The sequence below is a fragment of the Pseudophryne corroboree genome, chromosome 3 (assembly GCF_028390025.1).
Source record: "Pseudophryne corroboree isolate aPseCor3 chromosome 3, aPseCor3.hap2, whole genome shotgun sequence".
NCBI classification, from domain to species: domain Eukaryota; kingdom Metazoa; phylum Chordata; class Amphibia; order Anura; family Myobatrachidae; genus Pseudophryne; species Pseudophryne corroboree.
The window spans coordinates 618,096,303-618,168,391 of NC_086446.1; the positions used below are offsets into that span (position 1 = coordinate 618,096,303).

A 72,089-nucleotide genomic window follows, 5' to 3' on the forward strand; every position below is an offset into this window, starting at 1 on the left:
AGTACCACTAGACATATACGGCAGTACCACTGGACATATACGGCAGTATCACTGGAATTATATGGCAGTACCACTGGACATATGCGGCAGTACTACTGGACATATATGGCAGTATCACTGGACATATATGGCAGTATCACTGGAATTATATGGAAGTACCTCTGGACTTATACGGCAGCATCACTGGACTGGATTTATACGGCAGTACCATTGGACATACACGGCAGTACCGCTGGACATATACGGCAGTACCGCTGGACATATACGGCAGTACCACTGGATTTATACGGCAGTACCACTGGACATATACGGCAGTATCACTGGAATTATATGGCAGTACCGCTGGACATAGACGGCAGTATCACTGGATTTATACGGCAGTACCGCTGGACATATCCGGCAGTATCACTGGATTTATATGGCAGTATCACTGGACATATACAGCAGCACAGGGACACCACCACTGAACTGATGCAGGACAACACAGCACCACTGCAATAGACTGGACTTATACAGCAGCACTGGACATATGGCAGCAGAGGACACCACCACTGTGACTGGACTGATGCAACACAACACACCACCACTGGACTGATGCAGCACAACACAGCACCACTGGACTGGACTTATACAGCAGCACTGGACATACGGCAGCAGAGGAAACCACCACTGTGACTGGACTGATGCAGCACAAGACACTACCACTGTACTGATGCAGAACAACACAGCAGCGCTGCACTGGACTTATACGTTAGCAGGGAAAGGGAAAGGGAAAGGGATACTACTGCACAAGCATATTATAGAAAAGTTCCAAATTAGAACAAAGGAAACCCCTAGTTATGTTCTATATCAGATATTTGAATTATATAGGAGGTGCTGCCACTGAATATATTGTTGCCAATATATAGTTATGCACAAAAAGAAACAGAGAAGGATTGGACTTGAAGTGGCGCACTTAAACATTAAATTGATACATAAAATATAACTTTTATTAGAGTATATTTGTTAAAAAGACCTGTAGCTGTGAAATATTAAAACCAAAAACATATAAATTGACAAAACAAAGTGTGATATGTGTGAATAAAAACACACACTGTGCTAACTGTGTAGTGCTACACATATATAATATATTATAGGTCCTATGACCCTTGAATCAAATTATATGTGTTGTTAGGCTGAGTGCCCAATGGCGCTTTGAAGTCACTGATCAGTTGTACTAGATAGGCTTACTGAGGGTACTGTAAAGTGCAATATTCCAATAGAAAGCTCCCCCTCAGTTTGGGCGCTGTGATCCATCACTTATGTGCAATCATATGCTTGTACAGCTATGAGTCAGTGTTTATCCTCACTAGTGATCTCAATGTAATTAGCTGTTCTCAATCAATTTACAGCAGGTAATATCTGAAGTCAGTATCACTTTAAGTGAATAATCTGTTTGGGCGCTATGACCCCTCACTTATATGCATTCATATGCTTATACAGCTATGAATCCGTGTTTCTCCTCACTAGTGATCTCAATGTAATTGGCTGTTCTTAATCAATTTACAGCAGATAATAACTGAAGTCAGTGTCACTTTAAGTGAATGATAATTGATGTTCACTTATATGCTTATACAGCTATAGATCAGTGCTTTTCCTCATTAGTGATCTCAATATAATTAGCTGTTCTCAGTCGATTTACAGCTGGTAATTAATAAAGTCAATATCACTTTAAGTGAGTAATCACAATGTTCATTAGTGATATTGTTAATGAGAGACACTGTAATGTACAAGAATGCATATAAACTCAGTTTTCCACAATATTCACTACTTTTATAGTGGAATATAGATCATAGCTGTGAGGCACAGGGTTTAGTGAGCTGTTTGAGTATTGCACTAATGCCGTACACTGGAACACTCCATCAGCTGTTAATAGCAGTATATCCTAACTGGCTATTTTGTAATTATCAGCTGTCTGATGGAAACCTATATATCAAATAAACAGCATTTCTCAATGTAATTAGCTGTTCTCAATCAATTTACAGCAGGTAATAACTGAAGTCAGTATCCCTTTAAGTGAATAATAATGAGAGACACTGTAATGTCCAAGAATGCATATAAACTCACAGTTTTCCACAATATTCACTACTATTATAGTGGAATATAGATCATAGCTGTGAGGCACAGGGTTTAGTGAGCTGTTTGAGTATTGCACTAATGCCGTACACTGGAACACTCCATCAGCTGTTAATAGCAGTATATCCTAACTAGCTGTTTTGTAATTATCAGCTGTGTGATGGAAACCTATATATTAAATAAACAGCATTTAACCTGAGTAGCACATAAACACTGCTAGATAATTGTTCTATACTTGTAAAGTAACAAGCAGTGCTGTAGAGATGTCTCAGCTGCTACATTAAGCAGTGTATCTTAGTCTTGCTACAATGTTGCTAGTACATGCAGCTTGCTGAGTCATATGTGGTTAAATAATCCTCTCAGTGCAGGAAAGCTTGTGAGCTCCATCAGTGTCATGAGGCTTCACAACAGCCAGCTCAGCTTTAGTATAGATCTCGCTCTATTCCTAACAACACAATACATTTAGCACATTGTTATTATACACAGCAGCACAGTGTGACTCGCCGACACGTGTTTCACAGTTAAGTTTTTTCAGGGCTAACCAGAATGCCTCCAATAGCCCTAATTTAACAGTACAGATACACCAATCGCGGGGCAGATTCCCGGTCACATGACTGGGCCATCCAATCACATCGCGTCTCCTGTTAATGGGATTTGGACTGTGCTCAGTCTAATCATGTGACACCTATTAACCTATCAGAAAGCCCAAATTACGTGCACCAGAGATAGACATAATGTTAAATCTGTGTCTCTGATTCTGGGCTACGGTTCAAGTCATATGACTAGTTAGATCCAATGGAATCATAATAATAGGTTCCTGAGAGTAATATTAAAGGGATACTCGGTGTTTCCAGTATGAGAGATAAACTTGAATATGCTTAGTAAGTAAGGTGAGTGTGTATTGGAAAAGTGATGTATAACAGTTGTCATTGGCAACCACATAATAGGAAAAACAACAAAATGAACACCTCAAACTGTGCAATGTGAAAATAAAATAAAACAATAAAATTGTGAAAACAGCTGAGTGGTATACTATGTGTGTCTGTGTCAGAATTTAATTTAATACAGTGAAAATAAGATAGTGACTGTATGTTATTTATAATGGTCATGTAAATATTTCATGGCCAAGAGTGTTTATTATCTGGTGAGTGAACTGAAAATGGTGAAATTATAATGATGATTTGATCTAATAGTGACCCTCCAAATAAATGTGATTAAAAATATGTGATATGCATACAAATTGTACACTTATAAATATATTATGAAGGTGGTCCTACAGAATACTAATTCATGGAGTAGTTCCCAGCAATCTCATTATTATAATACATTTAATATGTTGAGCCACCTTATAATTAAGAGATATTAAGTCTACCTGTTGTATATAAATATACCTATTATCTCATCCCACGGTAGCATCCCTTATCTTGTATCATAGGAACCTATGGAACCTGTTCCTCTCAGTATGATTGGATGTACACATCCCTAATTTTCTCAGATGTATTTTCCCATATTATTCCCAAATCTGCATATATCTCCTTGTCCCCATTATTCCTGGTGTAGTTGTCTCTTTTTAAATTCGAGGTATCTGTTCAAGACGGTAACTATAATTTCTTATAATTCCTATATATACTCATTATTCCAACATAGATAACCAATGAATCACATATGGATTATTTGTTTTGCTTGTTGTTTGTCACCTAGTTTATCGTAGGCCCATCTGGATAATTTACACTGAAGTACCCAATGGGATCAATAAAATCATAAATCTTCATCACAGAGCAATAATTTACATCAAGGTTAGGACATACAGTCTTTTAATAGTCCAATTTTCAAGATGTTAAATCAGGATCTTATGAAGTGTAATACATTGGTATTCTTCATACTTTTGGGGATGAAAGGGTCTGTAACCCACTTACTCAGGGAACAGGTCCACTCAACCCTTAATCAAAAAATTCTTCCCCATGTCACACCTACGAACTTCCTTTATGCTTCCCCATCAATTAGGGATAGAGAGCCAAAAAGTAACAAAAAATGTCCAAAATTTTTCCTTCACAAGGTAAGTGATGGTGCTTATCCCACTCAGCACCCCTAGAGGAATGGCAAATAACTGTTGTGTTCGTTCATGCCTAGTGGTTGCATACTGTCCATGAGGAAGATTAACTTAGTCTCTAATTTGAGCAGTTCATTATCAAGGTCACCTCCCCTGATACCCAGTTGTACATTTTGCATGCCAAAAGCTTTTAAACCGCCAGTTTCAAATCCACGGTAATGTAGGAAGTGTTTAACCAGTGGCCAAACACTTCCTACATTACCATGGATGTGAAACTGGCGTCTTAAAAGCTTTTGGCATGCAAAATATACAACTGGGTATCAGAGGAGGTGACCTTGATATCTTATATTCACTGTATTAAATTAAATTCTGACACAGACACACATAGTATACCACTCAGCTGTTTTTCACAATTTTATTGTTTATTTTATTTTCACATTGCAGTTTGAGGTGTTCATTTTGTTGTTTTTCCTATTATGTGGTTGCCAATGACAACTGTTATACATCACTTTTCCAATACACACTCACCTTACTTACTAAGCATATTCAAGTTTATCTCTCATACTGGAAACACTGAGTATCCCTTTAGTATTACTCTCAGGAACCTATTATTATGATTCCATTGGATCTAACTAGTCAGATGACTTGAACCGTAGCCCAGAATCAGAGACACAGATTTAACATTATGTCTATCTCTGGTGCACATAATTTGGGCTCCCTGAGGTTAATAGGTGTCACATGATTAGACTGAGCACAGTCCAAATCCTATTAACAGGAGACGCGATGTGATTGGATAGCCCAGTCATGTGACCGGGAATCTGCCCCGCGATTGGTGTATCTGTACTGTTAAATTAGGGCTATTGGAGGCATTCTGGTTAGCCCTGAAAAAACTTAACTGTGAAACACGTGTCGGCGAGTCACACTGTGCTGCTGTGTATAATAACAATGTGCTAAATGTATTGTGTTGTCAGGAATAGAGCGAGATCTATACTAAAGCTGAGCTGGCTATTGTGAAGCCTCATGACACTGATGGAGCTCACAAGCTTTCCTGCACTGAGAGGATTATTTAACCACATATGACTCAGCAAGCTGCATGTACTAGCAACATTGTAGCATGACTAAGATACACTGCTTAATGTAGCAGCTGAGACATCTCTACTGCACTGCTTGTTACTTTACAAGTATAGAACAATTATCTAGCAGTGTTTATGTGCTACTCAGGTTAAATGCTGTTTATTTGATATATAGGTTTCCATCACACAGCTGATAATTACAAAACAGCTAGTTAGGATATACTGCTATTAACAGCTGATGGAGTGTTCCAGTGTACAGCATTAGTGCAATACTCAAACAGCTCACTAAACTCTGTGCCTCACAGCTATGATCTATATTCCACTATAATAGTAGTGAATATTGTGGAAAACTGTGAGTTTATATGCATTCTTGGACATTACAGTGTCTCTCATTATTATTCACTTAAAGGGATACTGACTTCAGTTATTACCTGCTGTAAATTGATTGAGAACAGCTAATTACATTGAGAAATGTTGTTTATTTGATATATAGGTTTCCATCACACAGCTGATAATTACAAAACAGCTAGTTAGGATATACTGCTATTAACAGCTGATGGAGTGTTCCAGTGTACGGCATTAGTGCAATATTCAAACAGCTCACTAAACCCTGTGCCTCACACCTATGATCTATATTCCACTATAATAGTAGTGAATATTGTGGAAAACTGAGTTTATATGCATTCTTGGACATTACAGTGTCTCTCATTAACAATATCACTAATGAACATTGTGATTACTCACTTAAAGTGATATTGACTTTATTAATTACCAGCTGTAAATCGACTGAGAACAGCTAATTATATTGAGATCACTAATGAGGAGAAGCACTGATCTATAGCTGTATAAGCATATAAGTGAACATCAATTATCATTCACTTAAAGTGACACTGACTTCAGTTATTATCTGCTGTAAATTGATTAAGAACAGCCAATTACATTGAGATCACTAGTGAGGAGAAACACGGATTCATAGCTGTATAAGCATATGAATGCATATAAGTGAGGGGTCATAGCACCCAAACAGATTATTCACTTAAAGTGATACTGACTTCAGATATTACCTGCTGTAAATTGATTGAGAACAGCTAATTACATTGAGATCACTAGTGAGGATAAACACTGACTCATAGCTGTACAAGCATATGATTGCACATAAGTGATGGATCACAGCGCCCAAACTGAGGGGGAGCTTTCTATTGGAATATTGCACTTTGCAGTACCCTCAGTAAGCCTATCTAGTACAATTGATCAGTGACTTCAAAGCGCCATTGGGCACTCAGCCTAACAACACATATAATTTGATTCAAGGGTCATAGGACCTATAATATATTATATATGTGTAGCACTACACAGTTAGCACAGTGTGTGTTTTTATTCACACATATCACACTTTGTTTTGTCAATTTATATGTTTTTGGTTTTAATATTTCACAGCTACAGGTCTTTTTAACAAATATACTCTAATAAAAGTTATATTTTATGTATAAATTTAATGTTTAAGTGCGCCACTTCAAGTCCAATCCTTCTCTGTTTCTTTTTGTGCTGCACTGGACGTATACAGCTACACTGGACATATGGCAGCAGAGGACACCACCACTGTGACTGGACTGATGCAGCACAAGACACCACCACTGGACTGATGCAGGACAACACAGCACCACTGTACTGGACTTATACAGCAGCACTGGACATATGGCAGCAGAGGACACCACCACTGTGACTGGACTGATGCAGCACAAGACACCGCCACTGGACTGATGCAGCACAACACAGCACCACTGGACTGGACTTTTACAGCGGCACTGGACATATGGCAGCAGAGGACACCACCACTGTGACTGGACTGATGCAGCACAAGACACCGCCACTGGACTGATGCAGCACAACACAGCACCACTGGACTGTATTTATACAGCGGCACTGGACCAGTGGCGTGCGGTGAGGTCAGTGGCTGGTGAGGCACTACAGCCATAATGTCCGCCGAATCTGCCGATGACCCCTACCGCCGCCGAGCCAATGCCCGCTACTGCCCCTGAGTCGATCCCCGCTGCCACCGCCACTGGCTTACAAACTCGGCCACCATAAACTGACCCATCCCTCCGCCACTAATTTGCATCTCACTCCGATGCCGCCAATGCCCGCTGCCTGCCTGCTCATCATACTTGTGATATATTGTACATTTTTATAGAAAAAAAATTAGTGTTTGGTACTGGGAAGGGAGTGGGAGGAGGACATGAATGCAATTCTGTTGTCCAGGGCTTCCATTAACTTAATGGAGAAGGGTCTGAATGGGTTAAAAAATGTAAAAAAAAAAATGCGTGAGGTCCCCCCTCCTAAGTATAACCAGCCTCGGGCTCTTTGAGCCGGTCCTGGTTGTTTAAATACTGGGGAAATATTGGACAGGGGTACCCCGTATTTAGACAGCCAGCACCGGGCTCTTAGTCTGGTCCCGGTTCCAAAAATACGGGGGACAAAAGATGTAGGGGTCCCCCGTGTTTTTAAAACCAGCACCGGGCTCCACTAGCCAGGGACATAATGCCACAGCCGGGAGACATATTTACGTAGGTCCCTGCGGCCATGGCATTACCCCCCCAACTAGTCACCACTGGCCGGGGTTCCCTGGAGGAGTGGGGACCCCTTAAATCAAGGGGTCCCCCCCCCCTCCAGGCACCCAAGGGCCAGGGTGAAGCCCGAGGCTGTCCTCAGCACCCCTGGGCGGTGGGTGCCTGGCTGATAATCATGAGTGTTAAAAAAAGAATATTGGCCCTCATTCCGAGTTGTTCGCTCGGTATTTTTCATCGCATCGCAGTGAAAATCCGCTTAGTACGCATGCGCAATGTTCGCACTGCGACTGCGCCAAGTAACTTTACTATGAAGAAAGTATTTTTACTCACGGCTTTTTCTTCGCTCCGGCGAACGTAATGTGATTGACAGGAAATGGGTGTTACTGGGCGGAAACACGGCGTTTCAGGGGCGTGTGGCTGAAAACGCTACAGTTTCCGGAAAAAACGCAGGAGTGGCCGGAGAAACGGTGGGAGTGCCTGGGCGAACGCTGGGTGTGTTTGTGACGTCAACCAGGAACGACAAGCACTGAAATGATCGCACAGGCAGAGTAAGTCTGGAGCTACTCTGAAACTGCTAAGTAGTTAGTAATCGCATTATTGCGAATACATCGGTCGCAATTTTAAGAAGCTAAGATTCACTCCCAGTAGGCGGTGGCTTAGCGTGTGTAACTCTGCTAAATTCGCCTTGCGACCGATCAACTCGGAATGAGGGCCATTGTTTTTTGTTGTGGAACTACAAGGCCCAGAAAGCCTCCCCCGCTTGCTGGTACTTGGAGAACCTCAAGTACCAGCATTCGGGGAAATAAGGGGCTCGCTGGTACTTGTAGTTCTACAGCAAAAAAAATACCCAAATAAAAACACAACACACACACCGTGAAAGTAAATTTTTTATTATAACACACTTACACGCTCACACATACTTACCTACATCCCACGCCGAGAATCACGTCCACTTGTCCAGTAGAATCCTATAGCGGACCTGTAAAAAATGAGAGATGACTTACCTACATCCCACGCCGAGAATCACGTCCACTTGTCCAGTAGAATCCTATAGCGGACCTGTAAAAAATGAGAGATGACTTACCTACATACCACGCCGAGAATCACGTCCACTTGTCCAGTAGAATCCTATAGCGGACCTGTAAAAAATGAGAGATTACTTACCTACATCCCACGCCGAGAATCACGTCCACTTGTCCAGCAGAATCAGAATCCAATACGGGTACCTGTAACAGTGAATGAAAATAAGCAGTTACAGAGAGAGAGAGAGAGAGAGAGAGAGAGAGAGAGAGAGAACAGCCGCACGAGAGAGAGAGAGAGAGAGAGAGAGAGAGAGAGAGAGAGAGAGAGAACAGCCGCACAAGAGAGAGGCTCACTTGTCGCTCTGTCCCGTTGCTTAGTAACGGGACGCCTGGCAACAACAAGCAGTCTGAGCGGAGGCTGTTCAGACGGGATATGGAGGCGGACGGCTGCAGAGACGGATGGGATCTGGAGGCGGCAGGCCCAGTGGAGAGGTGAGCACTGCGGGGACATTTTACACAAAACAAACAGAAAACTAACTCACCCCTCACTCCTGCTTCAGCCCCGACACTCCAACGCCGGTCACAGCTGTCGGGTCCCGCCGCCTCTTCCGCCTCCAGCATCGCGTGGGTGATTGGACAGTGGATCCAGCACTTGATCCGCTGCCCAATCACGGGTGCCTCGCTGACATGGGGGTGGTGTCCCTGTCAGCGAGGCACTTCTTTCAGTGCCGCTTTCCCTATCTATTTGAATGGGCTTATACAGCCCAGTGCTTGGCCCCGCCCCCCGCTCTGCCCCGTTCTCATTATCCACGGGAGGCACTGCTATCAGTGCCTCCCAAATGCATTTACATGCATCAAATTATTACAATTAAATAAAGAAGATACTTATGACACAGACTATGTGTCATAAGTATCTTCATTGTATGATTGTAATAATTAATCCCAGGGGAGGCACTGCCTCCCCTGCCTCCCCTGACTGCACGTCCCTGCACTGGACATACGGCAGCAGAGGAAACCACCACTGTGACTGGACTGATGCAGCACAAGACACTACCACTGTACTGATGCAGAACAACACAGCAGCGCTGCACTGGACTTATACAGCTACACTGGACATATGGCAGCAGAGGACACCACCACTGTGACTGGACTGATGCAGTACAAGACACCGCTACTGGACTGATGCAGCACAATACAGCACCACTGGACTGGACTTATACAGCTACACTGGACATATGGCAGCAGAGACTCCACCACTGTGACTGGACTAATGCAGCATAAGACACTACACTGGACTGAGCAGCACAAGACAGCACTGGAATTGCCACCCAGGGGTGTATCTTCCTATTGGCCAGGATGGCACTTGCCAGGGGTGCTGGCCAAGGGGGGGCGCCACCCGGCAGTGCCACCCACGCCAGGTGGTAGAATGACATAGTAGTTCTCACCGAATACTTACCTTAGCAGTGCTCATCCACTGCCGGACTCTCAGAAGCATATTGCAGTCTGACACTCTCTTTGACTACAGTCACAATGATGGTGACTATAGCCGGGAAGTGGGGCACTTCCAGGTATAGGGAGGAGCGAGGCACCTCTTCCTGATCCGCTCTCCTTCTCATTGGTCCCACATGGTCTATCACCAACCACCAGTCACTACAATCAGCACCAGTCAGCAGTGCAGCAACCTGTACATTTTCTGCGGTACCGTAGCTGCACTGCATGGTCTATCCTGGCAATCTGGATCACAGGTTACAAAGAGCTCTGTATGGAGAGGTATCTAGACCAGTGACTGCCTGTCCAGCTGCGTTGAGACTACAAGTACAAGCACACCTTGTCAACTGGATTTGCTGGGACATGTAGTGCCTTCACACCTAGAGAGGGTTTTTTAACTATGTATGTGTGCATATATCCCCTCGGTATCCCTACCTGCACCCTTCTTGTAATTCCCCCTCAGTGTCCCAGCCCATACACTCCTGTAATTCTCTTGGTGTCCCTGCCTGCACCCTTCCCATTTTTACCCCTCGGTATCCCTGCCCGCACCCTCCTCGTAATTCAACCTCAGTCTCGCTGCCCGCACCCTCCCCGTAATTCCCTCTCAGTGTCCCTAACCGCACCCTAATCATAATTCCCCCTCAATGTCCCTGCCTGCACACTCCTTGTAATTCAACCTCAGTCTCCCTGCCTGCACCCTCCCCATAATTCCATCTCAGTGTCCCTGCCCACACCCTCCCTGTAATTCTCCCTCAGTGTTCCTGACCTCAGCCTCCCTATGACTCCCCCCTCAGTGCCCCTGCCTGCACACTCCTGTAATTCCTTCTCAGTGTCCCTTCCCGTACCCGCCCTGTAATTGCCCCTCAGTGCCCTTGACCTCAGCCTCTCTGTAGCCCCTCCTGTTCATTTTCCCTACCCGAACCTTCCCTGTAACTCCCCCTTAGTGTCCCTGACCTCTGCCTCCCTGTGACTCCCCCCTCAGTGTCCCGGTCCACACCCTTCTGTAATTCCACCTCAGTGTCCCTGCCCGTACCCTCCTTGTAATTCCCCCTCAGTGTCCCTGCCTGCACCATCCCTGTAACTGCCCCCTCAGTGTCCCTGCCCACACCCTCCACCTCAGCAGTGGCGTAACTACTGCCCCCTCAGCCCTCGCGGTGGCTTGGAGGCGCAGTGCTGCGGGGGGCGCCACCACTGATTTAGCGCAGATTGACATGCGGATGAGCCGTCCGCATGTCAATCTGCTGTCTCCCTCCTTCCCTCCGCTGGTGCCCTAGCCGCTGCTGTGAAGGAGGGACACGGAGAGCACAGCACACGCCTCTCCTGTATCCCTCCTGCGTCTCCGGCGTGTCTATTAAATGAAGTGCCCGTTCGTGAGCTCTGATTGGCTCACGAACCGGCACTTCATTTAACAGACACGCCGGAGACGCAGGAGGGATACAGGAGAGGCGTGCGCTGTGCCCTTCGTGTCCCTCCTTCACAAAACAGCGGGGAGCGAGGGTGAGCTGTACCTGGGGGAGCATATTTGGCACTGGGGGTGGGGGAGCATATTTGGCACTTTGGGTGGCATATGTGGCACTGAGGGGGCATATGTGACACTGGGGGGTATATGTGTACCTGGCACTTGGGGAGGGGGCATATTTGGCATTGGGGGCATGTGTGTACCTGGCACTGTGGGGGAATATCTGGCACTGGGGGCATATGTGGCACTGGGAGCACAGCCCTAGCAACAAGCATTACCCCCTAGCAACAAGCATGACACCCAGTGCATGAAACCCCTGGCAACAAGCATGACACCCAGTGCATGAAACCCCTGGCAATGAGCATGACACCCTGAGCATGAAAACCCCTGGCACCATGCATGGAACCAAGAGCATGAAACCCCTGGCAACGAGCATGACACCCAGTGCATGAAACCCCTGGCAACGAACATGACACCCTGAGCATGAATACCCCTGGCACCATGAATGAAACCAAGAGCATGAAACCCCTGGCAACGAGCAAGTAATTTAAAAGTAATTAGAAGCCTTACTGTAGGACTTAATGTGTAATGGGCATTACGGTGTGTGGCATACTATATCACGGGCATTGTGGTATGTGGTATAATGTCTCAGGGGCATTGCAGTGTGGCATAATATATAACGGGCATTGCGGTGTGTGGCATAGGGTATAACGGGCATTGCGGTATGTGTCACAGGCATAACCGTGTGTGGTATACTATATCACGGGCATTGTGGTATGTGGTATAATGTCTCAGGGTCATTGCGGTGTGTGTCATAATGTGTCACAGGCATTGTATGCGCTACAATGTATCAGGGGCATTGCAGTGTGTAGCATAATGTATAACGGGCATTGCGTGGCATAATGTGTCACAGGCATTACGGTGTGTGGCATAATGTGTCGGGGGCATTATGGTGTGTGCATATTGTGTCATGTGCATTATTGTGTGTGGCATAATGACTAAGGGCCATTGCAGTATGTGGCATAATAAGTGCATTACTATAAGGAGGAAAAATGACAAATAATGTAAGGGGCAGAAATCAGGATTATTTTTCTTTCCTGTGGTGGCCAACGTCTGGGCGTGCAGGTTTCAAAACTGGGGTATAAGGTAGTCTTTTACTGCAATGCCACGCCCCTTTATGCAAAGCCACGCCTATTTCAACAAAGCCACGCCCCTTTTGAGGTGTGCGTGCAGGTTTATCCCTTTACTATTGCCAATTATGGGGGATGGGGGGGCGCCGGAGAATTTTTTGGCTTGGGGGAGAAAAATTTCTAGTTACGCCACTGCACCTCAGTGTCCCTGCCCGCACCCTTCCCATAATTCCCCATCAGTATCCCTGCCCGCACCCTCCCGTAATTCCCTCTCTGTGTCTCTACCCGCACCCTAACTGTAATTCCCCTTCAATGTCCCTGCTTGCAAACTCCTCGTAATTCCCCCTCAGTCTCCCAGCCTGCAACCTCCCCGTAATTCCATCTCAGTGTCCCTGCCCGGAACCCTCCTTGTAATTCCTCCTCAGTGTCCCCAATTGCAACCTCCCTGTAATTCTCCCTCAGTGTTCCTGCCCACACCCTCCTCAGCCTATCTGTAACTCCCCCCTCTGTGTCCCTGGGTGGGGGAGGTGGAGGGCGCCAGTTCCTTACTTTGCCAGGGGCACTCAGACCCCTAGATACACCCCTGTTGCCACCCCACTTTCCCTCCTGCACAGACATTGAGGATGGAGACATGTCCTCTCGCTACACTCTCCAATGCCGAAGTGAAAATGGCTGCGACACGCGGCTTCTTATATGGAATCCAAACCCTGCGACAATCTGACAGCGGGATAGGATGGTGACGTTTTGCTTCATTCTGGTTTCCGAGTCAGGCGGGAAAACCTGAGCCGGACTCGGATCCGGGCTCGGGTAGTGAAGTTCGGGGTGGGGGGGGGGGTGTTCGGTTCTCACCCGCTCATCTCTAGTATTTATAAATATTAATAATGTCCCCTCTCAGTTGCCTCCTTTCCTGTGTAAACATATCTAACCTTTTAAGTCTTTCCTCATAATCCAGTGCCTCTAACCCCTTAACCAGTTTAGTAGCTCGCCTCTTCACCCTTTCGAGTTCTAAGATCTCTTTTTTAGTGAGGTGCCAAGAACTGTACACAGTTGATCGCTCGCTAGCAGTTTGCAGCAGCCATGCAAACGCTATGCCGCCGCCCACTGGGAGTGTATTTTAGCTTAGCAGAAGTGCGAACGAAAGGATCGCAGAGCAGCTACAAAGTTTTTTTGTGCAGTTTCAGAGTAACTCAAAACCTACTCAGCGCTTGCGATCACTTCAGACTGTTTAGTTCCTGTTTTGATGCCACAAACCCGCCCAGCATTCGCCCAGCCACGCCTGAGTTTTTCCTGGCACGCCTGTGTTTTTTAGAACACTCCCTGAAAACGGTCAGTTGACTCCCAGAAACGCCCACTTCATGTTAATCACTCTGCGGTCACCAGTGCAACTGAAATGCTTCGCTAGACCCTGTGCAAAACTACATCATTCGTTGTGCCCGTACGACGCGCATTGCGCCACATACGCATGCGCAGAACTGCCGTTTTTTAGCCTGATCACTGCGCTGCGGACAAATGCAGTTAGCAACCAACTCAAAATGACCCCCAACATTCCAGGTGTGGCCCCACCAATGATTTATACAGTGGCAGGATTACATTCTCATCCCTTGTCTCCATTCCCCGTTTTATGCATGGTAACACCTTATTTGCTTTTGTTGCTGCATTTTGACATTGCGTACTGCTACTAAGTTTATTATCGATGAGCACCCTCAAATCTTTTTCAACTACCGTTTTCCCTACATTTCCCCCTTTTAGTTTATAGGCTGCCTGATTGTTCTTACTTCATAAACATAGTACTCTATTTTGATCTATTGCTATTTGACTACAGACAATTACATACCTCCCAACTTTACTGCCCAGTGGAGTGGGACACTTGCGCGGCGAAGCTGTGCGCTCCCGAAAAAGGGGCGTGGCCTATAAAAGGGGGCGTGGCTTCGCGGGAGGACCCGCGATCGCGAGCCACGCCCCCATTTTCATCACTGAGGGGGCATGCCCAGCGCTCTGTGAGCCGCTGGCATGCTCCCTCTCCCTCTGACTCCACTGAATAGACGCGGTGCGCATGCGCACAGCGTCTATTCACCGCTGCTCTGCTAAGCAGCGCAGCGATTGACAGAGCCTCCCAACTGACCCCCCCACCGCGGGACACTGCGGCCCGCGGGTGGGACAGCGGGACAGTCCCCAAAAAACGGGACTGTCCCGCGAAAATCGGGACAATTGGGAGGTATGAATTATATACATTGAGCCCTGGATATTAACATGTATTACAGTTATGCTATTGTTCTGTATACTTAATTGCTGTTTTTTATGTAAAAGCATAACTGGGTTGGTTTTGACATGTTAATGATTATCGCTTTAAAAATCCAGCTAGACTCCTACGAAGTCCCGTACTTCCTGCTTCTCGCAGGCTATTCCAATTAACTTGAATTCTAATATGTTCTGTGGGACAGTGGCATGCGGTGAGGTCAATGGCTGGTGAGGGACTACAGCCATAATGTCCTCCGGATCCTGCCGTTGACCCCTGCCGCCGCCGAGCCAATGCCCGCTACTGCCTCTGAGCCGCTACCCGCTGCCACCGCCAATGGCTTACAAACTTGCCCACCATCAACTGACCCAGCCCTCCGCCACTAATTTGCATCTCAGTCCGATGCCGCCAATGCCCGCTGCCTGCCTGCTCATCATACTTGTGATATATTGTACATTTTTATAGTAGAAAAAATAAAAATTAGTGTTTGGGACTGGGAAGGGAGTGGGAGGAGGACATGAATGCAATTTTGTTGTCCAGGACTTCCATTAACTTATTGGAGAAGGGTCTGAACGGGTTAAAAAATGTAAAAAAAATGCTTGAGGTCCCCCCTCCTTAGTATAACTAGCCTCGGGCTCTTTGAGCCGGTCCTGGTTATTTAAATACTGGGGAAAAAAATTGGACAGGGGTTCCCCATACTTAGACAACCAGCACCGGGCTCTTAGTCTGTTCCTGGTTCCAAAAATATGGGGGACAAAAGATGTAGGGGTCCCCGTATTTTTAAAACCAGCACCAGGCTCCACTAGCCAGGGACATAATGCCACAGCCAGGGGACACATTTATGTAGGTCCCTGTGGCCATGGCATTATCCCCCCAACTAGTCACCCCTGGCTGGGGTTCTCTGGAAAAGTGAGGACCTCTTAAATAAAGGGGTCCCCCACCTCCAGGCACCCAAGGGCCAGGGGTGAAGCCCGAGGCTGTCCCCAGCACCCCTGGTCGGTGGGTGCCGGGCGGATAGCCATAAGTGTGTAAAAGAAGAATATTGTTTTTTGTTGTGGAACTACAAGGCCCAGCAAGCCTCCCCCGCTTGCTGGTACTTGGAGAACCTCAAGTACCAGCATGCGGAGAAATAACCGGACCGCTGGTACCTGTAGTTCTACAACAAAAAAATACCCAAATAAAAACACAACACACACCGTGAAAGTAAAAATTTATTAAAACACACTTACACATACTTACCTACATCCCACGTCGGTCACGTCCACTTGTCCAGTAGAATCCAATAGGGGTACCTGTAAAAATGAGAGACAGATTACTTACCTACATCCCACGCCGATCACGTCCACTTGTCTACGTAGAATCCAATAGGGGTACCTGTAAAAGTGAAAATTATACTTACAAACGAAGTAATCCACGAGAGAGAGAGAGAGAGAGAGAGAGAGAGAGAGAGAGAGAGAGAGAGAGAGAGAGAGAGAGAGAGAGAGAGAGAGAGAGAGAGAGAGAGAGAGAGAGAGAGAGAGAGAGAGAGAGAGAGAGAGAGAGAGAGAAAGAAATGAATGAATATTATGCACTCGCTGACGCTGGAAGAAGTTAGCACAGACAGGGGAGAGTGCTGCTGCTGGTTGGGAGGATGGAGCAGGCGCCCCAATAGTTGTGAGCCCAGTAGCTGTGCCCCCAGTAGTTGACCCCTCTAGCTGTGCCCCCAGTAGCTTTGCCCCCTGTAGCAGTGCCCCCAGTAGCAGTGCCCCCAGTAGTTGTGACCCCTGTAGTTGTGCCCCTAGTTTCTGTGTCCCCTGTAGCTGTGCCCCCTGTTGCTGTGCCCCCTGTAGCTGTGCCCCCAGTAGCAGTGCCTCAAGTAGTTGTGACCTCTGTAGTTGTGCCCCCAGTCGCTGTGCCCCTTTTAGCTTTGCCCCAGTAGCTGTGAACCTTGTGGCTGTGCCCCCAGTAGTTGTGACCCCTGTAATTGTGCCCCCAGTTGTTGTGCCCCTTGTAGCAGTGCCCTGAGTAGTTGTGACCCCTGTAGTTGTGCCCCCAGTCGCTGTGCCCCCTGTAGCTGTGCCCCCAGTAGCAGTGCCCCCAGTAGCAGTGCCCCCAGTAGCAGTGCCCTGAGTACTTGTGACCCCTGTAGTTGTGCCCCCAGTCGCTGTGCCCCTTGTAGCTGTGCCCCCTGTAGCAGTGCCCCAAGTAGTTGTGACCCCAGTAGTTGTGCCCCCAGTCGCTGTGCTCTCTGTAGCTGTGCCTCCAGTAGCTGTGCCCCCAGTAGCAGTGTACCCTGAGCAGTTGTGACCCCTGTAGTTGTGCCCCCAGTAGCCATGCCCCGAGTAATTGTGACCCCTGTAGTTGTGCCCCCAGTTGCTGTGCCCCTTGTAGCTTTACCCCCAGTAGCTATGCCCCTTGTGGCTGTGCCCCCAGTAGTTGTGACCCCTGTAATTGTGCCCCCTGTAGCTGTGCCCCCTGTAGCTATGCCCCCTGTAGCTGTGCCCCCTGTAGCTGTGCCCCCTGTAGCTGTGCCAGTGCCCCCTGTAACTTTGCCAGTGCCCCAAAGACCAAACACACATACATAAAAAAAATACACACACAATACTTACCGCTCCTGCAGCGCTGCCCTCGGTCTCCGTCCGCCGGCTCCTCTATACTATGGGAGAGACGTCACGACTCATGACGTCTCTCCCATAGTAGCACCGCTCAGACACTAGGGGTCAATTATGACCTCTAGTGTCAGTCAGCAGCGCCGGCTGCAGCGGGCGCCCACGGCGCATGCTGCAGCCTGGGGGGGGGGGGGGGGGATTACTATGCGTCTCGGTACTGATTGGACAGCGGATCCAGCACTGGATCCACTGTCCAATCACATCTGGGGGACTGACAGGGATGTGCATTCATCGGGGCTGAATGCACGCCCCTGTCATTGAGGCACCTGTAGTGGTGCCGCTTCCCCATGCTTTTTCAATGGGCTTTCACAACCCATTGCTGCGCCCTGCCCCCTGCCCGCCCCCCGCTGCCCGGACTTTAATGTTAGCAGCGGGAGGCACCTCTCCCGCTGCCTCCAACCCTATGATGCAGCCATAGTAACAGGGAGGAATGGTTAAAATAATAAAAGCAGATATTTATACCAGACTCTGTGTCATAAATATCTTTTTTTTAATTATTTTAATCATTATGACAGGTGAGGCACTGCCTCCCCTGACTGCACGTCCCTGCTGTGGAAAACCATTTTGTTTGTTGAATGGAATTTTAGTCTTTTCCTGTTATTAATCCTTTACTTTATTTTCCAAACAACAGCCATGGCCAAAAGTTTTGAGAATGACACAAATATTAATTTTGACAAAGTCTGCTGCCTCAGTTTTTATGATGGCAATTTGCACATACTCCAGAAATGTCATGAAGAGTGATCAGATGAATTGCAGTTAATTGCAAAGTCTCTCTTTGCCATGAAAAATGAACTTAATCCCAATAATAAAATTTCAACTGCATTTCAACCCTGCACAAAAGAACCAGCTGACATCATGTCAATGGTTCTCTCATTAACACAGGTGACAGTGTTGACGAGGACAAGGCTGGAGATCACTCTGTCATGCTGATTAAGTTAGAATAGCAGGCTGGAAGCTTTAAAAGGCGGGTGGTGCAAAAAGGATATACTAACCTAAGATGAAAAGGGGCGCTAATGGGGTGTATCTCCAATTAGGTGTGTAAGCAGCTGCCTGGAATGGGTTAGTCACACCTATGAAACCAGATACATGCAAAACAATAATAAGGCAGTGCTAAATCAGATGGATTGTCTTAATATCAATGTGTTTAATAATAAAATTCATATAATGGCAACAACTAAAATTGGATTCAAAATTAATTCATAAATATTACACTGCAAAACATGTGGCTTCTAGTCACAATGTAAATGTATCACATCTCGCCTGTTCCAATTTTTCTCATAGGACCATATAAGCTGCACAACTGGACAACAATTTTCCTGGGGCTGTAGCACAGTCCCTGGATTGGTGATCTTACTTCCAACGCTGGAGAATTATCAGTCCCAATTTAGGGGGTCATTCCGAGTTGTTTGCTCATTGCTGATTTTCGCAACGGAGCGATTAAGGCGAAAATGCGCATGCGCATGGTACGCAGTGCGCATGCACTAAGTATTTTAGCACAAAACTTAGTAGATTTACTCACGTCCGAACGAAGAATTTTCATCGTTGTAGTGATCGGAGTGTGATTGACAGGAAGTGGGTGTTTCTGGGCGGAAACTGACCGTTTTCTGGGAGTGTGCGGAAAAACGCAGGCGTGTCTGGATAAAACGCGGGAGTGTCTGGAGAAACGGGGGAGTGGCTGGCCGAACGCAGGGCGTGTTTGTGACGTCAAACCAGGAACGAAACGGGCTGAACTGATCGCAGTGTAGGAGTAAGTCTCGAGCTACTCAGAAACTGCTAGGAAATTTCTATTCGCAATTCTGCTAATCTTTCGTTCGCAATTCTGCTAAGCTAAGATACACTCCCAGAGGGCGGCGGCCTAGCATGTGCAATGCTGCTAAAATCTGCTAGCGAGCGAACAACTCGGAATGACCCCCTTAATAAATAAAACAGGGAAGTCCTCACCAGTGATGCGTGGTGTTTGAAGAGAGTCCGATCCTTTGCAATGGATAATGTTCAGTGTTGGTGCTTTTGCAGGGTCCAATAGTTGTTCAGGCGATGGTAGGCTTTTGGGTGAATCAAGGTGACAAAAAGGCATACGGCTGATGCGTTTCACAGCTGAAACTGCTGCTTTTTCAAAGGAAGCTTTAAAAGGAGGGTGGTGCTTGAAATCATTGTTCTTCCTCTGTTAACCATGGTTACCTGCAAGGAAACATGTGCAGTCATCATTGCTTTGCACAAAAAGGGCTTCACAGGCAAGGATATTGCTGCTAGTAAGATTGCACCTAAATAAACCATTTATCAGATCATCAGTTACTTCAAAGAGAGAGGTTCAATAGTTGTGAAGAAGGCTATAGGGCACCCTAGAGTGTCCAGCAAGCACCAGGACCATCTCCTAAAGTTGATTCACCTGCGAGATCAGGGCACCACCAGTACAGAGCTTGTTTGGGAATGGCAGCAGGTAGATGTGAGTGCATATGCACGCACAGCGAGGTGAAGACTTTTGGAGGATGGCCTGGTATCAAGAAGGGCAGCAAAGAAGTCACATCTATCCAGGAGAAACATCAGGGACAGACTGATATGCAAAAGGTACAGGGATTGGACTGCTGAGGATTGGGGTAAAGTCTTTTTCTCTGATGAATCCCCTTTCAAATGGTTTGGGGCATCTGGAAAAATGCTTGTGCAGAGAAGGAAAAGGAAAGGTGAGTGCTACCATCAGTCCTGTGTCATGCCAACAGTAGAGCATCCTGAGACCATTTATATGTATTGTTGCTTCTCAGCCAAGAGCGTGGGCTCACTCACAATTTAGCCTAAGAATACAGCCATGACTAAAGAATGGTACCAAAACATCCTCCAAGAGCAACTTCTCCCAACCATCCAAAAACAGTTTGGTTATGAACAATACCTTTTCCCGCATCATGGAACACCTTGCCATAAGGCAAACGTGATAACTAAGTGGCTTGGGGAATGAAACATCAACATTTTGGGTCCATGACCAGGAAACTCCCCAGACCTTAATCCCATTGAGAACTTGTGGTCAATCCTCAAGAGGAGGGTGGACAAACAAAAACCCACAACTTGTGACAAATTCCAAGCATTAATTAGGCAAGAATGAGTGGCCATCAATCAGTATGTGACCCAGAAATTGATTGACAGCATGCCAAGGCGAATTGCAGAAGTCTTGAAAAAAGAAGGGTCAACACTGCAAATATTGACTTCTTGCATAAACTTAATGTCATTGACAATAAAAGCCATTGACTCTTATGAAATGCTTGTAATTTTACTACAGTATACCATAGTAACATCTAAAAAAAAGGTCTAAAAACACTAAAGCAGCAAACTTTGTTTAAACCAATACTTGCAGCATTCTCAAAACTTTTGGCTATGGCTGTACTCACACCCTCTTGTTTATATTATTGGCCTGTTTTATTTCACTGCGCCATTTTTATTCCCTAAATTTTCATTGCTGGTAAATTTTAATTCATCTCAATACAGGAAAACAAATATTTATCTTGGTGTCACCAGAAATGTCAGAAATCCATTAGGGTTGAAATTAGAGATGAGCGGGTTCGGTTTCTCTGAATCCGAACCCGCCAGAACTTCATGTTTTTTTTCACGGGTCCGAGCGACTCGGATCTTCCCGCCTTGCTCGGTTAACCCGAGCGCGCCCGAACGTCATCATGACGCTGTCGGATTCTCGCGAGGCTCGGATTCTATCGCGAGACTCGGATTCTATATAAGGAGCCGCGCGTCGCCGCCATTTTTCACACGTGCATTGAGATTGATAGGGAGAGGACGTGGCTGGCGTCCTCTCCGTTTAGAATAGATTAGAGAGACACTTGATTTACTAATTTTGGGGAGCATTAGGAGTACTCAGTACAGTGCAGAGTTTTGCTGATAGTGACCACCAGTTTTATTTATAATCCGTTCTCTGCCTGAAAAAAGCGATACACAGCACACAGTGACTCAGTCACATACCATATCTGTGTGCACTGCTCAGGCTCAGGCCAGTGTGCTGCATCATCTATTATCTATATATAATATTATATATATCTGTCTGACTGCTCAGCTCACACAGCTTATAATTGTGGGGGAGACTGGGGAGCACTACTGCAGTGCCAGTTATAGGTTATAGCAGGAGCCAGGAGTACATAATATATATAGTGAGTGACCACCAGACACACAGTGCAGTTTATTTAATATATCCGTTCTCTGCCTGAAAAAAGCGATACACACAGTGACTCAGTCAGTCACATACCATATCTGTGTGCACTGCTCAGGCTCAGGCCAGTGTGCTGCATCATCTATATATATTATATATCTGTCTGACTGCTCAGCTCACACAGCTTATAATTGTGGGGGAGACTGGGGAGCACTACTGCAGTGCCAGTTATAGGTTATAGCAGGAGCCAGGAGTACATATTATATTAAAATTAAACAGTGCACACTTTTGCTGCAGGAGTGCCACTGCCAGTGTGACTGACCAGTGACCTGACCACCAGTATATATAATATTAGTAGTATACTATCTTTTTATCAACCAGTCTATATTAGCAGCAGACACAGTACAGTGCGGTAGTTCACGGCTGTGGCTACCTCTGTGTCGGCACTCGGCAGCCCGTCCATAATTGTATATACCACCTAACCGTGGTTTTTTTTTTCTTTCTTTATACATACATACTAGTTACGAGTATACTATCTCTTTATCAACCAGTCTATATATTAGCAGCAGACACAGTACAGTGCGGTAGTTCACGGCTGTGGCTACCTCTGTGTCGGCACTCGGCAGCCCGTCCATAATTGTATATACCACCTAACCGTGGTTTTTTTTTCTTTCTTTATACATACATACTAGTTACGAGTATACTATCTCTTTATCAACCAGTCTATATATTAGCAGCAGACACAGTACAGTGCGGTAGTTCACGGCTGTGGCTACCTCTGTGTCGGCACTCGGCAGCCCGTCCATAATTGTATATACCACCTAACCGTGGTTTTTTTTTCTTTCTTTATACATACATACTAGTTACGAGTATACTATCTCTTTATCAACCAGTCTATATATTAGCAGCAGACACAGTACAGTGCGGTAGTTCACGGCTGTGGCTACCTCTGTGTCGGCACTCGGCAGCCCGTCCATAATTGTATACTAGTATCCAATCCATCCATCTCCATTGTTTACCTGAGGTGCCTTTTAGTTGTGCCTATTAAAATATGGAGAACAAAAATGTTGAGGTTCCAAAATTAGGGAAAGATCAAGATCCACTTCCACCTCGTGCTGAAGCTGCTGCCACTAGTCATGGCCGAGACGATGAAATGCCAGCAACGTCGTCTGCCAAGGCCGATGCCCAATGTCATAGTACAGAGCATGTCAAATCCAAAACACCAAATATCAGTAAAAAGCCTCTTTTTTTTCTTTGCGTCATGTGCTGTTTGGGGAGGGTTTTTTGGAAGGGACATCCTGCGTGACACTGCAGTGCCACTCCTAGATGGGCCCGGTGTTTGTGTCGGCCACTAGGGTCGCTAATCTTACTCACACAGCTACCTCATTGCGCCTCTTTTTTTCTTTGCGTCATGTGCTGTTTGGGGAGGGTTTTTTGGAAGGGCCATCCTGCGTGACACTGCAGTGCCACTCCTAGATGGGCCCGGTGTTTGTGTCGGCCACTAGGGTCGCTAATCTTACTCACACAGCTACCTCATTGCGCCTCTTTTTTTCTTTGCGTCATGTGCTGTTTGGGGAGGGTTTTTTGGAAGGGACATCCTGCGTGACACTGCAGTGCCACTCCTAGATGGGCCCGGTGTTTGTGTCGGCCACTAGGGTCGCTTATCTTACTCACACAGCGACCTCTGTGCAAATTTTAGGACTAAAAATAATATTGTGAGGTGTGAGGTATTCAGAATAGACTGAAAATGAGTGTAAATTATGGTTTTTGAGGTTAATAATACTTTGGGATCAAAATGACCCCCAAATTCTATGATTTAAGCTGTTTTTTAGTGTTTTTTGAAAAAAACACCCGAATCCAAAACACACCCGAATCCGACAAAAAAAATTCGGTGAGGTTTTGCCAAAACGCGTTCGAACCCAAAACACGGCCGCGGAACCGAACCCAAAACCAAAACACAAAACCCGAAAAATTTCAGGCGCTCATCTCTAGTTGAAATATAATTTGTGCTTCTTCAGCATTATGCCAGCAATGTAGTTGTATGGACCTTGTGAGCAGTCTCTAGGTGTTCATTAACCTTTAGTTTAGACCTTCAGTTTACACAAAAAATAGCTTTTATCACAGTGAATTATTTCTTCTATGATTGCAGCATGGTTCTTTCAAGGTGCCCCTGCCAATTAGCTGAGAATGCAACTATAGCAAAGTTCTTAAAATGTTTTTTTTTTGCCCAATGAAAATAATTAGTTGGGATAGTAAGATAATAGTCCTCCTGTGTGTAGAATTCATACTGTATAGCCATAATAACTAATCAAGATTTTATTTTGCTACTGGAAATCATTGCAGACTAAAAGCATAATACAGTAGCACAATGTGTATGACAGATACTAGTGAACTGATGCAGATTTCAATGCATCTGCCTTGCAGAGATTTAGCACACCACACATGCTTCACAGCTGAGCTTTCACAACTAAAGGTTATTGTGCTAAATGCCTGTCAGTTGCATCACCAGCACCGGGCTGAACCGGCCGGGGGCAAAGCAATAACAGGCAGTCTATTCCCCCTCATAGGGGACAACCAATTCTCCCCTACACCCAGTGGTGGATTGGGAACTAAAAGTGGCACTGGAAATATTCCTGGAAGTGGCCTCATGTGGGCGGCACCAAATCAACCGTAGGTGGAGCCAACATCAAAGTAGATGGGATTAGTACTCACTATACCTGGAGAAATGGTATGTTAATATGGGGAGCATAACATAACAGGGTAACAATTTAAATAAAATCCTCTGCATACAAGTAAGGGAAGCTGTTGTTAACTGTTTGAGTATAGGCATACTTGCCTACTTTTGAAAAGTAGTTTCAGGGAGATTATAAATTGTGTGCCATTGAGGGGGCGTGTCACATTCCACCCAAGGGGCGTGTTTATCTCCACCTACGGGCGTATCTATTGTCACTCAGGGGTGTGTCCTGCAGTGGCAGATGAAAACTAAAGTACAAAGCACAGGACATGGTACACACTGACATCACAACTACATTATACAGTAGAGATACATACTGACATCACACCTACATCATCGTAGCACATACAGTATATGTGACACACATACACGTGTCAGACATTAATACGGCCCAAGTGACTACTTTAAAGTTTAAGCTTTGATGTTCTTACATTTGTTTTTTTAACATGCCACCTTGGGGGGAGAGGAGGCCACTGCTTCCATTCCCGCCACTGCCGAGAAACAGCCTCGCCCAGTGTGCTAGCCCTACTGTGCTACGCAGCCACCGCTACTTACAAACCCATGGCGGTGCCAGTGGCTGGCCTTTAAACAACTCCCCTAGAGGCCCCGCCTGCAGACAGTGGGAATCCGGGAGCTACAACTCAATTTGCAGGACAGCGGGCAAAAAATTTGACTCTCCTGCATGACAAGTCTGCTCTAAATATGTGTTACTGGCTTTATTCAATTAAATCCATTCAGTGGTCAGCAGCACTTCCCACCAATACCCCCCAAAATCAGCAGATCGGGACCCCGGGGAGCCTATGTTACACTGGGGGCAAGCCCAGCACCCTGACAGCTGCTGGGCTGCCCCCAGCCTCCATCTCTGTGTAGTGAATGGACGCCACACTCATGCACGTGGTATCCATTCACCTTCACCCCATCACCAGCATAGCAGGGCAGACACCAGCGGAGACTGCGTGTGCCCTATCCCGCAACTTTCTGACCATCCGCAGTATGCTGTGGTTGGGAGGTATGGGCTCTCCCATTGCTGTTAACGGGTCCCCGGTCAGCTGACCCGGGATACTCATTTACACTGCCCCTCAACATGGGTCATACCCGTGTTCGACCCTGTTCATCTCCGGGGTTGGATTTTCGGGTCACTGGAACCGGGTTATTTTTTGGGGGGCCCGTTTACACTGAGGCCCGACCCAGGTTGATCTGGCAATAACCATGGATTTCAAGTCGGTGTAAAAGGGGTATAACACTGTGCTGTTCAATAGTTTGCAGGATTGACCTTACACAGTAGGGTGCGGATATTGTTTTTTACATTTTTTTATTAATGTCCGTATTTGTAATAAATAATAAAATGTCAATCCCTTTGTTGGCATTTATAGGAAATAATAGTCCTACATCGCACCTGCAGTTTGCCGTGAATGGGGGGGGGGGGGGGGGGGGTAGGAGAGTTTGGAGTTGTTTGGAGAAAGAATGAGCAGGAAAGGGGGACCTGTTTGTATCTGTGTGGAGAGGAAGGGGGGGGGGGGGTGTTTCAGGGGTGCCGTGGATGGCAGAGAAGGATGTAAGGAGAGAGAGATTGAACAGGAGAGGTGTGTGTGTGTGCGCGTGTGTGTGTGTGCGTGTGTGTGTGATGGGGGGGTTTGTAGTTGTGAGGAGACAGAGCAAGCAGGAGATGGAAATCTGTGTGGGGGAAAGGGGGTCAGAGTGACGCAGATGGGGAAGGGGGGAGTTTGGAGCGGTTTGGGGAAAGAGCGAGCAGGAGAGGGGAACCTCTGTGTGTGTGTTGAGGGGGAAACAGTCCCCGTGGATGGGAGAGGAGGATGTGAGAAAAGAGAGCAGGAGAGGTGAACCTGTGGGGGGAGGGAGGGGGGTTGGAGCTGTGAGGAGAGAGCACGAGCAGAAGAGAGGAATCTGTGTGGATGAAAAGGGGGTCGGGGGTGCTGTGGATTGGGAAGGGGGGGAGTTTGGAGCTGTGAGGAGAGCGAGCAGAAAAGGGGGATCTGTGTGGGGGTAGGGGTGCTGCGGATGGGAAAGGGAGGGGGGCGGGGTTTGGGGCTGTGAGATGAGAAAGAGTAAAGGCCCGTACACACTGGTCGATATATCGTCCGTTCTCTTGAACGGCCGATATATCGCGGGACCGTCGGCCAGTGTGTACGGCCGATACGTCTGTGAACTCCGTCATTCACAGACGTATCGCGTTGGCCGCGCAGCACAGCCGACGGCCAATATATCTACCGATATATTGGTGCGTCGCTGTGTGTGTACGGCGGTCGGCCGACCGCCCGTACACATGCTGCGGCGGCCGGCGGTGATTGACAGCTGAACTGGGTGGGCGTGTGTGCACGCCCGCCCAGTTCATGATGTCAGTCCCCGACGGATCGGGCAGTGTATGCGCACAGCACACTGCCCGATCCGTCCATAGATATATCTGCAGATCAATTGATCTGCAGATATATCTGTTAGTGTGTACCCACCTTAAGCCTAAGCAAACAAGCCTCTTACAGGCGACTAGCTTGTAATAGGGGCAGGTTCTCTCATGCCTACCCCAGTGGCGAACGCAGGATTTTTCTTGGGGGTGGGGGTTCCATATGATTACATATATACAGCACATCATGCATACGCACACACACCCATATAGCATACAGACATACACATATACACACACCTCCCACTCACCAAGCAGAGGAAGGATCAGCTGCAGTCAGGACAAAGCCCCATTCTATTAGGCTCCGCCCCCCCCAAAAAATTGCAATTTGCGGGTCTTCCGTGAAGCGGATAATGGGACCGCTGTGGCTATGCTAGCAGCTCTGAGTAGATGCCGGGACCTGGAGGAGCTCGCGACTCCTCCAAACTGCAGGCTTCTGATAGGTGTCACACGACAAGCTATTCTGTAAGCATGGTGAGTGACATGCTGCTGGGGGCAGGGGCAGATGCAGCTTTAGGTCCCACAGTCCTACTACCGGCTCCCCGTTCAGGCCCCGCCCCCATTCATTCCGAGTTGGCTCATGCGCAGTCCGTTTTGTGAGGGGGAGGGAGGGTGCAGTGGGAATCCGGGAGCTGCCATTCAATATGCGGGGCAGCGGGGGACTCAAGCAAAATACGGGAGCCTCCCGCTAATTGCGGGAGGGTAGGCAAGTCTGAGTATAGGTTACATTTCCCTCATCATTTACAACAAAGACCTGATATTGGGGGTCATTCTGACCCGATCGCAGCGTGCTTTCACTAGCACAGCTGCGACCGTGTCACTACTGTGCATGCACGGGGGCCGTAATGCGCACATGCGTCATTGCCCAGCGACGGACATCGCCAGGCAACAACAAAGGGAACAAAGAAAGCTATCGCAGCGGAGGTCGCTTGAAGATAGACAGTCGGTGGGCGCTCCTGGGTGGCAACACAGCGTTCGGACCCATTTTCTGGGAGTGGTAAGAAACACGCAGGCGTGTCCAGGGCAGGTGTTTGACGTCAGAGCCAGGACCGAACAGGCTGAAAACGTCACAGCTGGTAAGTATGTCTAGACCTACTTAGAAACTGCACAAATTTTTTCCCCATAGCAGGGCTGCACAAGCGAATGCAGCCTTGCTATGGGAAAAAACCCACCCCCATAGGCGGAGTATAGTTGATCGCGTGATCAACTCGGAATGACCCCCATTATATCATGGAAACGGCTTATGGCTGATATAACGAAATAACGTAGGGAAGAAATATAAGGACACAAAGGAAATAAACAATTTTAAACCACACATTTCTCTTACTTTGGGGTCTACGAATAGACTAAATAGATTAAAATGCCTCAAAATCTGTGAAAATTGCCCGCATTTTCGATGAAAAACAAGTGAATTCACCGATCCACGTGTTTTCTGTCCCTGCCACATTTTTCACCTAGGCGAAAATCCGGCCCTGCTATTCCATAGGGCGAATCTCCATTTGCACTAAAAATAGCGAAAAAGCTCATTTTTTTCGCCTTGGTGATTATATACCCAGCTAAAGCTGCTATTCCCACCTAATGTCCCCACTTTCACCAATCCCAGCTCATGACCCGGCTTTCACTACCTGCCACTCCCAGCTCGTTTCCCAACTTTCACTGCCTGCCACTCCCAGCTCCTGTCCCCATTTTCACTGCTCCTGTCCCCTTTTTTACTGCCTGCTATTCCCAGTTCCTGTCCCGATTTCACAGCTCCTGTCCCCACTTTCACTGCCTGCTATTCCCAGCTCCTGTCCCGATTTCACTGCTCCTGTCCCAACTTTCACTGCCTGCTGTTCCCAGCTCTTGTCCCACTTTCACTGTTCCTGTCCCCACTTTCACTGCCGGCAACTCCCAGCTCCTGCCCCCACTTTCACTGCCTACCACTCCCAGCTCGTTTCCCCACTTTCACTACCTGCCACTCCCAGCTTGTTTCCCAACTTTCACTACCTGCCGCTCCCAGAAGGGCCGTCTTTTCATATGTGCTCAATGGGCACTTGCCCAAGGGCCCCATGAGTGTAAGGGACCTAGGCTGATAGCTGAGGGTCCCCTCTTTCCAGGGTTACCAGATTTTTGAGAATCGTCCAGGTGGAACCTGAGATATCAGACTTTAAAGCAGTGGTCCCCATCCAAGCCAAATATCTCAGGTACTGTCTGATATAGAGTTTTTCTGAGGGTATACAGCATATTTTCATTGGTGGATTGCTCTGGCTCCTGAACTCTGATCCCCAAGTCCCCAGTACCTCCTGAAAGGGGTAACCCTATAGCTTTTTTTTTTTTTTATCCCATTCAAAGCTAAGAAATCTATTTCCAGGAACTTGACATATCTGCAGTCAAGCAAGCTGCTCTCCCACCAGAAAATGATAAATATTAAATATAAATAAAATTACTGCTCCAGGTCCTACATGCTAAGTGGAAGATGGAACACCCCCTACCAACCACTGGAAATCAAAACTGCCGCTGATGGCCAACCCCCAACCTTACCGCTGGAGGATGGGTAGGGGGCCCAGTGCATTGCTATGCCCAGGGGCCTACACTGCTGTTAAGATGGCCTGGCTCCCAGCTCCTGTCCTCACTTTCACTGTCCACTATTTCCAGCTCCTGTCCCCACTTTCACTGCCTTCAACTCCCAACTCCTGTCCCCTCTTTCACTGCCCACCATTCCAAGCTCCTGCCCCACTTTCACTGCCTGCCATTCCCAGCTCCTGTTCCCGCTTTCACTGCTCATGTCCCCACTTGCACTGCCTGCTGTTGCCAGCTCTTGTCCCCGCTTTCACTGCTCCTATCCCCACTTTCACTGCATGCAATCCCAGCTCCTGTCCTCACTTTCACTGCCCACCACTCCCAGCTCCTGTTCCCACATTCACTGCCCGCCACTCCCAGCTCCTGTCCCCACTTTCACTGCCTGCTATTTCTTGCTCCTGTCCCAACTTTCACTGCCTGCCACTCCCAGATCCTGTCCCCACTTTCACTGCCTGCAATCCCAGCTCCTGTCCTCACTTTTACTGCCCACCACTCCCAGCTCCTGTTCCCACATTCACTGCCCGCCACTCCCAGCTCCTGTCCCCACTTTCACGGCCTGCTATTTCTTGCTCCGGTCCCCACTTTCACTGCCTGCCACTCCCAGATCCTGTCCCCACTTTCACTGCCTGCAATCCCAGCTCCTGTCCTTGCTTTCACTGCCTGCCTCTCCCAGCTCCTGTCCCCAATTCACTCCCTGCCACCCCCCCCCTCCTGTCCCCACTTTCACTGGCCGCCTTTCCCTGCTCCTGTCCCCACTATCACTGGCTGTCGCTGCCAGCTACTGTCCCTACTTTCACTGCCCGAGACTCCCAGCTCCAGTCCCCTCTTTAACTGCCAGCCATTCCTAGCCCTTGTCCCGAATTTCACTGCCTGGCGCTCCCAGCTCCTGTCCCCGCTTTCACTGCCCGCAGATCCTGTCCCCACTTTCACTGCTCAGCATTCCCAGCTCCTCTCCCCGCTTTCACTGCTCTTGTCCCCACTTTCACTACCTGCTGTTCCCAGCTCTTGTCTCCACTTTCACTGCTCCTGTCTCCACTTTCACTGCCTGCAATCCCAGTTCCTGACCCCACTTTCACTGCCCGCCACTCCAAGCTCCTGTCCCAATTTGAACTGCCTGCCACTCCCAGATCCTGTCCCCACTAATACTGCCCGCAACTCCAAGCTCCAGTCCCCACTATCACTGCCCACCACTGTCAGCTCCTGTCCCCACTTTCACTGTTCGTAACTCCCAGCTCCAATCACCACTTTCACTGCCCGTCGCTCCCAGTTCCTGTCCCCACTTTCTTGTCCCCACTTTCACTGCCTGCCGCTGCCAGCTCCTGTCCCCACTTTCACTGCCCACAACTCCCAGCTCCTGTCCCCACTTTCACTGCCCACAACTCCCAGCTCCTGTCCCCACTTTCACTGCCCATCGCTCCCAGTTCCTGTCCACACTTTCTTGTCCCAACTATCACTGTCGGTCTCTCCAAGTTCCTGTCCCCACTTTCTTGTTCCCACTTTCACTGCCCGCCGCTCTTAGTTCCTGTCCCCACTTTCACTGCCCGCCCCTCCCATCTCCTGTTCCCGCTCCCATCCTGTCCCCACTTTCACTGCCCGCTGCTGCCAGCTGCTGTCCCCACTTTCACTATCTGCCATTCCCGGCACTGCCTCAATCCACCAATCCATCGCTCCCAGTTCCTGTCCACACTTTCTTGTCCCAACTATCACTGCCGGTCGCTCCAAGTTCCCCACTTTCTTCTCCCCACTTTCACTGCCTGCCGCTCTTAGTTCCGGTCCCCACTTTCACTGCCCACCGCTCCCATCTCCTGTTCCCGCTCCCATCTCCTGTCCTGTCCCCAATTTCACTGCCTGCCGCTGCCAGCTCCTGTCCCCACTTTCACTGCCCGCAACTCCCAGCTCCTGTCCCCACTTTCACTGCCCATCGCTCCCAGTTCCTGTCCACACTTTCTTGTCCCAACTATCACTGCTGGTCGCTCCAAGTTCCTGTCCCCACTTTCTTGTCCCCACTTTCACTGCCTGCCACTGCCAGCTCCTGTCCCCACTTTCACTGCCCATCGCTCCCAGTTCCTGTCCACACTTTCTTGTCCCAACTATCACTGCTGGTCGCTCCAAGTTCCTGTCCCCACTTTCTTGTCCCCACTTTCACTGCCCGGCGCTCTTAGTTCCTGTCCCCACTTTCACTGCCCGCCGCTCCCATCTCCTGTTCCCGCTCCCATCTCCTGTCCCCATTTTCACTGCCCGCTGCTGCCAGCTACTGTCCCCACTTTTACTATCTGCCATTCCCGGCACTGCCTCAATCCACCAATTTACCTGTCTTTAACAGCTGAAGCTTCTATGCTCAGGTCCTGGTAAAGTCCATTCAGTATGACTGAAGAATCATCCACTGCCTCGGATGAAAGCTCCACCCCCAAGCTGGACCTGGCTCCTCCCCCTCTAGTCCGAACTTATGTCTTTGACAGCTGAAGTTCAGGTTCTTGAAAGTGGGGAGGGAATAATGCAGAAGGGGAAAATGCAGAAGGGGAGTCAACTCAATCAAGGACTTCACAGTGAGAGGCAGAGGCTGTGCAGCTGCAGATGATTTGAGCCCCATATACACACAGTGGTGGGTGGGGCTCTGACGCAGTGGGCGGAGGACCAAGGCACAGATAAAAGCAATGCATCTGTACAGATGCCTCCTCTGCTCCAGCCTCCAGCACATCGGCAGCAGTGTGTCAAAGCAGTGGAGCCGGGTGCTATGGGAAAGTCACGCTGCCCAGTTTCAACTGATCATCGGTATATTTAATAATGGGCAGCGTGACTTTCAGTAACGAGTGTGCTGGGAACAGTGCCATAACTAGACATTTTAGCGCTCTGTGCAAGAAACAGCATCGGCCAGTGCGTGTTGTAGTTGCACATCAAAAATATGGGGAACGTGGCTTCATGGGGAAGGGTGGTGGCCACACAATAATACCAATTCATATTACGCCGCACATTAGTCTCCATCTCTAAGAGAGGTAATCCCACTTGAAACCCAGCCACCATTGCCTCCCTAAGAGAGGTAATCCCTCTTGAAACCCAGGTACCAAACCGTATATCTGGTATGAGGGCAGACAAACCCTTCAGGGAGAGGTCAATCGAGGGGAGGGAGATATCACTTTGTTTGGACACTAGTTCCAACCAAACTTTCTGTGTATGCAGAACTGAACAAGATTCATTGACTGGCGCTGTGATACCAAACCCCGTTCTAGTAGAACCGAAGTTCTGGTATCATCCTGAGTGAACCATGCTCCTGCCTGGGCAAGGATACATGCCAGTTGGTAATAGTGCAAGTCGGGGAAGGCAAGGCCTCCTTCCGCCTTTGGCATAGACATTGTTTTACGTGCTAGCCTTGGTTTCTTGTCCCACCAAACATATTTAATACAAACAGAAAAAAAGTTGGTCAAAAGGTAGTTAGAAAGTATTAGAGGAATAGTTCTAAACAGATAAAGTAACTTGGGGAGAATCAACATTTTCAATGCAGCAATACGCCCCAACCAAGATACATGGTGCAACATCCAGTCTGAGGTTAGTTGTGATAGGTTACATAGTAGGGGTTGATAATTAGCCGCTATAAGATCAATTACTTTTGGCGTTAACTGGACTAAGTATTTGAGGCTCATATCCTGCCAGGTGTACATGTAATGGGATTTCAATAAATGCAGTAACTCAAGGGAAAAATTGACCGGAAGCGCCTCCATCTTAGAGTTATTTAATTTGTAAAAGGAGACTCTGGAGTAATCTTGCAGAACATCATGAAGAGCCAGTAACGATTTGGTCTGCTCAATTAGTGTGAGGAGGACATCGTCTGCGAATAGACAAACCTTGTATTGTCTGCCAAAGAGAGCCGGGCCCTTAATAGATTCTGTGGATCTGATTTTTTCCGCCAAAGGTTCTATGGTGAGGGAAAAACTAGGGGGGGTAGGGGCCATTCTTGGTGAGTTCCATTAGTGATCCAAAAGGTCGAAGGTAGCATCCCATTCATGAACACTCGAACCAACGGATTAGAATAGAGAGCAGAAATGGAAGAGAGAGCCCCTCCGGTGATTCCGAATTTCCGGAGGACTGTGTATACTTAGCCCCAGTGTAGTCTATTGAATGCCTTCTCCATGTCTAGAGAGAGCAATAATAGTGAGGTGTTTGAAGCGGAGAAGGCACCCAGGACATTAATAACTCTCCTTGTGTTATCATGGGATTGTCTATCCAGCACAAAACCTACCTGGTCCTGATGGATAAAAGTAGGTAAAGCCTATTCACAATAAGTTTAGCATAAATTTTAACATCCATATTGAGTAATGCTATTGGGCAGTAGTTAGCCAGATTTTTCCCTGGCTTCGGAAAGGTGACTATTCGAGCTTCCAGCATTTCTGCCAGAAAAAATCCGCATGATGAGGCAGTATTAAAATCCTCCGCCAGGGCTGTTATCAGGGAATCTTTGTAGTATGTATAGAATTTATTCGTAAATCCATCAGGACCAGGTGCTTTATCCAGAGGTAAGGCATCTATGACACTAGAGATGTGCACCGAAAATTTTTGGGGTTTTGTGTTTTGGTTTTGGATTTGGTTCCGCGGCCGTGTTTTGGATTCAGACGCGTTTTTTGGCAAAACCTCCCTGAAATTTTTTTGTCGGATTCGGGTGTGTTTTGGATTCAGGTGTTTTTTTAAAAAAACCTCAAAAATATCTTAAATCATAGAATTTGGGGGTAATTTTGATCCCATAGTATTATTAACCTCAATAACCATAATTTCCACTCATTTCCAGTCTATTCTGAACACCTCACAATATTATTTTTAGTCCTAAAATTTGCACCGAGGTCGCTGGATGACTAAGCTAAGCAACCCAAGTGGGCGGCACAAACACCTGGCCCATCTAGGAGTGGCACTGCAGTATCAAACAGGATGGCACTTAAAAAAATTAGCCCCAAACATCACATGATGCAGAGATAAATAAATAAAAAGAGGTGCAAGATGGAATTGTCCTTGGGTCCTCCCACCCACCCTTATGTTGTATAAACAGGACATGCACACTTTAACAAACCCATCATTTCAGCCACGGGGTCTGCCACACGACTGTGGCTGAAATGACTGGTTGGTTTGGGCCCCCACCAAAAAAAAAGCAATCAATCTCTCCTTGCACAAACTGGCTCTACAGAGGCAAGATGTCCACCTCCTCATAGTCCGATTCATCACCCTTTCATTGTGTACATCCCCCTCCTCACAGAGTATTAATTCGTCCCCACTGGAATCCACCATCTCAAGTCTCTGTGTACTTTCTGGAGGCAATTGCTGGTGAATGTCTCCATGGAGGAATTGATTATAATATATTTTGATGAACATCATCTTCTCCACATTTTCTGGAAGTAACCTCATACGCCGATCGCTGACAAGGTGATCGGCTGCACTAAACACTCTTTTGGAGTACACACTGGAGGGTGGGCAACTTAGGTAAAATAAAGCCAGTTTGTGCAAGGGCCTCCAAATTGCCTCTTTTTCCTGCCAGTATACGTACGTACATATTCATCCCATGGACAACAGTTGTCTCCCCAGGTGCCTGACTTAAACAAACCAACTCACCATCAGAATCCTCCTTGTCAATTTCCTCCTCAGCGCCAGCAACACCCATATCCTCATCCTGGTGTACTTCAACAGTGACATCTTCAATTTCACTATCAGGAACTGGACTGTGGGTGCTCCTTCCAGCACTTCCAGGGGGTGTGCAAATGGTGGAAGGCGCCACCTCTTCCCGTCCTGTGTTGCGAAGGTCAGGCATTGCAACCGACACAATTGGACTCTCCTTGGGGATTTGTGATTTAGAAGAACGCACAGTTCTTTGCTGTGCTTTTGCCATCTTAACTCTTTTCAGTTTTCTAGCGGGAGGATGAGTGCTTCCATCTTCATGTTAAGCTGAACCACTAGCCATGAACATAGGCCAGGGCCTCAGACGTTCCTTGCCACTCCGTGTCATAAATGGCATATTGGCAAGTTTACGCTTCTCCTCAGACGCTTTTAATTTAGATTTTTGGGTCATTTTACTGAACTTTACATGCTCTCTACTATGACATTGGGCATCGGCCTTGTCAGACGACGTTGATGGCTTTTCATCGTCTCGGCCATGACTAGTGGCAGCAGCTTCAGCACGAGGTGGAAGTGGATCTTGATCTTTCCCTATTTTACCCTCCACATTTTTGTTCTCCATTTTTTAATGTGTGGAATTATATGCCAGTAATATATCAATAGCAATGGCCTACTGTACTGTACTATATGTATACTGCTGGTCACCAAAATGCTGCACTGTCCTACTATATACTGCTCACAAAAATGCAGCACAGAGATAGTATACAGTACTTGACACAGAGCTGCAAGATACAGCAATGGCCTACTGTACTGTACTATATGTATACTGCTGGTCACCAAAATGCTGCATTATCCTGCTCACAATAATGCAGCACAGAGATAGTATACTTGACACAGAGCTGCAAGGTACAGCAATGGCCTACTGTACTGTACTACTATAATTATATACTGGTGGTCCCTAGTCCCCACAATGCAGCACACTGAGCACAGATATGGTGCGTTTTCAGGCAGAGACCGTAGATATTTTCAGCACACTGAGCACAGATATTTGCAGCACACTGAGCACAGATACAGAGCTTTTCAGGGAGAGAATGCAGCCACGTCCTCTCCGTTCAATCTCCAATGCACGAGTGAAAATGGCGGCGACGTGCAGCTCTTTATACAAAATACGAATCTCGCGAGAATCCGACAGTGGGATGATGACGTTCGGGCACGTTTGGGTTAACCAAGCAAGGCGGGAAGATCCGAGGCTGCCTCGGACCCATGTAAAATAGGTGAAGTTCAACGGGGTTCGGATCTGGGAGAACCGAACCCGCTCATCTCTATATGACACCCTTAATTTCTTCATGAGACCAGGGACGTTCAAGAGACCTAAGGGTTTCCAGGTCATTTGAGGGAAAATTAATATCTTTCAAGAATGCATTTTTAGCATCAGACATGGGCTGTGGAATGAAGGAATGAAGGAAAGGGCCTTCCTGTGCTGCATAATGTGCCTCTGCTCTCAGCCCACCCTCTGCACCGCATAATCTTTAGACATGTGGCCAACCACCATATTTTGGTCTTGGATCTGTATTAACTTTGTTTTTTGGATTTGGTTTTGGTTTTGCCAAAACCATTCTCACGCGTTTTGATTTGAATCTGTGTTTTCCCCCCCAAAAAATTGCTAAAAACTGCTAAAATCAGATAATTTGAGCCTTTTTTCTACGGTATTATTAACCTCAATAACAGTCATTTCGAGTCAATTGTGACCGCCTCACAGCTCACAATATTGTATTCATCCTGTTTAGGACAAAGGCTGCAGTGAGCCAGCGGCTTACTTACCTGACAGAGCAGCGGCACAAACACGTGGCAGTTTATAGAACATCTACAGTATGAAACATTGCCACATAGCAGTGGCAGAAATTAAAAGTGGTGCAAAATGGAATTGTCCTTGGGCCTTCCTTCCCACCCTTTTGTTGAATATTAAAAAGGACATGAGAAGTTCAACAAACCAAGCACTTTAGTGACACAGACGGCACTTTTATGGCTGAAGTACTTGGTCACCGACAAAATAAGCTACCAATCAACTTAAGGCTGCTAAGTTAACAGTGCTGTAAATGATTTCTCCTTACAGTGGCAATATGTCATTATCTTCTTTATCCTCACCCTCATCAGTGTTAACATCCACCTCCTACAATAGAAATTCATATCCGCTGGAATCCACCATTACAGAAGTCTCTGCATTTTGATGTAATTGCTGGTGAAAGTACTTCCTCGTGGAATTTCTAATTCATTTTGACAAACATAATCTTTTCCACATTTTAAGGAAGTAGCCTCCTACGCTGATCACTGACAAGGTCCCCGTCTGTGCTGAAAACTCTTTCTGAGTATGCACGGGGGGAGGGGGGGGGGGGGGGCTTCAGGGGTGGTGGTGGCTGGTGCAGCTTAAGTAATGCAAAGTGAGTTTGTACAAGGGCCTCAAAATTGCCTTTATTTCCTTCCAGTACTCAAAGGAACTCTGTGACATGCCTATTTGTCGATTAAGTAATCCTCCAGCATTCTCTGGATGGTGACTATATTAGATGGAGTTACAGTAGAGGTGCCAATCATTTTGGGCAATTCTTTTGGAGCAGACAAGATGTTAAAATATTGTGCTGACTTCTCTGCATCACCACTGGGTCCTTTGGGAAAAATGATTTTTTTTCTGGCAGCAGTATTTGCTGGAGAACTTGAAGGAGGAGATGTCCATCTGTCATATGCCACTTGCTTACTGTGTCAGATTGAGTCACAGTAGAGGGGTCAATAATTGTGGACAATTCTTATAAGCCTGACCAGATGTCATAATGACTTATAATCATCACCACCAGATGGTCTCTTGGAAAAGTTTGCAGCAGAGGAAGCTGACACAGGAAATGTTATTGTGTCATGTACCACTCAAGCTCCCAACTTGCTCACCAGGAGCTCTGTGCAGCTCTTAAGATCTTGGTCAGTTGGAAAGAAAGACACGACATATGACTTAAAGCTAGAATCAACCAAAATTGCCAAAATGTAGTGATCCAATTTAAAGATATTGACAACCCTTGGATCCTGGCAAAGCGAATAAAGGACTTGATCTACAAGTGTGACATACTTAGTGGAATCGCTTCATTTCATCTTATCCAATTTCTCAAGCTCCTTTTTTAAAAGTCTAATAAGGAAAATCGCCTGACTGAAGCTAGCAGTGTCTGAACTCACTTCACAGGTGACTACTTCAAATGGTTTCAGCACCTTGCACAATTTGGAAAGCATTCTCCACTACACTGTACTGCACTAAGGTATATTCCCCCTCCTCTCTCAATGTTATGGCTTGTTTTGTAGCTTTGGATGGCATTTTGCTGTTCCTACATCCACTGAAGTACTGTATGTAAAGTGTGGAAATCCTCTTGCTTCAGTTGGTGGAAGAGCAAATTGATCTGTTACTTCCACTGGTGGCTGACTTACACAAACAACATCCTCATCATCAACATCCTCATTAGTGCTGGCGTCAGCTTCACAAATATTGCCCTCATCCTCTTTCACTTCTATGGTAGCATCCTCAATTTATATGTCAACATGTTGACTTGTGCTGCTCATTTTCACATTTGCAAAGGATACAGAAATGGTGGAAAGAGGCTTCCCTGCGTGTACAGTATCAGGGAGATCAGGTTCACACATAGCATTTGGGACACACTTAGACTCGCCTCAGGGATTTGTAACATTTCTGAACACACAGTTTGTTATACTGCCTTAGTGGTTTTCAATTTTTTAGGCACCTCTTCTATACTCTGCGTAAGAAGAACTTACATTGTCATGAGAGGCAGAAGGTGCCTCATTGACAGTTGCAGAACTACCATTTATAAATAAAGTAAAAATGGAAATGATTTGGCGCCTATTAGTAGCCAAATACCTGCTGCTTTTCAACAGGTGTGCTCAACCCATTTAAAAAGGAAAAAAAAAATCACAGAAAGATGTGAAAAGTGCTGGTATGTGGAAAATAGATTGTTATTAAAAATCAAATATTAAAACCAATTAAAAAATCTATGTCTCACAATGTATATAAAGCAAAAGCCGACCGGCACTATACATATATCATATAATTTATTGCAACGGCAGTAGTAAAATTTAGACACAGAAAAAAATTATATACAGTGCATCCGGAAAGTATTCACAGCGCTTCACTTTTTTCACATTTTGTTATGTTACAGCCTAATTCCAAAATGGAATAAATTCATTTTTTGCTCAAAATTCTATGCACAATACCCCATAGTGACAACATAAAAAAAGTTTTTTTTGAGATTTTTGCAAATTTATAAAAAAACACACAGAAGAAATCACATGTACATAAGTATTCACAGCCTTTGCTCAATACATTGTTGATGCACCTTTGGCAGCAATTACAACCTCAAGTCTTTTTGAATATGATGCCACAAGCTTGGGACACCCCTCTTTGTGCAGTTGTGCTCATTTCTCTTTACAGCACCCCTCAAGCTCAATCTGATTGGATGGGAAACATTGGTGCACAGCCATTTTTAGATCTCTCCAGAGATGTTCAATCAGATTCAAGTCTTGGCTCTGGCTGGGCTACTCAAGGACATTCAATGAGTTGTCCTGAAGCCACTCCTTTGATATCTTGGCTGTGTGCTTAGGGTCATTGTCCTGCTGAAAGATCAACAGTTGCCCCAGTCTGAGGTCAAGAGCATTCTGGAGCAGGTTTTGATGCAGGGTGTCTCTGTACATTGCAGCATTCATCTTTCCCTCTATCCTGACTAGTCTCCCAGTTCATGCCGCTGAAAAACATCCTTACAGCATGATGCTGCCACAACCATGCTTCACTGTAGGGATGGTATTGGCCTGGTGATGAGCGGTGCCTGGTTTCCAGCAAATATGACGCCTGACATTCACACCAAAGAGTTCAATCTTTGTCTCATCAGACCAGATCATTTTGTTTCTCATGGTCTGAGAGTCCTTCAGGTGCATTTTGACAAACTCCAGGCGGGCTGCCATGTGCTTTTAACTAAGGAGGGGCTTCCGTTTGGCCACTCTACCATACAGGCCTGATTGGTGGATTGCTGCAGAGATGGTTGTCCTTCTGGAAAGATCTCCTCTCTCCACAGAGGAATGCTGTAGCTCTGACAGAGTGACCATTGGGTTCTTGGTCACCTCCCTGACTAGGGCCCCTCTCCCCGATCACTCAGTTTAGACATCCGGTCAGCTCTAGGAAGAGTCCTGGTGGTTCCAAACTTCTTCCATTTATGGATGATGGAGACCACTGTGCTCATTGGGACCTTCAAAGCAGCAGATTTTTTTTGTACCCTTCCCCAGATATGTGCCTCAAGACAATCCTGTCTCGGAGGTCTACATACAATTCCTCTGACTTCATGCTTGGTCTGTACTCAGACATGCACTGTCAAGTGTGGGACCTTATATTGACAGGTGAGTGCTTTTCCAAATCATGTCCAATCAACTGAATTTACCACAGGTGGACTCCAATTAAGCTGTAGGAACATCTAAAGGATGATCAGTGGAAACAGGACGCACCTCAGATCAATATTGAGCTTCATGCCAAAGGCTGTGAATACTTATGTGCATGTGGTTTTTTATTTTTTATAAATCTGCAAAAATCTCAAAAAAACTTTTTTCACGTTGCCATTATGGGGTATTGTGTGTAAAAGTCCGAGGACAAAAATGAATTTAATACCCACAATTAATATGGAAGCTTTTTTTCATTATCTAGTATGTTTTGTATAAAGTTATGTTTCAGTGTGCATCATTGAAGACTCTGGTCCATGTGTCCCTCTAGATAAGGCTACCATTAAAGGTTAACAGCACCAGTGGCCGGTATGCTAACAGTTGGGATGGACTCAAGAAAGCGGTAATGCATCTATTTTTTCTCACAGCATCTATCAGTGCAAGGAGGGGAGCTGGGGGCTGCCCAGCCAATCAGGAAGTGCTAGGCATGCCCTCCAAAATGACAAAAATGGGAGTCGCACCGCTAGGCCCACTTCCATCCAAGGCCCAGTCCCCTACTCAGACTCGGCCGCATCTCCAGTGCGGCATGTCCCTACTTAATATGCTCAAAATTTGGGAGGTATGTCATACTAATGTATAAACCATAGTTTTGACTATAGAAAGTATATGACAAATACAAAGAAACTATAGAGATATCTTCTTTGTGTTATTCTAATCATTTTTATAGTCAAAAATCAGGATTAAAAAGTCTATGGCAGGTAAGCCTATCTTTTCCACACATCGCTGATCAAATCTCACCATATTTCCAGCAGTATATACAGTACTTCTGCATCTTTACATAATGCCCACATGAACCCTTTGGGTCATATATTGTGTGTAAATCCTGGTACTAGCCAGTGCGCCCTGAGCCATTTACCTCACCGCACGTCCCTACTATGCAGCTCCCTAGACTGTAAGTTACCACCCTAGTATACAGGGAAAGACATAATGGTTCTGTGGTTCTTCATAACAGAAGGATTATGAAGAACCACAGGCAAATCCCAAATCCTGTTCTAGTGTGGAAAATAGAACAGAAATACAGAATAAAGCACATTATATATACAGAAGAGAGGAGACAACATAACCAGCTCTTACCACGCATCATATATGGAAGATGGGAGTACTTGGGAAGTTGTGAGGAAGGGAACCTGTGGCTGGGACTTGTTGTTCTTCACCAGATAGTCTCAGCCTAGTAACAAGTGTCCTAATTAGCAGTGACTGTAAGTATGCACAGAGTCCACACCATATATAGAAACATTCAATGTGACGGCAGATAAGAACCACTTGGCCCATCTAGTCTGCCCATGTACATACATACACTTACAAACAAGGGTTCATTTTATTTCATTATTTTCTGTCAGAAGACGATTAACCTACCAGTAAAATTTTGGATTGTGGGAAGAAACCGGAGCACCCAGAAGAAACCCACGCAATTATGGGGAGAATATCCATACTCCACACATGGCTATAGTGTGAATCGAACCTGTGACCTCAGTTCTGTGAGCAGGGCTGTCTTAACAGCAGTGTAGACCCCTGGGCAAAGCAATGCACTGGGGCCCCTACCCATCCTCCAGCGGTAGGGGTGGGGATTCTGCAATCAGCAGCAGCTTTGATGTTCTGTGCGGGCGATAGGGAGTGTTCTGTATTCCGCTCAGCATTTTTTCAGGAGGTTTTGGGGACCAGAGTCCATGAGCCAGAGCAAACCACCACGTAAATATAAAACTGCATACCAGGCATGTGGAGCTGGAGCAGGGACTAGCTGATATTTATGGTTCTGGGCATAGTACAGACAAGCTGCCAGTGTCTATGAAAAGTGGAGAGTCACAAATTTTGGATTATACCCTCAGAAAAACTCTAGGTCTGACAGAATCCCAAACAGAACCCCAAGGTATCTGGCTAGGAAGAGCAATTAACAGGCTTGGATGGGGACCACTGCTTTAAAGTTGGATTTTTTCCGGTTTCCCAGGCCGATTTGGAAAAAGGGGACTCTCAGCTATCAGCATAGGGCCCTTATACTCCTGGGGCCCTTGGGCAACTGCAATTGAGCCCATATGAAAAGATGGCCCTGGCTGTGAGGCAGTAATGCTAACTATTAAACCATCCGTTCTGCCATCCAATGTGCTATTTCCCAAGTGGCTATTTCCCTAGTGGCAGATCCAAAGGACTGTCTCTGTAGATGCCCAACTGCTGCACTATTTCTGCAGAGGAAGATCCAATACGCTATTTCCTTAGAGTTGGATCCAATGTACTATTTCAAAGAAGCACATCTGATGCACTGTGGGCCTAATTCAGACCTTATCGCTGCTGTGCATTTTCGCACAGCAGCCTGTCAGGTCTGAACTGCGCATGTGCTGGCGCTGCAGTGTGCCAGTGCATGTCAGAGAGCCGACGGCTGTCTCAGCTCTGCGATCGCCTCTGCCTGATTGACAGGCAGAGGCGGACGCTGGGCAGTAGGGACGGGCCGGTGGCATTTGGCCGCCGTTTAGGGGGTGCGGTCCGGGCAAGGCAGGCATGCCCGGAACGTTGAGGGGGGCAGGCCACGGCGGCTGCGTGATGTTACACACAACCGCTGCAACCCTCACAGCAACGAGTAGCTCCTGCCAGAGCGCAGTAGCTGCGCTGGCAGGGAGCTACTCCTAAAGTACAAAAGCATTGCCGCAGTGCGATGCTTTTGTACATGTGCTTGGGGGTCGGGCCTGACATGCGGGGCGGACAAGCCCTGTGCTGGGCATCCACACGCATGTCAGGGAAGCTGATCGTAGATGTGCTAAATTTAGCACATCCACGATCAGGTCTAAATTATGTCCTTTGTCCACATGTGCCTGATGCAGTGTTTCCATAGTGACGTATCTCATGCATTATTACCGTAGTGACGTATTTGATGCAGTATTAATATAGAGACGTATCTCATGTGTTATTTACATCGGAATGCATTTGAATCACTCTTTCCCATTTTAATTTTACTTCATAAGTAGCATCCAAAGACTATTAGAAAAAAATAGAACTACCCCTTTAAAGGAGGTATAAAAGGTATGTGCACATCGAGACAAATGTCTGTTGATGGCTGTGAACTTACTGTTATGGAGTATACAATACACACTTCCCATTTCAGCACCTTCAAAGCAAAGGGTCAGATACTGCCCCTTGTGCTTAAAAGTTGCAGCTGCATCCTCCTGTCCATCAGTGTTGGGTAGTGGACATTATAAGGCAGGGGTGGGGAACCTATTTTCTACCAAGGGCCATTTGGATAATTATAAAATCCTTCAGGGGCCATACAAAAATTATCAACTTAAAAATTAGCCTGCCACCAGTAGCTATGCCCCAGTAGATATGCCCTCAGCAGATATGCCCCTTAGTGGTGTGGGCATGGCCACTTTAAAAGGGGCATAATACACATATGCCCACCAATAGTGCACTGCCAGATACACATATGCCCCAGTATTGCACTGCCAGATACACAAATGCCCCACAGTGCCAGATACACAAATGCCCCACAGTGCCAGATACACAAATGCCCCACAGTGCCAGATACACAAATGCCCCACAGTGCCAGATACACAAATGCCCCACAGTGCCAGATACACAAATGCCCCACAGTGCCAGATACACAAATGCCCCACAGTGCCAGATGCAAATTGCCCCACAGTGCAAGATACACATTTACCCCAGAGTGCCAGGTACACACTGCCCCACAGTGCCAGATACACATTACCCCACAGTGTCAGATACACATTACCCCACAGTGCCAGATACACAAATGTCCCACGGGGCCAGATACACAAATGTCCCACGGGGCCAGATACACAAATGTCCCACGGGGCCAGATACACAAATGTCCCACGGGGCCAGATACACAAATGTCCCACAGTGCCAGATACACAAATGTCCCACAGTGCCAGATACACAAATGTCCCACAGTGCCAGATACACAAATGCCCCACAGTGCCAGATACACAAATGCCCCACAGTGCCAGATACACAAATGCCCCACAGTGCCAGATACACAAATGCCCCACAGTGCCAGATGCAAATTGCCCCACAGTGCAAGATACACATTTACCCCAGAGTGCCAGGTACACACTGCCCCACAGTGCCAGATACACATTACCCCACAGTGTCAGATACAAATTGCCCCACAGTGCCAGATACACAAATGTCCCACGGGGCCAGATACACATTGCCCCCACAGTACCAGATACACATTGTCCCACAGTGCCAGCTACACATTACCCCACAGTGCCAGTTACACATTACCCCACAGTGACTGTTTCCAGTTAAGCATGCTTTCCATGCCCCAGAGATGGAGAAAGCAGAGGCACATAGTCTACTGTACTAATTCTCCAATGACTCCAATTTGTAAGATGGCTTTCCCATTTGTTCCCTTTACTGGTTACCCCACTCCACAGGTCCTAAATATTCTGTGCATATCCACAACTCCCTAGCAGTATGGACACAATATAATAAACTGGTCAACTTGTCTCACTCTCAGTCATCCCGCTGAGGGGCAACCCCACATTCCCTCCTGGCCTGTCCCCTCACATGTCATGAACTTGGTCTAACTCTTGCTTCCTGCAGTGCATCCGGAAAGTATTCACAGCGCTTCATTTTTTCCACATTTTGTTATTTTACAGCCTTATTCCAAAATGGAATAAATGTATTTTTCCCCTCAAAATTCTATACACAAGACCCTATAATGACAACGCGAAAAAAGTTTTTTTTGAGATTTTTGCAAATTTATGAAAAATAAACTACTAAGAAATCACATGTACACAAAGTATTCACAGCCTTTGCTCAATACTTTGTGTCGGTGAATAAGGCTGTAACATAACAAATGTGGAAAAAGTGAAGCGCAGTGAATACTTTCCAGAAGCACTGTACATCCTAAACTCTTTTCCAAATGCTGGGATCTTCCCTCAGTGTAATGATTTGATGAAGCTTTAAGAGCTCACTAGGGAATTACCTGTACCATTAGATTAGAAATTATTGAAATCACACCTTTGATGCAGTCCAGTTTCATAAGTTCAGCAACTCTGCCTCCGCTGTCACTGTTCCAAAGGTCTAATTTCTGCTCTCTCTCCAATGCCTTAATTCCAAACTTATTGGATATCTGAATTAAAAAAACAGCTTGACCACAAACAATGGGCTGACATTTAAACATACAATAACAGTCTCAGTTCAAAAAGTGAACTAAAGGAAATGCAATACTGAACACCCATCGTATAGATAACTCATAAGGACAGAATTACCTCTGGGCATATGCACACTGGAAGACTAGGAAGACCACATCCACTGCTTTTCATGTATACTGCAATCATTGCTTCATTACACCCAGCTGAAGAAGCTCACACCTCAGACCACAAATCACTTCATTCAGCTGTATTGGAACTTAGAAACATGTAAGGTATTGTTTAACTCTGTAACACATGTTGATTGTGAAAATATATGTTACTAACCGAGTTGTTTACACTTACTAACAATCGAGGTTTGACAACCACACTATTTGTAGAAGTAAATGTAAAATAACCTTTACAAGCATTTTGCTTAGTAGTATCTGCTGAATGACATTTAGCTTCCTAACATTTTTGTATTTTTTTTAAACAACCAACATTTTTTTGTTAAAAAAACATACCCACATACATTTTTTTATTTTTAAAACTTTGCACACTGAATACGTACATAACTATAAAACAAAAGCAAAAGGAGGGAAGGAGATGTCAGGAGAAGATGGTAGGAAGAATTAAGGGAACAAAGAGACGGCAAAGGGTGAGAATTCTGACTTACGCTCAATAAAGAAAGCAGGGTCAAAGAAACAGCCAGCAACATAGTAGCTAGTGTGGTAGTATAGAAGGGACATATAAAGGAATTAGTTCCGTGGCAAATGGACTTTGTAAGTAGGGGAAGTCTTGAAATCTGTCAGACTTGGTTTTGTCTGTGTCCCCGGAGGGGGCGCTAGTGGGTCAGTGGAGGTAGGAGGGAGAAAGTGAGGAGGCTGGATTAAGTTTCTGCGCATGGGCGCAATGATGTTTATTAAACACAAAGTTCACAAAAGGCAGCAGAAATAAACAATAAGGAATGTGATAAAGCTGAATATTTATCGTATATAATACCCTTTATGAGGTCTAAGAACACTGTACGCTATTTCCGTATGAAGTACCGTAAGGGTACGCACGTTGCGTAACAATCGCTTAGCCGTAGTCGAGACGCTCAAGCGTCGCGTTCGCTCACGGCCAAGAGATCACAGGCAGGCACGCTATTGGCTGTTGACTAACGTAATGATTCGCTATAGCGTAGCGGACGCTCGGGACCACGAGGAGATCACCAGCGGCGCTGACGCTCACTATATTAAACCTTTGTATCTAAACCATAAACAGTGTATTGTGCAGTAAAACCTTAGTGTAATGTTAGAGTGTAAATGCACACAGTATAACCTTATTACCTTAAAAGCTGTTTGAGCGTCACCGACGCTCTGAGAATACTTAATACTATAAGAAACACACAGATACCGTGCTCAGGGTCCAACGCCTAAAATATATATTATGAATGCTATACTTGCAAAAGAGTTAAACACAATACAAGTCATACACTACAATATAACATAGACTACCTAACCAGATAACTACACAGGAAATATAATACAATTACTATTTAAAGGAAAATAAGAGAGAAAGAGGAGAAGGGAGAGAGAGAGAGAGAAATTGGCCCACAATAACAAGAAGATCAATATAGTTGCGGAGAAACACTTACGCACAAGGGGAAACGATCGCATGCGCCTCGATATCCAGCTCCCGATTATCAGCAATGAGAACCGTTGAAGAGAGTGAACTGGATATGGTCGGCCTGCCTATTTATGCCCCACACACAATACAATTCAATGGTCCCTACAATCTCATTGTTCATTGGACACAGGAATTCGGCTTCGCATTATAACAAAAGGTCATAGGTTGATTCATACAGGTGGGCTGTGACTGCTTCCAACTGTTCAGGTGGGTTGGATACTGGGTTTCCCGCCGCATGACTAAGTAAGAACAAATAATAGTAAATGGACATAAACTTCTTATGTCCATAACTATTCGCACGAGCGATTAATCCGCTCCAAACCAACACCGGAATATTGCTATTTAAATACTCTTCCGATGGGTACCAAACACCACTGTATGACCCCTGTTAGACCCTTCGTACAATACAAAGAGGGATCTCTCTGTTCAGGAACATGCTATGTTAACTAAACTTTCAGAATCTATCAAAGGGACCATGATCTACAAAATACATTATTACTGAAAATATGTAACGATTGAGTCGCACGCTACGATCACATAAACTCTACCGTAAATACGCATACCGTGCGCCTGCGGGTGCCCGCGACTGTGAGTATGCGCACGCACGGGAGAGCGCACGCATGCGCAGCGCGGACCAGAATGAGGTGCAAATATGGCAGTGTGTATAGAGATATTTTTCTGACTTTGACAGTCCACCCTTTGGCAGTCAATAATAACTGCCACCTTCTAAAACATTTCAAAAGAGAAAAATATATGTCAGGGGTTAATACATTTACATGGTTGGGTAGGGGAGGAGAGGAGAAGGTAGGAAAAGGGTATGACCTAGTGAGATAGCAGAAGCATGTGTGTATGAATCCGTGCTTGGGGGTCATGTATCATCGTGCCGTACGTGTTTTAAATCAAGCTTCGAGGTATTGCGAAGTATACATTTGAATTCCTTCTTATCCCGCGGTACGGGTCTGTGGATGGGCTGTCAAACTTTACCGAGCTCTTTTCGGCTTTGGTTGTAACAAAATGGGGGAGCACATTTTAGTTGATGATACATGAATGGGGGAGATATGTGATTGCTGATATCTGTGCCTGTATTCCCTATCGACTATGTGTGTCATTACCTGAGGGTTGTAGAAATGAAGAAAAGACATAATTACGGTAAATGCGGTGGTATTCTATGTCAGGTAAATGTACATTCGTCGATTGAGGTCTTGTTTGGTGTCTGTTGAATGCAGTCTTCTTTGTGCTTTTGCCCATAAGGTGCGAGCAAAAGCTGTCAATGTCCATAGATTTACAAAAGTGTTGGGCTAGCGTAATTTTAAAATTTCTAGGGAAACTGGGGATCCATGGCATAGTTCATCAAAAATCTGTGTATCAGGTTGTCAAACTTCTTCTTTAATCCCTCTGTTGTCTGTATATCGGCTCATCAAATTCCTCGTCCAAGTGGGTCTTGTTACCTTGGAGAAAACGGAAAAACAGGTGAAAGAAACGGACCGTAGAAATCGCATTTTCATCACATCATTGTTTCTACATTTGGGTCATAAATCAAGTCCATTGGAATTACAGTTTCCTCACTCCTTAAACTCATTACCCTGGTACGATGTTTGCACTTCATTAAAGCCTGACCGCATCTAAATATCAAGCCAATCGATATGACAACACCTAAGATACATAGGAGAAACTTCCCAACATCCATTATGACTCCTTGAGCCCAGTCTCCTAAACCAGAAAAACAATTTCGCGGGTTCAACCATGACACCCAACCGGTCAGCTCATTACCTACAGCAGCAAGAGTGAGATTGTGTCTCCTGCGAAATTCCCACTTCAATTGGAGAATATCATCCATCTTTTGGTCTATGACCTCGACCGGATCCTCGGTGCTATTCGTAATATATGTGCAACACTTCACGCCGTATTGTGTTGCCAGAGTGACACAATATCCGCCTGTCACTGCTGTGAGATAATTAAGAACCATTCTATGCTGTACCAGTTCTGTTTTATAAGCTTGAAGTTCCCTTCCCGTATACCTAAACGTGTCATCATACATTTCAGTGATATTATCTAACAAATTTGCGAGCGCAGATATGTATTTATAATTCAGCACTCCTCTAGCGGTGCGAGTGAAATCTAGCGCGATTAGGAATTGAATCCCGGTGGATTCACTGATCAGATCAGAGGCCGGATGCTCTGTCCTCTCTATCAGGTGCCTTTTAACTACGTGCTCGTAGTGGGTATGAGTATAAGGAGCTTGGGCACCACGGTGTATGTCTTTCATTTTGTCATGTGATACAGTCATTACTTCAGGCAGTACTTTTCCAATATAACACAATCCTTCAGAGTTTGGGGCAAGCCACTTATACGCCTTCCTCCCGCATATGAAATATGCATCATCGGGGAGAACATATGGGACGGAGTAGGACATAACCATATTACACACCTTCCATGTGAAATCTCCTAACCCTAATTCTTCCATCTGCTTAGTACACGTATCAGGTTGTACGATATGTGCACAGTATCCTGGTGATACCTCTCCAACTCTAGTAATCCTATTTCCTAAGGTATACCTATACCGGAAAGATTTTCCTCTACTGGCTATGTGGCGTACAAGCTCTGTATCTGTAGGCATTCTATCTGCTCTATGCGAAAAGGTCATGGTTTGGTTACTCCATGACACTTCCCAATTTCCCGGCTTTCGGGGATTGGAGATGTTGAAACATAATAGGGACCTATCCACATGGTATTGGTGGAGCTTCAAACTAGGAGGACTGGAGATATTAAACCTCCTGTCCACCGGTCTCCCACCACTTAACTCAAGTACCTCCCCTATCGTTAAAGGAAATGGTACTAGCCCTGATTTGCTATGACCTTGAGGTACTTGAGAGCATACCCAACAATCTGTTTTATTAAGCACACTACCCACTAAAGAGTGATAGTCACTCAAGGGATGCCGGTCCATATGGATATTAAAACTGGATTGGCATTTCTTAATACACCCATCCTCAATGACATTATCACAGAGCATACAGATACAGTTTTCTTCAGCTAACAATCCTTAAAGGAAAATGTTTACAGATAACATGGCTGCTAGATCGTTTCCGGTACTCGCCTTTGCTTGGTGATTGGGTTGTTATTGGAAATTTACACCTCCATCTTTATCATCAGGACCTTTCTGGATCTCGACCTCACTGATACTCTCACCGAAACAGACTGCTCTGGTCAACATCATGGTCAACAGGAAAATCCATATCACAGTCTCTTGGGGCAAGTCCATCTTACAGGAGGAGAAAAGAAGAAATTTTGTAATGGGGGTACAAAAAATCAGTTTGAGGGGGAGAGAGACTTGTTACGATAATTAAGTTCTCTAGTCTTGTCGTTCTTCTTGTTCTGTTGTCATCTCAAAGGTGCTGTCTTTCAGTCTTCCAAACGAACATTCCGATGATGCAATATTCTTTCCAAATCAGCGATCTCTCTGTAAGGAGCAAAAATCTTGCATTACCATTTGTCTAACTGATGTGTGACATACCATCTTTAAATCATGAAAACATGTGAAAGAAGAGAGAAAACATCAAAAAAACAAACGAGAGAGAGAACAATTTATGTGCATGTGTATATTACTTGAATCAACAATAACCATCAATAGGAAAAGAGAAAAAAAACATTTTTCAAACATTTTAAAACATTGCCAGATCATCAGGCTGTCATATCCACATGTCTATTGGTTTCCTTGCGCAGTCCCTTCCCCACCAGCACCCCCATTACTCCACTCTCCCTGTATCTGGCCAGGATACCTTGATGTGGATAGGTCATGCTGAGGTTTGGTAGACTTCTGCAAAGACCAAGCGGATATGCAATGTTTGAGTCCTTACCACTAATCGTCAGAGATGGGGAGAGAGAAAGAGAGAAAAGAAAAAAAAAAACATTTTCGCAAATACATTTACAACATTTCACCTGGTCATTCCTGTGTCTTCAGGGAATGACCTCCCAATTTATTAACCGTTACCTCAGGCTTACCATCAGTCGTATGATCACCATTCTTGACTACATCTCATGGGTGTGGCTCAAAATTCTTCCTATGTGGTCCCTGATTGTAATTTGGTGTGTCATATTCATGCTCATTTTCATGTCTAGGGGGTCTATATACCTTGTGTGTGCTTCTAGGCCTGCAATCTCTTGCATAATGACCTTCCTTCTGGCAATTATAACAGACTTTCATATTTAAATTTTTCGCAGTGGTGTGGGGCTTTTGTTGGGGTGATCTTGTGGTTAGGGCCTGTATACTTGCTGCCATTAACTTGTTACTTAGTGATTCTCTGTATCGGGTGATATACTGATCATGATTAATGATGGCCTCTCTTAATGCGGCCACCGAGATATCTCTCCAGTCTGGGTTGGTGGTCTGTACCCTTGTACTTAATTCATCCTTTAAACCATTCATTAATACTTGAACCGCTATTTCTCTATGCTGTGTATTTGTCTCGATGTCTGTGATCCCAGTGTTTCTAGCCATTACTTGCAGTGCTCGATTGAAATAATTAGAAATATTTTCCCCTTCGTTTTGTCTTATGGAGAAGATTTTGTTCCACTCGACAATGGCTGGGAAATATACTTCTAACTGTTGGTTGATCTGCTTAATACATTCCTGATTGTGTTCCTCCGTTTGAGGTACCTCCGTGTCTAATTTACAATCAGTAATGAATTTTTCAGGGTCAACACTGGAGGGCAAACATGTCCTCAGCACTGCTCGCCACCCTTTGTTGGTGGGTTCTGTGGAGTTTCCTAGTTCTTTAACAAATCTTTGACAGGCTACTAGATTTTTCCTAGGATCAGGGAATTCAGACATAATTGATCTCAATTCGGTCCGGGACCAGAGACAGCGCATTGCACTATCCTTGACGGGAATGATTCCCTGATCGTCAGTCTTCCCATTGGGGACTGCAATCACCCTGACCGGATCAAACTCAGCTACGTCATCTTGTGTTGGTCTTACAATATGTGGTACATCTGTTTGTGCGTGATATGAAACATTGTACGTACCTGTGGACACGACCTCACCTGACCCTCCGTTAGGGGGTTTGATTATTGCCTTTACCGATTTGGTCGCGTCCACCTGGATGTCTTGTAGGATGGCTTTTGGAAGAGGTGCCGACATTGTTCTGGGCTCACTTTCTTGTTTGTATTCCTGAGGGAAGTTTGACATGGGGTGCAACTTGCATAGGTTAATAGTTGTACATTCAACAGTATTACAATTATCAATGCTACATTTATTACACTTATTCTTATCATCTATACTACAGTTGCTAAGAGCGTTTTTATTGTTTACCCCTGTGCTTTTCTCCGCAACCATAATCCTCTCCATCGCCATGTCTCTTCTCTCAAGATAAGAGTCAGATAAGTCAATTAAATCTCTTTGCAATTCACTTTCCTGTTGCCATAACTGCAAATAATCATAATGTTTGATTCGTCTCTTTGTTGGTTCAATGAGACCTATCCTTCTCCTTAAATTCAGTAACACTTTTGGGCTAAAGCTACCTATATTTGGGAACTTCTCCCCATCATGTACTGTCATTCTCTCCCATTCATCACATAATACTTCTGTGTGACTTCCGTACTTCTCACACATTACGTACCTTGCCGACCCAACGGGCCGGTTTACGGAATCAACCCGAACCGAGGTTGATCGCCTCCTTCCTGAACAACTGGCCCCCATTATTTGCAGGTGTTACGGACCCTTACAAAAAACCGAGAGGTTCACGATAGGTTGACGGTAAGGTTTACCGAGCACCTTACTCACTCTGCCCACGCTGACCAATGCGACCTGATCACACCGACATGGTGCTGGCGCACTCGACACAGGGCACCCTATAAACCTCTATTTACTGGAACATGCGAGGGTTATCCGAAGAACACTTACTCTTTCCAGTAACTATTGGTTGTTGGACAATTCCTGAGTGACCAGCGAACTTCCCTTCAGAAAATAAAAAATTACACAAATCACGTCAGAATGTACAAATAGCGTTTATGACCCGTGGTACGTAAATGGTACTGGTCAGGTTTACTAATTTGCACACAATTACGTGCGGTACAATCGTTCAGCACATAAGCAACTAATCTTATGTGCTGGGCGACCAGTGGAATCGAAAATTGCGGCTGCGAATTCCTTCAGCAGAGCTTGTATGGCCTATATGGGTGTTGCACCAACCTTTTTGGGCGTAGTGCCTGTGGACTGTATAGCGGACTTCCTTGTCTGCTGTACCTGAACCTGCTGGCCTGCTATGACCTCCTGGTCTGTTACAGTATGACCTCCTGGTCTGTTACCGTATGACCTCCTGGTCCGCTATACTCTAATGCTCAATTTTATGTTTAACCAAGGATGCCTCCCTAGCCACCGTGCATGTCACTTACACGTATGTTCTCACGAGTACTCGGTGATTTCTTTTGGTTCAACCTCAAAATTGTATAAATGACAAAAAAACACTCACTCACCACATGTACACTTTTGTTTCTATCTCTATTTCTGCGCAGAAATTTCTCTTTAGACCAGATGTGTTACAAATTAGGAGAAGGATCTATTAATTTAAATTTCGAATGTTAAAATAAATTTGCGCTATTTATCGCCTGTTGCGTTATTTATCTCTCACCTGTAAAAATAACACTTGTGATTTGAGTTACGTGGGCGTACACGGACGCTCCGTTGCGTAATGTACGCTGCGTGCGTCGGTCCTTGGGTTGCGTACGCAAGTCTCAGTCCTTTAGAGACACGTGTACGCACAGCAAAGATCCACCGTAACACAATTTATATGTTTATCAATGTAGATGATCCTTTATCATCTACCCCGTACCACACTGACTCCGCCTTGTCTCTCAGGCAAAGCTGTGTTTATCTATACTTTAACTATATTACCTTTTCACTCTTACACTAAAATAGCGGCAAATCTCTCTTTAACACGTTTTATCAATTATATATATAAAAAAAATTTAATTTAATGGCAAACAGGAGAGTGATATACGAAAATACACAAATGAAAAGAAATGCAGATATGCGTGCGTGTGTATGCAAGACAGAAAAAAAAATAAACAGTTTTAAAAGACACTAACGTTTTGTTCTTACCTCCGGTCCCGGATTCCTTCAGCACTCTTTACTTAAGCGAAGCAGACGCTTATCCCGACAGCACTACGAGGAATATAACCTCCCGCTGTCACAACTGAGGGCCTGAGCTGACGGGAGGCAGCCTCAGTTGTAGGGGCTGAGATGTACCGGAACCTGGGAGGTTGTATCAGACCCCTGGACATGTAAGTAATATGAATAATAACTGCCCGAAGGCGTGACCACGACAACTTGGATAAAAGTCAATGATGTTTATTATGACAACTCCGCAACACAGCAGCAGTAAAAGAAAACGTAAAAGTCAGCAAAGAATAAATACAGTTCCTGGGTACTACAGGATGGCAGGAGCCACAGGGCACTGGTAGTGTGAGATAGTTCTTATGATCTTCTAGATGGAAAGTCTTTACCAGGCCCGACTGTAGCAATGGAGATAACCCAGGATTGTGCCAGCTGGTGTTCCAGGAAAAGCTGGGTTGCTGAAGATAAAACAGCTGCTGTGGATACTGGCTGGAACCAGACTGTTGTTAGCACGGAGTGGATACTGGCTGGAACCAGTTAAATAATAAATGAACTTGGGAGCGATGAAATATGAACTGAAATGTAGAACTTGAGAGCGGAGAAATAATAATACCGGTGGAGAGTGGTAAAGTGTAGAAAGGACACCGGCCCTTTAAGGGAAGCTGTACTCTGCTGGAAGCTGAGCTGGAAGCAGGTAATGTTGTAGCTGGAAACAGATGAATCCACAATGGATTGGAGAGTCAGGCTACACCGCAGGTGGAATGCTGGTGCGGGTCTCTATGGTGGAAGTCTTGAGACAGGAGCTGGAACCTGGAAGACAATCACAGGAGAGAGACAAACAGGAACTAGGTTTGACAACCAAAGCACTGACGCCTTCCTTGCTCAGGCACAGTGTATTTATACCTGCAGCAAGGAAGGGATTGGCTAGGCAATTATGCAGATTATCAATACTGACAACAGATTGGTGGAAATGATCAGCTGACAGAATCCAAGATGGCTGCGCCCATGCAGACACTTGGAGGGAAGTTTGGTTTGTAATCCATGTGGTAATGAAAACAGTAATGGCGGCGCCGGCCACCGGAGACAGGAGGCGCCAGGCTGATAGATGCACATCCAACCACGCGGACACAGCGGAGGCCGCGGCTGACGTAATCGCCACTCAGACACTCTGCATGCAGAAGTTCAGGGACGGCGGCGGAGGCCGCGGGAGACGCCATGCCAGGTGTAATATGGCGTTTACTGTGACAGCGTCCCAGAGTGACAGGAGAGGATACAGGAATGTACACATCAGGATAACAGATGGGATCCGGTCCTGGAGCGCTGAGCCAGCCTTAGGAGGCATCTGATGGGTAAGAAATGGCGTCCAGATACCCGGATCGTGACAGCACCCCCCCCCTTTAGGAGTGGCCCCAGGACACTTCTTTGGCTTTTGAGGAAACTTGGAATGGAATCTCCGGACCAAGGCAGGAGCATGGACATCAGAAGCATTGGTCCATGAACGTTCCTCAGGACCATAACCCTTCCAGTCAATAAGATATTGTAGTTGACCGTAACGGTGACGTGAGTCCAGGATCTTGGCCACTTCATACTCAACGCCTCGTTGAGTTTGGACTTTCGGAGTTGGAGGAAGTGAGGAATGAAACCGATTCAAGATCAGCGGTTTCAACAGGGAAACATGGAATGTCCTGGGTATTTTTAAGAAGGGAGGCAACTGGAGTCTGTAAGCAACAGGATTGATGACTTGTTCAATCTTGAAAGGACCGATATAGCGAGGTGCAAACTTCATACTGGGAACTCTTAACCTCAAATTCTTCGTGGATAACCATACCCGATCACCCACCTTGAGAGCAGGAACTGCTCGACGCTTCTTATCCGCAAACTTCTTGTACCTGAACGATGCCTTGAGCAGAGCTGATCGTACGCTCTTCCAGATATTGGCAAACTGATGCAAGGTGATATCCACTGCGGGAACAGAAGTTGCTGGAAGCGGTTTGAACTCAGGGACTTTAGGGTGGAATCCAAAGTTAGAGAAGAATGGTGTTGAAGCAGATGAAGAATGATACTGGTTGTTATGACAGAACTCGGCCCAGGGAAGTAATTGAACCCAGTCATCTTGAGAGGAGGACACATAGATGCGGAGGAAGGCCTCCAAGTCCTGATTCACCCTCTCGGTTTGACCATTGGTCTAAGGATGGTAAGCCGTGGAAAACTTTAGCTTGACTTGGAGGACTTGACATAAACTTCGCCAGAATTTGGCTGTGAATTGAACTCCTCGATCTGAGATAATTTCTTCAGGAAGACCGTGGAGTCGGAAGATCTCTTGTATGAATACTTGAGCCAACTTGGAAGCTGACGGAAGACCGGTGAGAGGAATGAAGTGTGCCATCTTGGTGAACCGGTCAACTACCACCCAGATGGTATTGAACTTGTTGCACATGGGTAAGTCTGTAATGAAATCCATCGACAAGTGGGTCCATGGTCGACGGGGAACGGATAGTGGAACCAGTTGCCCCGCAGGCGACTGGCGGGATACTTTATGTTGGGCACACTTTGGGCAAGATGCAATAAACGCCAAGACGTCCTTTTTCAGAGTTGGCCACCAATAGGACCTAGAGATAAACTCCAGGGTTTTTTGGATACCTGTATGTCCGGCAAAACGGGAAGCATGGGCCCAATGCATGAGCTTCTTCCTTAGCATCGGCTTCACAAAACTTTTCCCTGATGGGGGCGTAGAGTCCATCCCTACCGTGGAGAATGCCAACGGATTAATAATAGGATGCTTGTCTGAAGACTCTGACTCATTTTCTTGCTCCCATGAGTGGGAAAGGGCATCGGCCTTGCGATTCTGAGAGCCCGGACAGAACTGGAGTTTAAAGTCGAACCTGGAAAAGAAAAGTGCCCATCTGGCCTGACGAGGGTTGAGACATTGTGCGCCCTTCAGGTATAAAAGGTTCTTGTGGTCTGTAAGTATGGTGATTGAATGAGAAGCTCCCTCCAACAGATACCTCCACTCTTCTAGAGCGAGCTTGATGGCTAGCAACTCCTGGTCGCCAATGGCATAGTTGCGCTCAGCTGGGGAGAACTTCCGGGAGAAGAAACTGCAAGGGTGTAAATGGCCATCTTTAGCCCTCTGAGATAACACCGCTCCTACTCCAACGGAGGAGGCATCCACCTCTAAGATGAAAGGAGAGTCGATGTCAGGCTGTTTCAGAACAGGCGCAGAGATGAACCTTTGTTTTAAAAGATTAAATGCTTGCATGGCTTCTTCAGACCACTTGGACGGGTTAGCACCCTTCTTAGTGAAAGCAGTAATAGGCGCCACAATGGTGGAAAAGTCTCGTATAAACTTTCGGTAATAGTTGGCGAACCCTAAGAACCTCTGGACCCCTTTGAGGGTTAAGGGTACCGGCCAATTTTGGATTGCTTGTAGTTTCTCAGGATCCATCTCTAGTCCGGAACCGGACACAATGTACCCTAGAAACGGAATGGACTTGACTTCAAAGACGCATTTTTCTAATTTGCAATAGAGATGATTGACACGGAGACGGGACAGAACCTCTTTAACCCAAAAACGATGTTCCTCTAAATCGTTGGCAAAAATGAGGATATCGTCTAGATAGACCACGACATGACGGTATAGAATGTCTCTGAAGATCTCATTGACAAAATGCTGGAAGACAGCTGGAGCATTGCTCAATCCGAAGGGCATGACGAGGTACTCATAATGTCCGTCACGGGTGTTAAAGGCGGTCTTCCACTCGTCACCCTCACGGATCCGGATGAGATTGTATGCACCTCGCAAGTCCAGCTTTGTAAAGATGGTAGCTCCGCTAACTCTGTCAAAGAGCTCAGTAATCAGGGGTAAAGGATAACGGTTCTTGATGGTAATGTCGTTCAAACCTCTGTAGTCGATGCACGGCCGCAGACCACCATCTTTCTTTTTTACAAAAAAGAAGCCTGCGCCGGCTGGAGAAGAAGAAGGTCGAATGAACCCCTTTGCTAGGTTCTCTTTAATATATTCCTCCATAGAATGCGTCTCGGGCAGAGACAACGGATAAGTTCGGCCTCGAGGTGGAACCTTCCCTGGAACGAGATCAATCGGACAGTCCCATTCTCTATGAGGAGGAAGGATATCAGCAGAAGCTTTACTGAACACATCCGTGAAATCTTGATATGGAGGAGGTGGAACATCAGACGACCTGGGGGAGGAAGAACAGACAGGCAATACTTTAAATAAACATGTCTCAGCACAGGAGGAACCCCATGCCAGGATTTGCGTAGTCGTCCAATCAATTGTAGGATTGTGAAGACGGAGCCATGGAAGGCCCAGGACCACAGGATGTGTGGCTCTTGGAATCACTAAAAAAGAAATAAGTTCGGAATGAAGAACTCCCACTCTCAGACGAACTGGTAGAGTCCTTAAAGAAATAACTGCATCAAAAATTTTGCTGCCATCCACGGCAGTTAAAGAAATGGACGAAGGAAGTCTCTCGGTGGGTAGGGACCACCGTTTAACATAGGCTTCGGTAATAAAGTTCCCAGCTGCTCCGGAATCAAGGAGGGCAATGACGTTCCGATAACGTTGAGCAACTTGAAGCGAGACTGGGAGATTACAATCTTGAGGAGATGGAGAGGAGATCATTACTCCTAGCCGGCCCTCTCCTTGGCGAGCTAGGATTTGGAGTTTCCCGGACGTTTGGGACAGGCATTAATGGTGTGAGACGGAGCTGCACAATAGAGACAGAGAAACTCGGAGAGACGTCTTCGGCGCTCAGCAGGAGTTAAACGGGAACGGCCAAGTTGCATGGGCTCATCTTTAGATGGTGACAGTTGACGAGGAGGAGGAGCAGAAGATTTTGGAGCAGATGATCTTCCACGCTCAGTTGCTCTCTCTCTGAAACGTAAATCAACTTTCGTGCAGAGTGAGATTAGCTCATCTAACTTAGAAGGTAAGTCTCTGGTAGCTAACTCATCTTTAATACGCTCAGATAAGCCATGCCAGAATGCAGCATACAGGGCCTCGTCGTTCCATGCCAGTTCGGATGCCAGGATCTGGAACTGTATAAGATATTGTCCTACAGTACGTGACCCCTGGCGTAAACGGAGAATCTCGGATGAAGCTGAGGTTACCCGGCCTGGCTCGTCGAAGATGCGCCTGAATGTTGACACGAAGGCAGTGTAGGAAGATAGCAGGGTGTCGGACCTCTCCCATAACGGTGATGCCCAATCAAGGGCTGAGCCACTGAGAAGAGAAATAATGTAGGCAATTTTTGTACGGTCACTGGGAAAATTGCCAGGTTGTAGCTCAAACTGAATCTCACACTGGTTGAGAAATCCCCTGCAGAATCTTGGAGATCCGTCAAATTTTGCTGGCGTTGGAAGATGAAGACGTGGAGCAGAAATGGGTAAGGTGGGTGGGGTTATAGCTGGAGTCACTGTGGTTGACGCACCAGACGCGCCTGATCCACGGAGAGTTGTCTGAATCCCATCCAGCCGAGTAGAGAGATCCTGGAGACAGCGGATGATGTGGCCCTGTGCAGCCTCCTGATGTTCTAGTCGGGCTGCCAGTTCTTGCATCGGCCTGGCCGCTTGATCCTGGTCTCCGGCTGGATTCATTAGGTCAGTGCTTACTGTCACAACTGAGGGCCTGAGCTGACGGGAGGCAGCCTCAGTTGTAGGGGCTGAGATGTACCGGAACCTGGGAGGTTGTATCAGACCCCTGGACATGTAAGTAATATGAATAATAACTGCCCGAAGGCGTGACCACGACAACTTGGATAAAAGTCAATGATGTTTATTATGACAACTCCGCAACACAGCAGCAGTAAAAGAAAACGTAAAAGTCAGCAAAGAATAAATACAGTTCCTGGGTACTACAGGATGGCAGGAGCCACAGGGCACTGGTAGTGTGAGATAGTTCTTATGATCTTCTAGATGGAAAGTCCTTACCAGGCCCGACTGTAGCAATGGAGATAACCCAGGATTGTGCCAGCTGGTGTTCCAGGAAAAGCTGGGTTGCTGAAGATAAAACAGCTGCTGTGGATACTGGCTGGAACCAGACTGTTGTTAGCACGGAGTGGATACTGGCTGGAACCAGTTAAATAATAAATGAACTTGGGAGCGATGAAATATGAACTGAAATGTAGAACTTGAGAGCGGAGAAATAATAATACCGGTGGAGAGTGGTAAAGTGTAGAAAGGACACCGGCCCTTTAAGGGAAGCTGTACTCTGCTGGAAGCTGAGCTGGAAGCAGGTAATGTTGTAGCTGGAAACAGATGAATCCACAATGGATTGGAGAGTCAGGCTACACCGCAGGTGGAATGCTGGTGCGGGTCTCTATGGTGGAAGTCTTGAGACAGGAGCTGGAACCTGGAAGACAATCACAGGAGAGAGACAAACAGGAACTAGGTTTGACAACCAAAGCACTGACGCCTTCCTTGCTCAGGCACAGTGTATTTATACCTGCAGCAAGGAAGGGATTGGCTAGGCAATTATGCAGATTATCAATACTGACAACAGATTGGTGGAAATGATCAGCTGACAGAATCCAAGATGGCTGCGCCCATGCAGACACTTGGAGGGAAGTTTGGTTTGTAATCCATGTGGTAATGAAAACAGTAATGGCGGCGCCGGCCACCGGAGACAGGAGGCGCCAGGCTGATAGATGCACATCCAACCACGCGGACACAGCGGAGGCCGCGGCTGACGTAATCGCCACTCAGACACTCTGCATGCAGAAGTTCAGGGACGGCGGCGGAGGCCGCGGGAGACGCCATGCCAGGTGTAATATGGCGTTTACTGTGACAGCGTCCCAGAGTGACAGGAGAGGATACAGGAATGTACACATCAGGATAACAGATGGGATCCGGTCCTGGAGCGCTGAGCCAGCCTTAGGAGGCATCTGATGGGTAAGAAATGGCGTCCAGATACCCGGATCGTGACACCCGCCCTTTGCTGATGGATAATGTCTGCTATATCTACCTAGTGCAGATATGTGAAGGACGGGCGAGCCGCCAATTGATAAAGCTGAATATATATCGTATATAATACCCTTTATGAGGTCTAAGAACACTGTACGCTATTTCCGTATGAAGTACCGTAAGGGTACGCACGTTGCGTAACAATCGCTTAGCCGTAGTCGAGACGCTCAAGCGTCGCGTTCGCTCACGGCCAAGAGATCACAGGCAGGCACGCTATTGGCTGTTGACTAACGTAATGATTCGCTATAGCGTAGCGGACGCTCGGGACCACGAGGAGATCACCAGCGGCGCTGACGCTCACTATATTAAACCTTTGTATCTAAACCATAAACAGTGTATTGTGCAGTAAAACCTTAGTGTAATGTTAGAGTGTAAATGCAACACAGTATAACCTTATTACCTTAAAAGCTGTTTGAGCGTCACCGACGCTCTGAGAATACTTAATACTATAAGAAACACACAGATACCGTGCTCAGGGTCCAACGCCTAAAATATATATTATGAATGCTATACTTGCAAAAGAGTTAAACACAATACAAGTCATACACTACAATATAACATAGACTACCTAACCAGATAACTACACAGGAAATATAATACAATTACTATTTAAAGGAAAATAAGAGAGAAAGAGGAGAAGGGAGAGAGAGAGAGAGAGAGAGAGAAATTGGCCCACAATAACAAGAAGATCAATATAGTTGCGGAGAAACACTTACGCACAAGGGGAAACGATCGCATGCGCCTCGATATCCAGCTCCCGATTATCAGCAATGAGAACCGTTGAAGAGAGTGAACTGGATATGGTCGGCCTGCCTATTTATGCCCCACACACAATACAATTCAATGGTCCCTACAATCTCATTGTTCATTGGACACAGGAATTCGGCTTCGCATTATAACAAAAGGTCATAGGTTGATTCATACAAGTGGGCTGTGACTGCTTCCAACTGTTCAGGTGGGTGGGATACTGGGTTTCCCGCCGCATGACTAAGTAAGAACAAATAATAGTAAATGGACATAAACTTCTTATGTCCATAACTATTCGCACGAGCGATTAATCCGCTCCAAACCAACACCGGAATATTGCTATTTAAATACTCTTCCGATGGGTACCAAACACCACTGTATGACCCCTGTTAGACCCTTCGTACAATACAAAGAGGGATCTCTCTGTTCAGGAACATGCTATGTTAACTAAACTTTCAGAATCTATCAAAGGGACCATGATCTACAAAATACATTATTACTGAAAATATGTAACGATTGAGTCGCACGCTACGATCACATAAACTCTACCGTAAATACGCATACCGTGCGCCTGCGGGTGCCCGCGACTGTGAGTATGCGCACGCACGGGAGAGCGCACGCATGCGCAGCGCGGACCAGAATGAGGTGCAAATATGGCAGTGTGTATAGAGATATTTTTCTGACTTTGACAAATGCAATGTCAATGGTACAGCGTGGAAGCTGAAAGTCTATGGCAATAGAGATATGACAATGGATGAATGATAACTGATGAATGACAACTGATGAATGATAACTTGATAGATGATAATCTGGTATGGGAACCAGAGCAGTTTAAAACATGGAGCCAGCCGAGATGGTAACATACAGCAAACCTGGTAGCAGAGGCAGGAGACTGGCAACGTTCACAGTGCAGGTGATGAGGCACAAGCAGCAAGCAAGCTGCATCACAGGTGAGGAGATGGAATGCACCTGGAGCGAGTCTCTACTGCTAGGCTGAAGCACACTGGGTTAGTGATTAGTGTGAAGCCTGTAAACAGAAGCAGGTGTTGCTGAGGCTTGTAGTTCCACGGAGCTGTAGGAGGATAACCAGGAGCACAAAGTCACAGGTAGGTAACCAGGAACACGGAGGTGTAGGTAGGTAACCAGGAACACGGAGGAACAGGTACCAGATCCAGACACATGGGTCGCAGGAGTGACACAAAGTTCAGGATAACCACAGGCTCACCCTGCAGCTCCTGATATACCCCCTGGTGTGCAGGCATTGGTTGGAGTGGGAAAAGGAGGTGCGGCCAAGCACCGGATTGGCCGCCGTACTCTGACCGATGGAGACTGTCATGGCGGCGCCCATGCCGCGGCCCGGCGGGAACGCGGCGTGCTCACACACCCGCTGTCACAGGAGCGTTCCTAGGCCCAGGATGACGTCTGGCGGCAGAGGTGCGGATGACAGCAGAACGTAGGAACCCCGGACGGAGTCCGCACCGACGGACAGATGTCACTGTGGTGAGTCGATTCCTGACAGTACCCCCTCCTTTATGGGTGGGCACTGAACACCCACGTGGCTTGGAAGGATGAGTGCTGTGGAAGACACGGACCAACCTTGGAGCATGGACATCTGACGAATTCACCCAACTTCTCTCCTCCGGACCATAACCGGACCTGTCGATAAGATATTGTAGACGACCATACCGGCAATGGGAATCCAGAATCTTCTCTATCTCGAACTCCACGCCCCGCTGAGTTCGAATTTTGGGGCCGACTGGAAGAGCTCTTTGGAAGCGATTCAGGACTAATGGTCTGAGGAGAGAGACATGAAAGGCATTAGGTATTCGTAGAGAAGGTGGTAACTTAAGCTTGTAGGCCACAGGACTGATGACTCTGTCAATAGAAAAGGGACCGATGAAACGTGGTGCGAATTTCATCGACGGGACTCTAAGACGGAGGTTCCGCGTAAAAAGCCAAACCTTGTCACCAGGTTTCAGGCTAGGAACTGCACGTCTTTTGCAGTCAGCAAAGAATTTATACCGGCTGGAGGCCTTTTTGAGGGAAGCATGAATCTTCCTCCAGGTTGAAGAAAACTGACTCAGGACAGCAGTGGCAGCAGGAACATCAATGTGAGGGAGTTCTTGGAAATCTGGAACACGAGGATGTTGTCCATATACAGCAAAGAACGGAGTTGTCTCAGTAGCGGTGTGGTAGCGGAAGTTGTGGGCAAATTCGGCCCACGGGAGCAGATCCAACCAGTCATCTTGAGAAGATGAAACATAAAGTCTTAAAAAGTTTTCCAATTCCTGGTTTACCCTCTCTGTCTGCCCATTCGTCTGAGGGTGGTAAGCTGACGAGAACTTCAGTTTAACTTGCATGGCAGAACAGAGGGCTCTCCAAAACCTCGCTACAAACTGAACACCTCGGTCGGATATTATTTCCGAGGGTAGTCCATGTAGACGGAAAATCTCCCGTAGGAAGATTTGGGCGAGTTTTGGGGCAGAAGGGAGACCCTGGAGAGGAACGAAATGGGCCATTTTGGTAAATCTATCCACCACAACCCAGATGGTATTATATCCTTGAGAAGGGGGCAGGTCGGAGATAAAATCCATGGACAGATGTGACCAGGGGCGACTGGGAACAGATAATGGTTGTAACTGACCTGCTGGAGACTGACGAGGAGTCTTGTGCTGCGCACACTTAGGACAGGATGCCACGAAATCTTTGATGTCAGCTTTAATCTTCGGCCACCAGTACGTTTCAGAGAGGAACTTGAAGGTTTTCAGGATACCAGGATGTCCAGTGAACTTGGACTGATGAGCCCAAGACAACAACTTGGGACGGAGTTCTGGGGAAACAAAAGTCTTACCAGGAGGAGGAGCAGGAGAAACTTGAGATGCGGCAAATACCACTGGACTCAGGATGGAATGCGGAACTGAGTCAGACGTTTCCTCTTCGGACTCCATAGATCGGGATAAGGCGTCAGCTTTAATATTCTGAGAACCTGGGCGGAAATGAAGCTTAAAGTTAAAACGAGAGAAAAACATAGCCCACCGGGACTGGCGAGGATTAAGGCACTGGGCTGCCTTTAAATAAAGCAGATTCTTATGATCCGTATAGATGTTGAACGGATATTTGGCCCCTTCCAGGAGATACCTCCATTCCTCAAGGGCCAGCTTGATCGCTAGTAGTTCTTGATCTCCAATGGAATAGTTAGCTTCTGCAGAGAGGAATTTACGAGAATAGAATCCACAAGGGTGAATCTTCCCATCAGTTCCCTTCTGGGAGAGAACAGCTCCAACTCCTACCGTAGAGGCATCCACCTCCAACTCGAACGGCTTGTTTACATCTGGTTGAGACAGAACTGGAGCAGACATAAAGGCCAGCTTGATCTTTTGGAATGCCGCTAAAGCTTCTTCTGACCAGTTGGAATGATCTGCCCCTTTCCGAGTTAAGTTGGTAATAGGAGCGATGAGAGTTGAGAATCCTCGAATAAACTTCCTATAGTAATTGGCGAATCCCAGGAATCGCTGAATAGACTTGAGAGAATTTGGAATGGACCAATTGGCAATGGCTTCCAACTTTGTCGGGTCCATCTGGAGATCCGATCCGGAAATTATATACCCCAGGAAGGGTATAGAGGAAACTTCAAAGGTGCACTTGGACAGTTTACCGTAGAGCCGGTTCTCACGAAGACGTCGGAGGACTTCACGGACTTGTAGACGATGAGAGAAGAGGTCTTGGGAGAAGATGAGGATATCATACAGATAAACCACAAGATACTTGTACAGAACGTCACGGAAGATTTCGTTCACAAAGTGCTGGAACACTGCTGGGGCATTACTTAACCCGAATGGCATTACCAGGTACTCGTAATGACCATCTCGAGTGTTAAAAGCTGTCTTCCATTCGTCACCACTCCGGATTCTGATGAGGTTGTAGGCACCGCGGAGATCTAACTTAGTGAAGATGCGGGCTCCCTTAACTCTGTCAAACAATTCGGTGATGAGTGGTAATGGATAGCTATTTTTGATGGTAATGTCATTGAGACCCCGGTAGTCGATGCATGGACGTAATCCTCCATCCTTTTTCTTAACAAAGAAGAAGCCCGCACCAGTGGGTGAAGATGAAGGACGGATAAATCCTTTCTGTAAGTTCTCCTTGATGTAGTTGCTCATCGCTTCAGTTTCAGGAATGGACAACGGATAGGTACGCCCCCTAGGTGGTTTCTTGCCGGGAATGAGGTCAATGGGGCAATCCCACTCTCTATGGGGCGGCAGAACGTCAGCGGCTTTTTCACTGAAGACGTCAGAGAAATCTTGGTAAGCCGCAGGAAGACTTGACAGGGTTTTAACTTCAGTAGACTTGATAGGACAAACTTGGGCTAAACAGGCCTGGCGGCAATGTGAACCCCAGGAAGTAAGTTGTAAAGTAGACCAATCAATCTGTGGATTATGTAGTTGGAGCCAGGGCATACCCAAAACGACCTCTTGGGTTGCCTGAGGAATAACTAAGAACTTTATTAATTCTGAGTGCAGGAACCCAACTCCCAGAACTACTGGTACAGTTTGGTGAGAGATATTCCCCTTGGAGATTCGGCTACCATCTACAGCGGTAATGTAGACTGGGTATGAGAGTTCACAGACAGGCAAACAAAACTTATCTACCGCAGCTTGAGTGATGAAGTTTCCTGCGGCTCCACAGTCCACTAACGCAGATGCAGATTGAAGACCAACCGAAGTTTCTAAAGTCACGGGAAGGATAAGGTCTTGATTTGAAGGAGCTTGTCTAGAAGATCCCAACTTGACTCCTCCTTTACAAGTCAGGATCTGGTGTTTCCCGAACGCACTGTACAAGAATTAATCTGGTGACCTGCAGCCGCACAATAAAGACACAGTCTCTCACGAAGTCTTCTTGACCGCTCCTCAGGAGTTAAGCGGGACCTATTTATTTGCATAGGGTCATCAGAAGGTGGAGGCTGAAATTGTACAGAAGGTACCATTCTTGACCTGCGCGGCTCACTATGAGCACGTTCACTGTTGCGTTCGCGAATGCGAGAGTCCAACTTGATGCACAGGGAAATTAAATCAGACAATTGCTCAGGGAGATCGCGGGTTGCCAGTTCATCCTTGATCCGATCTGAAAGACCATGCCAGAAGGCAGCTACCAGGGCTTGATTGTTCCACTGAATCTCTGCGGCTAACGTCTGGAACTGGATGACATACTGTCCCATACTACGGGTACCTTGACGAAGTTGAATAAGATCTGCAGAGGCTGACGTTGCACGACCCGGCTCGTCAAAGATTCGTTTGAAGGTTGACACGAATTCAGCGTAGTTGTTCATCAGAGGATCAGCACGTTCCCACAGAGGAGACACCCAACTCAAGGCAGAACCAGAGAGCAGTGAGATGATGTAGGCAACCTTGGATCTTGGCGTGGGGAAATTGTGTGATAATAATTCGAACTGGATTTCACATTGGTTAAGAAACCCGTGACATAACTTTGGGCTGCCATCATACTTGCTAGGCACGGGCAGGTGCAAGCGTGACACTGGAGCTGATGCAGCCGGCATAGAAGAACTCACAACACTTGCAGGCGCTGGAGCAACTGGAACTGAAGTAGTAGGTACACTAGGCAGGGTTTGCTGTAGTGTATCAATCCGGGAGGACATCCCTTGCAGGAACTGAAACATCTGCTGCTGCACAGCCTCTTGACCATCCAAGCGGGAGACCAGATTTTGTAAGGCCTCTGACCCCACACTCCGACCACCGTCCGAGTCCATCGATCCTGAACTTACTGTCAGACTTGGTTTTGTCTGTGTCCCCGGAGGGGGCGCTAGTGGGTCAGTGGAGGTAGGAGGGAGAAAGTGAGGAGGCTGGATTAAGTTTCTGCGCATGGGCGCAATGACGTTTATTAAACACAAAGTGTCACAACTGAGGGCCTGAGCTGACGGGAGGCAGCCTCAGTTGTAGGGGCTGAGATGTACCGGAACCTGGGAGGTTGTATCAGACCCCTGGACATGTAAGTAACATGAATAATAACTGCCCGAAGGCGTGACCACGACAACTTGGATAAAAGTCAATGATGTTTATTATGACAACTCCGCAACACAGCAGCAGTAAAAGAAAACGTAAAAGTCAGCAAAGAATAAATACAGTTCCTGGGTACTACAGGATGGCAGGAGCCACAGGGCACTGGTAGTGTGAGATAGTTCTTATGATCTTCTAGATGGAAAGTCCTTACCAGGCCCGACTGTAGCAATGGAGATAACCCAGGATTGTGCCAGCTGGTGTTCCAGGAAAAGCTGGGTTGCTGAAGATAAAACAGCTGCTGTGGATACTGGCTGGAACCAGACTGTTGTTAGCACGGAGTGGATACTGGCTGGAACCAGTTAAATAATAAATGAACTTGGGAGCGATGAAATATGAACTGAAATGTAGAACTTGAGAGCGGAGAAATAATAATACCGGTGGAGAGTGGTAAAGTGTAGAAAGGACACCGGCCCTTTAAGGGAAGCTGTACTCTGCTGGAAGCTGAGCTGGAAGCAGGTAATGTTGTAGCTGGATACAGATGAATCCACAATGGATTGGAGAGTCAGGCTACACCGCAGGTGGAATGCTGGTGCGGGTCTCTATGGTGGAAGTCTTGAGACAGGAGCTGGAACCTGGAAGACAATCACAGGAGAGAGACAAACAGGAACTAGGTTTGACAACCAAAGCACTGACGCCTTCCTTGCTCAGGCACAGTGTATTTATACCTGCAGCAAGGAAGGGATTGGCTAGGCAATTATGCAGATTATCAATACTGAGAACAGATTGGTGGAAATGATCAGCTGACAGAATCCAAGATGGCTGCGCCCATGCAGACACTTGGAGGGAAGTTTGGTTTGTAATCCATGTGGTAATGAAAACAGTAATGGCGGCGCTGGCCACCGGAGACAGGAGGCGCCAGGCTGACAGATGCACATCCAACCACGCGGACACAGCGGAGGCCGCGGCTGACGTAATCGCCACTCAGACACTCTGCATGCAGAAGTTCAGGGACGGCGGCGGAGGCTGCGGGAGACGCCATGCCAGGTGTAATATGGCGTTTACTGTGACAGCGTCCCAGAGTGACAGGAGAGGATACAGGAATGTACACATCAGGATAACAGATGGGATCCGGTCCTGGAGCGCTGAGCCAGCCTTAGGAGGCATCTGATGGGTAAGAAATGGCGTCCAGATACCCGGATCGTGACAGCACCCCCCCCTTTAGGAGTGGTCCCAGGACACTTCTTTGGCTTTTGAGGAAACTTGGAATGGAATCTCCGGACCAAGGCAGGAGCATGGACATCAGAAGCATTGGTCCATGAACGTTCCTCAGGACCATAACCCTTCCAGTCAATAAGATATTGTAGTTGACCGTAACGGTGACGTGAGTCCAGGATCTTGGCCACTTCATACTCAACGCCTCGTTGAGTTTGGACTTTCGGAGTTGGAGGAAGTGAGGAATGAAACCGATTCAAGATCAGCGGTTTCAACAGGGAAACATGGAATGTCCTGGGTATTTTTAATAAGGGAGGCAACTGGAGTCTGTAAGCAACAGGATTGATGACTTGTTCAATCTTGAAAGGACCGATATAGCGAGGTGCAAACTTCATACTGGGAACTCTTAACCTCAAATTCTTCGTGGATAACCATACCCGATCACCCACCTTGAGAGCAGGAACTGCTCGACGCTTCTTATCCGCAAACTTCTTGTACCTGAACGATGCCTTGAGCAGAGCTGATCGTACGCTCTTCCAGATATTGGCAAACTGATGCAAGGTGATATCCACTGCGGGAACAGAAGTTGCTGGAAGCGGTTTGAACTCAGGAACTTTAGGGTGGAATCCAAAGTTAGTGAAGAATGGTGTTGAAGCAGATGAAGAATGATACTGGTTGTTATGACTGAACTCGGCCCAGGGAAGTAATTGAACCCAGTCATCTTGAGAGGAGGACACATAGATGCGGAGGAAGGCCTCCAAGTCCTGATTCACCCTCTCGGTTTGACCATTGGTCTGAGGATGGTAAGCCGTGGAAAACTTTAGCTTGACTTGGAGGACTTGACATAAACTTCGCCAGAATTTTGCTGTGAATTGAACTCCTCGATCTGAGATAATTTCTTCAGGAAGACCGTGGAGTCGGAAGATCTCTTGTATGAATACTTGAGCCAACTTGGAAGCTGACGGAAGACCGGTGAGAGGAATGAAGTGTGCCATCTTGGTGAACCGGTCAACTACCACCCAGATGGTATTGAACTTGTTGCACATGGGTAAGTCTGTAATGAAATCCATCGACAAGTGGGTCCAAGGTCGACGGGGAACGGATAGTGGAACCAGTTGCCCCGCAGGCGACTGGCGGGATACTTTATGTTGGGCACACTTTGGGCAAGATGCAATAAACTCCAAGACGTCCTTTTTCAGAGTTGGCCACCAATAGGACCTAGAGATAAACTCCAGGGTTTTTTGGATACCTGTATGTCCGGCAAAACGGGAAGCATGGGCCCAATGCATGAGCTTCTTCCTTAGCATCGGCTTCACAAAACTTTTCCCTGATGGGGGCGTAGAGTCCATCCCTACCGTGGAGAATGCCAACGGATTTATAATAGGATGCTTGTCTGAAGACTCTGACTCATTTTCTTGCTCCCATGAGCGGGAAAGGGCATCGGCCTTGCGATTCTGAGAGCCCGGACAGAACTGGAGTTTAAAGTCGAACCTGGAAAAGAAAAGTGCCCATCTGGCCTGACGAGGGTTGAGACATTGTGCGCCCTTCAGGTATAAAAGGTTCTTGTGGTCTGTAAGTATGGTGATTGAATGAGAAGCTCCCTCCAACAGATACCTCCACTCTTCTAGAGCGAGCTTGATGGCTAGCAACTCCTGGTCGCCAATGGCATAGTTGCGCTCAGCTGGGGAGAACTTCCGGGAGAAGAAACTGCAAGGGTGTAAATGGCCATCTTTAGCCCTCTGAGATAACACCGCTCCTACTCCAACGGAGGAGGCATCCACCTCTAAGATGAAAGGAGAGTCGATGTCAGGCTGTTTCAAAACAGGCGCAGAGATGAACCTTTGTTTTAAAAGATGAAATGCTTGCATGGCTTCTTCAGACCACTTGGACGGGTTAGCACCCTTCTTAGTGAAAGCAGTGATAGGCGCCACAATGGTGGAAAAGTCTCGTATAAACTTTCGGTAATAGTTGGCGAACCCTAAGAACCTCTGGACCCCTTTGAGGGTTAAGGGTACCGGCGAATTTTGGATTGCTTGTAGTTTCTCAGGATCCATCTCTAGTCCGGAACCGGACACAATGTACCCTAGAAACGGAATGGACTTGACTTCAAAGACGCATTTTTCTAATTTGCAATAGAGATGATTGACACGGAGACGGGACAGAACCTCTTTAACCCAAAAACGATGTTCCTCTAAATCGTTGGCAAAAATGAGGATATCGTCTAGATAGACCACGACATGACGGTATAGAATATCTCTGACGATCTCATTGACAAAATGCTGGAAGACAGCTGGAGCATTGCTCAATCCGAAGGGCATGACGAGGTACTCATAATGTCCGTCACGGGTGTTAAAGGCGGTCTTCCACTCGTCACCCTCACGGATCCGGATGAGATTGTATGCACCTCGCAAGTCCAGCTTTGTAAAGATGGTAGCTCCGCTAACTCTGTCAAAGAGCTCAGTAATCAGGGGTAAAGGATAACGGTTCTTGATGGTAATGTCGTTCAAACCTCT

At 46.5% G+C, this 72,089-nt stretch overlaps 1 long non-coding RNA gene across 2 annotated transcripts; it reads right to left on the minus strand.

Annotated features, from left to right (window-relative positions):
- Positions 1–18,912: 18,912 nt before the first annotated feature.
- LOC135058082 (uncharacterized) lies at positions 18,913–45,996 on the minus strand. 2 transcript variants are annotated; one of them, XR_010244584.1, is made up of 4 exons: positions 45,979–45,996; positions 45,728–45,839; positions 41,828–41,921; positions 18,913–19,966 (listed from the first exon to the last, which is right to left on the minus strand). It is a non-coding gene; the product is annotated as an uncharacterized LOC135058082 (long non-coding RNA). The 2 variants fall into 2 exon arrangements; XR_010244583.1 differs by lacking the exon at positions 45,979–45,996 and having other exon boundaries at positions 45,728–45,972.
- Between the last annotated feature and the right edge of the window lie 26,093 nt (positions 45,997–72,089).